General features: G+C 45.5%; 2 protein-coding genes across 2 annotated transcripts; both read left to right on the top strand.

The window, feature by feature from the left end:
* The first annotated feature begins 8362 nt into the window (after positions 1-8362).
* Positions 8363-18469, top strand: LOC144367183 (transient receptor potential cation channel subfamily M member 8-like). The gene is made up of 5 exons (XM_078022648.1): positions 8363-8515; positions 9283-9460; positions 11694-11885; positions 16414-16592; positions 18446-18469. Exons 1-5 carry the CDS (start codon positions 8399-8401, stop codon positions 18467-18469), a joined length of 690 nt encoding a protein of 229 aa, XP_077878774.1. The 5' UTR covers positions 8363-8398.
* A 1098-nt stretch (positions 18470-19567) lies between these two features.
* Positions 19568-50604, top strand: LOC144367184 (transient receptor potential cation channel subfamily M member 8-like). The gene is given in 16 exon segments (XM_078022656.1): positions 19568-19769; positions 22919-23017; positions 24399-24517; positions 28305-28583; positions 30106-30228; positions 31847-31966; positions 32631-32640; positions 33308-33453; positions 34148-34260; positions 34585-34779; positions 36316-36337; positions 39303-39394; positions 40598-40739; positions 48522-48638; positions 48640-48694; positions 50363-50604. Coding segments are annotated over 16 exon segments (1962 nt in total). The 5' UTR covers positions 19568-19681.
* Positions 50605-71766: the final 21162 nt, after the last annotated feature.

Here is a 71766-nt window from a genome sequence, read left to right on the forward strand (position 1 = left end):
GGCTCCCCACCAACCCCACCCCCAATTCCGGATGCAAGGTATCCCCTCAAAGTGCTCTTGTTTGGCCCTCCTTTGGTCCTAGTCTATCTGTGAGGTTCTACACACCTGGGGCAGGAGAGTGGAATTGGCTGGCCTCTGGGCCCTGAAGGCTCCCTATGGGAAAACCAGCCCTGCCCCTCGCTGGGCCCCCTTCGTCTTCCAAACCTTGACACCTGGGAGTGGACTTGGGCCATCCACTGACATAGCTCTGCGCGATCATCTCCCTTACCTCCCCTGCCATTTAGCCTTGCATGATGCCCCACCCCAACCCATCCCTTCATAACCCTGACATTTCACCCTCCAGTTTCCGGACCTGGCTACTCTCCTGAGCCCTGGACCATGTTCCTCGTGATGCATGGTATCACAAGTCGTCACTTTGCGTTTGGAATTACCTGAGGTCCCTTGCTTGTGCCGTTAAGTGCATTCCACTGGGTGCCCCTTTGCTCTGCCCTCTGTTTCTACATCCTAGCGCCAACCCTTCCTCTCCTTCCATTCATGCTTATCCCTGAAGTGCTGGCCTCCTGCTGCTTGGGTCACTAATGCTCTGTTGGTGGGATCCGTCCCTCACCGAGGATCCTAGCTTTGTTCCTGGCTCTTGCCCGTCTCCACACCCACTGCAACACTCCACCCTGCCCTCCCATCCTCCTCCTTATGGCCCTTATCCCTTGCTAGGCCCCTGTCTGGGCAGGGCACCTCATGGGAAAGAGAGCCCTGTCCCTTGGCCAGGCCTCTTGTTCTCCCTGGGCCCTTAGTCCTACTCATGAAACCTGAGTCCTGGCAATGGCCCTAGGCCTGGAGCCTGTCTCTCCACTGCCTTATGCCCTGCCTTCCCTCCTGTGCCATGTTCACTGTCCTGATCCCCCGGCCCTTGTCTCTCGATTTCCTGGCCTGTCTCCTCACTTGAGCCTCTGGTGGCTCTTCTTGCTCTGTGTTTCCTTGGGCATGTACTAGGGGCCTGTCATTTGGGCTCCTTCCCTGCTCCCCTTGGCTTCCCTGCATGGCAGAACCCTAGTACTGATTTCCTGCCCAGCCCTGCCCTTCCCTGCTCTTTTAGGACGGGGCCCTCCTCTAGGTCACAGCCTGGTATCCTTCTGGGGTACTGGACCACACCCCATCAACAGATGTCCTCTATCACTTCCTGCTGTGCCCTCCTAGGGACCTCCTGTTGTCTTTGTCCCTGTGGTACCCATTTTCCTGATCCCTTTACCAGGATGCTCACCAGGGCCAGGGGACTAGTTCTGGCCTTTGGCCCTACGGGCTCTCTTATGGAAAATGTAGCCCTTCCACTTTTTCTGGACCCTTTGCCCTCCCTCACCCGGGCCCTGCTCCCCAACCCTGAAATCCATCAGACCTGGGCCTTGAGCTCTTCTCTCCCTGTGCTACCCATGTGCCTTTCTCCCCTCCCTCCCCTTTCTGGCCCTGTTGCATGGGACCCCTGCCTGGGACAACACACTTGGATCTCCATTCCTGGGCCTGGCTCCTTGCTTAAGGCACCCTTCTCCATGACCCTGTCCCTTTCCCTTGATTTAAAGCTGCTTTATCGAGCCCCCTCTTGTGCATCCCCTCTGTTCTCCTTGTATTGATGTGTCACCCCTTCCTCCAAAGAAAAGCCTTAACTGGGTTTTTCCAGAATTCTTCACCATGGCTGTTTGTAGGACTGTCAGCAAAAGAGTCTCTGAAAAATAGTTCAATGTTGATTAACTTCCTATTTTCCCATTGCCATGTTTTACTTGGCCACTGGCCGAGAAGATAGCAGCACTCCAGGTGCTGGGCATCCCTTACTAGTTTTTTACAAACATAACCAGTATAGTAGATTGTTCAAATGTGCAAACAAGGCCACTGGCCTTGAGCTGGGCTTCACAGAGATGTCTACATTTTTAAGATATGTTACCAACTGGGCTCCATGGTAACAACTGGCAGGGAGAGGAAAAATGGGGAAAGAAGCTCTCCCCATCTCAGGAGTTGTTCTTGAAGAGTTAACTTGCTTAAAACAGTGAAAGAAAAAGCTGCTTTATGTGAAATTTTTCAGACTGTGAATGTCTGAAACCTCCTATTACATGCTGGGTATAAAACTCTGAAACTGCCTGAAATCGGGGTTCAGGGGATTGATTGATTATAGCAAAAGCTGTGCCCTATGAACCTGGCTGCAGCCAAATAAAACTGTTTCTTGCTATGTTCGGTGCCTTGCCTCATTTGACCCTACAACAATACTGTGCTACACAGGCATTGCCCAGACTCTCCCTTCCCACTGCTTCTCCCTAGGCTGGGCTCCATGAATAGGTCCTGGCTCCCCACCAACCACCCCAATTCTGGACACAAGGTATCCTCTCACAGTGCCCTCCTTTGGCACTCCTTTGATCCTGGTCCCTCTCTGAGAATATACACATCTGGGGCAGAGGAGTGGAATTGGCTGGCCTCTGCCCCCTCAAGGCCTAGTGCCGACTTTGCATTGCCTGATCCAATCACTCCAATCCCATGCTCTCTGGCCTTGTATGCTGCCCCTACCCCATCCCAGCCTAACCCTGACATTTTGCACTTCAATTCCAGGACCAGGCAGCTCACTTGAGCCCCTGATTGCATTCCTTATGTCACGTGGCTTCCTGTCTCTTGTTGTGAAGACAGACTTGGGCGCTCCCGGCTTGGGGCCCCTAGTGAGCTCCCCTCCTTGCCCTTTGCGCTGCCCTCTGTCTCCTTCCTCTCCATCCCCTAGTGCTTTCCCCTGCAGAGCGGGCCTCCTGCTCCTTGGGTTCCTAATCCTCTTTTGGGAGGGTGGGTCCCTTACATGGAATCCTTGCTTGGGTCCTGGTTCTTGCCCATCCATCTCTGCACCAACCGTGACCCTGTGCCATGCCTTGTGTTTGCTGTCCTCCTGGATTTGTCCCTTGCCAGACCCACTTGGCCTGGTCCCTGGACCTTGAATCTCATCTGTGCCAGGGTATCTTGTGGGAAAAAAAGCCCTACCCTCATGTGGGCCCCTTGGTCTCCCTGGGCCCTTGGTCCTACACCTGGAACCATGACACCTGGCAGGGGCTCTGGCACATGAACCTGGCTCCCACTGACTGGATCCCAGCCTTCCCTCCCCAGCCAGGTCCATGTCCTGTACCCCTTATGCCAGCCTTGGCCCTTAGCACTCCATTGTCAGGCCTGGCTCCTCACTTGAGCCTCTGGTGGCCATTCTTGCTCAGTGCTTTTCTGGGCATTGTATGATGGACCCTCTCTGGGGACGCTTCTCTGCTCCCCTTGGCTTCCCTGTACTACAGTACGCTAGTGCAGGCCCACCTTCCCGGGCTGGTGTTCCCTACTCTGCCCTGGCCTGGGCCTTCATCTAGGTCCCTCCTTGCTGGGGTCCTGGCTCCCACACCACCCACACCCATCCTGAGGGCGTTTAGGCTGTGTCCTGCTTTAACCCTCCTGTCCTTTCTGTCTCTGCAACCCACTCTTTCCTGATCCCCGTCCTAGGATGCTCACCAGTGCCAGGTGACTTAACCTGGCCTCTTGGCCCTGGGGGCTCCCTTTGAAAAACCGTAGCCCTGCCCCTTGCCTGGGCCATTTGGGCTCCCTTAGCCTGGGCCCTGCTCCCAAAACCTGACACACTGCAGTGGACCTGGGTCTTGAGCCCTCCTCCCCCTGTGCCAGCCACTCACTTTCTCCCCTCCCACCCATCCCTATCCATGTTTCTTTTCATTCACCCAGGCCCACATGTTATCATTTGGCTCTCCATTACTGGGCCCGGCTCCTTACTTGAGCCCCTGGCCACCAGAGATTTGACCATTGGGAAAGTGTAGCCCTGCCCCTTGCCTGGGTACTTTTGCCTCCCTCAGTGTAGGCCCTACTACTGAGTCCTGACACCCTGAAGTGGACCTGGGCCTTGAGCCCTCCTCCCCCTATGCCAGCTGCTCCCCTTTCTCTCCTCTTGCCCCTCCCTATCCATGTTTCCTTTCATTCACCCAGGCACAGGTGCTAGCACTTGGCTCTCCATTACTGGGTCTCCTTCCATTTCCATGCAATTCCCCTTCTCTCTCCCATTCCCTCTCACCTCTTGTCCCTGTTTAATGGTAATCTTCTTCTCATGCTCTTCCTCCCTGCTCTGTTTTGAGTTGCCCTCATATCAAAAAAGACATTTGGCATTTGTGTTTTAGGGATGGGCTAGCTTCACTTAGCATAATCTGCTCTAATGCCATCCATTTCCCTGCAAATGCCATGATTTTGTTATGTTTTAGTGCTGAGTAATGTTCCATTGTGTACGAATGCCACTTTTTTAAATCCATCTATTGACAGGCATCTAGGTTGGTTCCACATTCTAGCTATTGTGAATTGTGCTGCTATGAACATTGATGTAGCTGTATCCTTATAGTATGCTCTTTTTAGGTCTTTGGGGAATAGTCCAAGAAGGGGAATAGCTGGGTTGAATGGTGGTTCCATTCCCAGCTTTCCAAGGAATCTCCATACTGCTTTCCAGATTGGCTGCACCAATTTGCAGTCCCACCAGCAATGTATAAGTGAACCCTTTCCCCGATATCCTCGCCAGCACTTGTTGTTGTTTGACTTCATAATGGCTGCCATTCTTACTAAAGTGAGATGGTATCTTAGAGTGGTTTTAATTTACATTTCTATGATTGCTAGAGATGGTGAGCATTTTTTAGTGTATTTGTTGATTAACTGTATATCCTTCTCTGAGAAGTGTCTGTTCAGGTCCTTGGCCCATGTGTTGATTGGGTTATTTGTTTTCTTGTTTAATTTTTTGAGTTCTTAGTATACTATGGATATTAGGGTTCTATCTGAAGTGTGAGGAGTAAAAATTTTTACTCTTATTCTGCTTTTTATTTAGAGATAGGATTTCACTGAGTTGCCTACAACTAGTCCTATGTGCTGCCAGGTTCAAGGGAGCGTTGGAACATGGGTTTCCTCTGGCCTTTCCAACCTGTATGACCCCCTGCAAAATGGTCTCTATGCCAGAAATTCTCTGTGCCAGAAATTCTGCTGATTTGTTAGGCTCAGTTTATAGCTCTTGGTTGGTGTCTGCTGAATTCATGTATTGGACTTAGTGCCAAACTCATGGATCTAAGTTCCCAATCCAGTTTGGTGCTACTGTTGCATGAAGATACCATGCTGGGCTTAGACAGACCCAGCTGACTTTCATGCATTTTAATGAGCCAAATAGCCTCTAGATTAGCTCAGTGCAGGCTTCCCCTCTGATCCTGGAATTTCCCATGTCAAGAATTCCCCAGCACTTTTTAATATTTTTTCTCCATTTTGTCTACTAATTTTCCTCACAATTTCCAGGAGCTCAGCTAAAATTGTCTTCTCATCTTTGTCTGATGTACTGTCAGTTTCCCAGTCTTCAAGCTTATCTGTCCACTACTGAGTATCAGTCAAGTGCTTTTTTTCACTCCCCTCAGAGAGAAATAGTTTTCTCACTGAGTTCAGAGTCATAGAGCTGTGAGAAAAGTCACTTTCCACTAATCCCAATGGAATATTGCTCAGCCATAAAGAAAAATAAAGTTATAGCATTTGCTGGCAAATAGATGGAACTAGAGAATATCATGGTAAGCAAAATAAGCAATCCTCACCACCCCCCCACAAGAAAAGGCCCCATATTCTCTCTGTGGATACCACACAATAAGGAGCAGGGGGATGAAAGAATATAAGTTCAATTGATTAGACAAAGGGAAATAAAGTGAAGGTAGAATGGATGGGAATAGGAAAGACAATAAAATGGATCAGACATAACACTCCTATATTCATATATGAATATAAGACCAATGAATCTCTGTATCATGTCCAATTGCAAGAATGGGATCCTAATTAGAAAAAGTTATGCTTAATGTATGTACAATATTTCAAAATACAATCTACTGTCATGTATATCTAAAAGGAACAATTTTTTAAAATGAAAATGAAAAAATAAATAAATGGAAGGACAGTAGTGCTGGACAAAGGGTCTTGGTTAAAGTCACCTGAGATTCACTCCGACCTTTAGCAGAGAAAAGGAGTCAAGAGTCTGTCTTCAGTTGTGGCAAAGATAGGAGGGAAGGAATCTCTTCCCATCCTGCAATGAAGTTGGGTGGGTGAGGACACATCCCAAAGGATGGAGACAGGAAAGGAGAGTTGGGTGTCAGCCACAGCTTGGGAAGTCCCCAGGGACTTTGTAAGAGAAAGGGCTGAGCAAACTGTGCTCAATTCTGTGTGACGTTTTTCTTGGCCAGATGGAGTGGTGCCCTTGGGAGCTGTTCTGGTTGGAGGACAGGGTGCTGCTGGAGAGGCAATTTGGGGATCTGGTCTCTAGTCCAATCTTTATAGCTCTAGCAAATATTTAATATTTTGACAAATATTTTGAATAAAGGTAATTTCCATACTCTATAGTAATTAAGGTTTTTTGGTTACAAAAAACTCAACTAGTTTAGCTGTAAAGAAGGGATCTGCTAAGGAGACAGGAATGCCATGTAATAGAAGAGTGACTGTGAATCTGGACCTCTAGGATGGCTGGGGACCATGACTGTACATGTGGGGATTCCATAAGTTCTGTCTGTGCACCTCTCATCTCCACCTCCTGGGCACCTACAGATTGATGCTGTATTGCCTGGTCTTCCATGTGCCAAGCCTCGACCTGAAGGGAGGTGGGAGCAGTTCTTTTAGTCCCATATTCCCAAGAAAAGTACACTAATGTAAATTCTGGTGGAATGTTCTGTTCCTGGGCCTATCCATTGTGGACAGTTCACAGGATTCAGAAGCTGATGGCATAGATGAGGCTGTGAGTTATTTCAACGCCCCCAGGATCCACGTCAAATGGGTAATCTCCACTAGGAGCCCCCACTGACCTATCAGTGACAGCCTTCCCCTAGCCATTTCCCTTAGGGGAGCCTGTGACTTGTGGGACCCCTGCTGAGATGAATTTTCCCCCCATTGCTGTATCTCTTCAAGGATGGCTTTGGTAGTGACCCCGGGCAAGTTTTATGATCACACTCTTGTTGTCCTCCTCTACTGGCCCTGGTCCCTCAAATTCCTACAACTCTTCTGAATCCTGTCCAAAGATTGATGAGAGAAAGACCAGGAGAGACAGAACCAAGGGGTGGGACAGGCAGGAAAAAAAAAAAACAGGAGGAGGGGGAACAGTTGTTTCTTTTTTGCCAAATTAGAACTTCTTTTGTTACTGTCCAACTCCTTGGGAATCCAAAACTAAAGAAGTAACTAGCTCTGGACAGAGGTGTCAAGTAATGATAAATGTGTTTTGGATGTTTTGACTGCATTTTTTGCTTCTTTTGGGTTGCTGCTTCCTTTGTTACTTCTTGGCTTGCATGCTTGGCACCCCCATCAGCTGAGGGTCACCTGTACAGAGCACACACTGTGGACCAGGCCATCTACACACCTGGCCTTGTTTCCAGCCCTCAAGTCAGCCCCACAGGGATGGGATTATGCCAGGATCAAAGGAAGTGTTTTTCCTGTTCCTCAATACACTTGGCCAGGTCTGTGCTCGGCTGTTCCCAAGGGATCATGAGAACCTTGAAGACAGGAATTGCATCTGGTTCATTCTGGAATGTCACAAAGTGTAGTCTGGGTCTGACCCAGAGTGCAGTTTCAGTTAATATTTGTTGAGTGATTACAGTACATTGTGGAAGGAGAAGAGGAAGAGGAGTTATCACTATCTTTCTGTACTCTTCCAATTTCCTGTGATGCATGTGTCATTTAATGGACAATTATACTTAGTTTTGTTGTACTAATGGGGAGAGCTAGTGTTTATTGCAATACTCTTTGTCTCACCCAAATTACTGAAAGTCTCCCAAGTAGCTAACATCTGTTATAGAAGGTGGGTCTCTCTGAACTCTGGAACACTTGGGCCCCTTCTAGGGGACTGTGTAAGCCCAGTGAGTACAGACCTTGGGAAGGACTGCTCACCTCACTTTGGCAGAGCAGGACCGGCCAGAAAAGTGGTGGGGTTGGGGCTGAGGCCTGCCCCAGGGCTCCTGGGTGTTATGACCTAGAGGAGAAGCTGAATAAATTGACCCCTGGTTTCAGAGACCAATCCCACATTAGCCCCACGCCTGCTTGCATGGTCAGTGGGCTCCCTGAGGGCAGGGCTCTGCTCTCCTATCCCAGCTCCTGGCACAGGGCAAGGGTGTTGGCAAATGGAAAATCAACAGGAATTAGACATCAAAAATAGTTTCTGTACAAACAACATAGATAAGGAAAATGGTCTGAAAATAAAACATGATGGTAGAATTTCTTTCTGTGTTTAAGTTAATAATGCATGGTTATTCCATGAGGTGATACTTAAGTAGATTGAATGAAATCTGCTCCTTCCTATCAATATCATTGGTTCAGGGAAAACGTGTGCAGATGTGGCTACACACAGAGCCACCACATGGAAGGCACCCAGATCAACCAGAACGAGAAATGGAATTACAAGAAACACACCAAGGAGTTTCCCACAGATGCCTTTGGGGATATCCAGTTTGAGACGCTGGGGAAGAAAGGCAAGGTAAGCGTGGTCTTCTATGTAGCTAGCTAATTAGAATGCTGAGACAACTTGAGCTGCCTTGAAGTACTGCTAATTGTCTAATGGTATGGAGGAGGAGTGTCCAGAAATGGCAGCAGAAAAAGATACTTTTTGCAAAAGTCACAAAGTAGTTATCAGATTATGCTCAGCTGGACTAAGTGGTCACCCAGCTGTCCCTGCACACACACTGTGGGTTTCTTTATAACACCCATGTTGGACCTCATGCCACAAAATGTCAGGGAATACTTTTGTAAACTGTCCACTTAGCTTGGGTGTGAGAATACATGTGTCCTGACAAGGTGACATGCCCCTGTACCTGCTCCCTTTGTAAGCTCTCAAACAGAGTTTTGCACAGGTGTCCAATGGTTAGATGAGGTTGCTCCCTGTCTCCATGACAGCGCTGTCCTCAGACTGCTCTGGCTGGAAGCCTGGGCCTTGGAACCCTCTTGGTCCCAAGCCCTGTCCTGGTGGCCCTGAAGGCCACGGGCTCCCTCCACTGCTTCTTCCATGGCCTGCACCCAGGATGGCCCAGCATGGTCTCCTGCCTGCGCACAGCTCTGTCCACCCCAGCCTGGGCCCCTTGATGTGTACCCCACACTGCAGCAGGAGCGGCTACCCTGCTCTGGACACCTCCCGGCGGGGGTGGAGGCCCCGGGGTGCACCGGGTTGGGCCTCAGGGCCCACCTCGTGCCCTCCACCGCACAGCCCCCGTGTCCCGACACCATCCTGACGCTTTCCCTCCCGCACAGTACATCCGTTTGTCCTGCGACACGGACCCGGAAACCCTCTATGAGCTGCTGACCCAGCACTGGCACCTGAAAACGCCTAACCTGGTCATTTCTGTGACGCGAGGCGCCAAAAACTTCCCCCTGAAGCCGCGCATGCGCAAGATCTTCAGCCGGCTCATCTACATTGCGCAGTCCAAAGGTGCCACCGGCGGGGGACGGGTGTGGGTGTGGGTGTCGCGCAGTGTGGTGGGCTCCCAGGATGAATCCTCCGTGCAGCCTCGCGATTAACCACCGCTTTAGTACCAACAGCATTCTCAAATGGACAGACAGGGGCTTCACCAGGTAACCCTTTCTATCCCCCTTAAGGGGCTTCCTCAGGATGATTTTATTTTATTTAAATCTAAAGGTTTCATTTTATTATTTACACATATAATTTTTTTACCCAGAATATTCTGGTGCACCCAAAAGGAAAATTTGATTGTCCTTTAATTTTTGAGATCAATGATACACTTTTGGAAGAAGAGAGAGTGCAAATTCTAAGTACCGTTTAAGCATTTGAGATAAAACCATGGTGACTTTGTTACTTGAAATATTCAACTTAATATTATTGTCCTTCTTTTTAGCCTTATTTTGAAAATTTTCAAATCTACAGAGAATCTGCAAAAATGATCCGATGAACATCCTCACAAGCTTCTTCTAGACCCCCCAGTTGTTAACATTTCCCCACGTGTCTGTTCTTATTTCACAAATATCTACATGTTATGTTTTTTGGGGGGGCAGGATCTGAAGTAAGTTGCAGGCTGGTGGCCTTAGCCCCCAGTTCTTCAGCATGCCTCTCTCAAGAGCAGGCACCTCCCTCACCCGGGTGTGGCCTTCAAGCCCTGGACAGTCAACACTGACTGGTACTCTTATCGTATAACAGCCATCCCTCACACTCCTACAGTGTCCTTTAGAGCAAAAGTTGCCTTTCGTCCATCTGCACTCCAGATCCATGGAGCTTTCAACCAATGTCTTTTCAGTTTTCCTAAGTCTTACACAGGTCCTCAGCCCTTCTCTGACCTCCATTTCATTTTACAGAGTAAGTGCCAACAGCTTAGGGGATTGACCTTCAGTTCAGGCTTGGACAGTGTTTTCTTATAAGTAGGCTCAGTTTCTCTGAGTTCAACATTTTGCATTTTCTTTTATGAAGATAATTTGACTGACAGAACTAAGGAGTCTTATTTAGATGTGAATTTTTCTGTAATGTAGAAAAGAAATTGTGATCCTCCCATTTATTCTTCTCAATTTCTTCACCAATTTGAGTGGTCACTGTGTCAGACACTTTGTTAAGGAATTAAGCAGTTTAGCTTCCTTGCTACTAAATCCTGAAAATACACACACACGCACACAACATTCATTCATTCAACAAACATTTATTAAGTGCCAACTCTGTGGCAGAATCATTTTAGGTGCTGAGAATGTAGCAGAAGAAAACAGAAAAAAATCCCTGTCAAGGATGAGGGCCCGTTTCTCTTTAGGTTAGTGAGGTGGCCAAAGTCTTTAGGTTAGTGAGGTGGCCAATAGTCTCCTGGTCCTCCATGTTGGTCATTTAGGGGGAACGTCAGCCCTATGAGAATTAGTTGAAGGAAGTGGGTAGAAGACTTGTAAGGGCCACAGCAAAGTTATCTTAAAATATCGAAAGGACTCAGAAGGGGAAGGGACTGAGCTTGACCTTCTTTGCTGATTAGATTCTGGAGGCAAATGGTAAACAAAATACCTTCTAACAGCCAGAGGAGAGGCTGCCTTGCAACTCCTGGGGCTTCCATTGCTAGGGCTAACCCCCAGAGGCCGGTCACTACTCTCGGTGGATTCCTGTTCAAGCTGCAGATTAGACCAGTGTCATTTCCATTATGCTAAATAATATTTTGTAGGTATTTTAGGTACTTCAGTTTTGGACACACACACATGCATCCTTTTGCAAATCCCTTGCCATTGTGATTATCAAATATGGACCTGACCCATGTGCAAAATTATAATTATTACATAATTTTAAAGCAAAGCAAAATTGCAGACACCAGGGCCATTCCTGGAAGATCCCACTCCAATCTGACCTGCAGGTTCTGCGAGCAGAGTAAAACTGTTATCCTTGGCAGAACCACCTAGCTCACTGGAAGGCTCAGGCCAGGCTTTTACTGCTGGTAAAGATTCCCCTGGACACTGATTGCGGATGCAGACTTGCTGACCCTATGCCCCAGAGAGGCTGATGACACAGATTTAGAGTGGGACCCAAATCTGTTTCCTGAGGAATGCTTCTCAGGAGCCTGGGGGACGTCCCTCACCCATCCCATGGCCTGACTGCCAGGGCTGCATCCTGGTGCTCACCAGGGTCTGGGAGCATAGCCTGGAAACCTCCCCTGGTACCAGCAGAACATTTGCTTTCCCCTTGTTGACAGGTGCTTGGATTCTCACGGGCAGCACCCATTATGGCCTGATGAAGTATATCGGTGAGGTGGTGAGAGACAACACCATCAGCAGGAATTCGGAAGAGAACATTATGACCATTGGCATAGCAGCATGGGGTATGGTTTCCAACTGTGACACCCTCATCCGCAACTGTGATACAGAGGTACGGGTGGGATGGGGAGGTGATGTGGGAGAGAGCTAAGGACATGGGGCTGTGGCCTGGATACCAGGGCTCTGGGGTGCCCAGGGCAGCCTTCAGAGGCCTGCCTTACATGGATGGCCTGTGGGTCTCTGGATTGCGCACAAGCATGGCATGCTTCAGGAACTCCCAGAACTGCCTGATGGTACATGTGCTTTATTGGTTACAGTTCATTCCCAGCAACCTCATGTTAGAGTTGGCTCCTTCATTCTTCATAACCAGGACCTGAATCCACCCCAAAATACTGCAAATGCTGGTGTCATACCTTCATTACTTGGCTACACCCACAGGCATGCAGGCCAATTACTGTGCTCCCTACTTAGTTTGGCAGTGAGAAGGCTGTGAGACCCACCTGGCTAATGTTTCCTGTGAATGTATCCGGGAGGAATCAAGGCACCTTTCAGGTTCAAAATACAAGGTGGCCGCATGGGGTCTTTATCAAGTGTGGAATTTTGCAGACAATATTTCTGGTGAGTTGAGGACCTTAAGCAATGGGTGGTCCCTGCCCAGAAGCTGTTTAGAATGTTTAGAAACCTTCGTTTATTCTCCACCTTCTTCCACCTAGGGCTCTGTAAGTTACACAGTAAGTTACACAGTAAATATGAGGGATTTTCAGGATCACTGTGGTGCGCCAAGGAGAGTGGTGCGCCAAGCGTCCCACGAGGCAGCGTGGTAGAGTGGAGGAAGGTGGAGAGGAGTGTGCGTGTTGCTCCTTTCCCAGGACACAGTCTTGAGCCAGGTCTCTCTGTGACTTGTTCAAATCACAGCCTGCATGGTCACAGGGTAAATTTATCTAAATGTCTCAGTGAATGGTGGTTTCTATTATTACTAGATGCTCAATAAGCAATGGCAAAATGGCCTCACAAGTAAATGGCACCCTCAGGGGTGAGGGACCCTGGATCAGGGTTTGAAGGTGGCAGCAGGCTGGGTGGGACTGAGTGCCATCTTCTGTCAGCATTGCTTGCCATGCGCAAGAAGCCACCTTAGAGTAGGTAATTATCCCCATGGTGGATACAGTACAGATGTTAATTTGCAACATCGCAAAACATCTCTGAAGTTTGTGGTTTTACCCTTGCACTAGAATGAAAAGACTTCAGGGTTTCCCTGGAGGCCGTGTAGGGGGCCCTTCTCCCTGGAGGCCATGTCGGGGGTTCTTCTCAGTCTACAAGTAAAACATGAGATGATGTGTAAGGATTTAATGGAAATGTCCATCACTCAGAAACGAATAGACAAACAACCAGCCATCTGGAAAATAAATACTGCATCAATAATTTACTTTCCAGAATATAATTTAAGGAATAAATGGAGCTGAGAAATTAGACATAATATTTAATATTGAGAAAAATTCTGAGAATGCCACATCTAGTTGTATATCAATAAATCTGAAAAATCTCATGAAAATTGATATTTTTTTCTATAAAACTATAGTTTTCCAAAGTTGCTTTAAGAAGGATGAGAAAATACAAGTAGAAGAATTATCCCTGAGTGATAGGTAAAGGGCAAGGAAAATTTACCTCCAATATCACGCTGAGTTGGGTGGTTTAAGCCAGTGAATGATGATGATAGTCTAGCCATTGCTAATTTAGAAAATGTTTAGAGCCTTCCATTACATACAGAAGCATGGGATCTTTATAAAATTTTGGATAAAGGGCAAACCTGTGCTATCTGTATCTAGAGCATAAACTCTTCATATAATAGGTACAGCAGTCAGACTTGTGAATGTATCACTAGAGAATATAATACTTGGGCAAAGATGTTCACTGAAACATTTCTTATAAGGCAAGGATTGGCATAAACCTAAATTTCAAGCAATTTTTATTTCTCAATTTCTATTATTATATTTTTATTATCTGATAACATTTATTATTAGATGGGGAAATCTTTAGGTGGGTACTTTGCAAATATGAGGGAAAAATCATGGAACTATTAAAATATATTATTTCCAAAGGTATTCTGATAGTATAGGAAGTATAATTTTTTAGTATGAAATTATGAAATATATTTATACATATAAAACATAAATATACATTGGTTACCTAGAATAATTCCTGTTATAAATATGTGTTATATCTAGAAAGAACTGAACATACTAAGCTATTGATTTGTCTATCACTGAGTCATGGAATTAAGCATAATTATAATTTCCGTCTTTCTTCCTTTATTTCATTTCTATGATAAATGTGTTGCTCTTAGAGCCGTGAGGTGCTAGCTCTGTTAATGACACTCTTTGGTGATGTCATGTGGATTCACAGCACGTCGGACGATCCGGGGGCTGGTTTCCTGGTTTCTTTTCTCTTCTCCTGGGTTGCAGTGATTGGTCTTTGGTGTCCTTTGACCACCTGGTTGTAATAGCTTGGTGGCCACTCATCCTCTGGTTTCTACTCAAGGCCCCATGGCAGAACCCATCACCCGACATCTAGCTGACCTAAACAATGCCATGCCTCACAAACAGGATCTCTTTCAGTACTCGCCCCCTCATCCCCAGCATCTGCTTTTCCTGAGGCAGTGCTGCACTTTAAAAATCATTGAGACACTGTGTGTGTATGCATTAAAAATATGCACAGGCATCTCCTGATTATTCTTGTTCTGCAAATTTTTCTTTCCTATTCATTGCCATGCTTTTTTCCACATAAGTTTGGGAAGAACTTTGTCAGATACAGTCATAGGACAAAACAAGAATAATAATGCTCTTGCTGAGTGTGATCATGTTAAACCTTAAATTGATACTGGAAAAGTTGAAATTATTATAATACCCCTTCTTATTCCAGTAATATATGTCTTTAAGCTTTTGCAAGTCTGAGTCTTGGAAAATACTTCTGCAGATTTCTTTGTCAGGTTCTATGTTATTTCTAGGGATTTTATATTTTTATGGTTATTTAGTGTAATTTTTGAAGTAATTTTTGCAGGTATATATGAAAGTATTGATTTGCTTATTGTTGTTTTGAATCAGAGACTTACTGGACTCTTCCTATTTCTAATAATTTTTCAGCAGATTCTCTGACTGTTCTATGTTTACCACCACATTATTGTAAGTAACTTAAAAATCAAAACAACTCTTTCATTTAATTTTACCCTATGTCTTTTGCTTATCATCTTGCATTGGCTAGAATTTTCAGAGTAGTGGTAGTTATGAAATCAGGGACCACAAGAGGCATCCAGCATGCTGGTCTCATAACGAGGGGCAAGGGTTCTAGTATTTTACTGATCGACATGATTTGGCTAAGGTTCAATATGCACCTACTTAACACAGTCATAAGAATCATCTTTTATTTCTAGTTTATAATTTCTTAAATCAAGAATGAGAGCTGAGTTTGGAAGATCTTTTGTGTTTATGTGTTATGAACTCATAATTGAAGAGGCTGACTGCCTTTAATTAGCCAGTGATTTTTTTTGGGGGGGTTGTTTGTATCCTTATACATCAGAGAAATGTATGTATAAGGTCTTTGGCTTTTTCTTCTGATTCTTTTCCAGTCATGGTTTTGGAATCAGGGTATATTCTGGAAGAGCGTAAAGGAAATGGGAATTATTTGTTCCATGAAAGTTTGTGGGGCTCCTGTTCAAACTCATGGATGTGCCCATTTTGAAAATATCATCTCACCTGTCACGGTCAGGAGTTTCCTGCTTGGAGTTTCTAACTGGACAAGGGTCACTTAGAGAAGAGATTATGCCATTGGAATTTTACTTTCTTTCTGTTTTAGCTAGGATAGAAATGCTAAAAAACTGATCCACTAATTTTGTTCTGATTTCATACACATCATTAGTAGAATCAATAGCTTTGCTTTCCACATTGGGTTTCCAACTCACAGTCCATTCTTGGAGTCAAGGTCGTAACACCTTTTACTACAGCCCTGACAATTTGAGTGGACTAGAGAGTCAGGAATGCTCTTGGCAAGGATTCTTCTCCTGTTTTTTCCTCTGGTACTATTGGGACAAAGTATCTATTTAGTTACTTTTTAAGGGTCTTGTTACTGAGCGCTTCTCAAGTGCAAAGACTTTTATCCATTTCCTAATCCCTTGACCCTGCACAGGTACCAGTATATGGTAGATTCCAGACAGACAGGTATGTGCGCTTAACAGTGTCTGCCTCTGCTTGTGTATCCAGACACGTAGACATGTGTGCACGTGTGCATGTGCACATGCTTACACAGTCACACACACATGGGTATGTAATTTTTGAATGCTATGCACTCTAGTGAATTTATACAAAGGAGCCCAGGGCAACAGACCAAGAACTGGATTGGGAATCTGATCTTTATGGTGCCACTGGTCATATATGTGACAGTGGGTAAGTTGGCCCAGCCATTTCGAGCCTTTATTTTCCTCTATTTATAAGGAAGCCTGCACCACCAGATACCCACGACTCTTCTGAACCTAGGGATCTGGGAGGAGGCATCAGTGTAGTTGAGCCAAGAGATTAGCTTTACTGTGACCATAAGATGTCATCATGCGTCTGGGTCAATGAATAAAATCTCAGAGACAAGTCCCCTGCACTTCCCAGGGGTGTTTTTCAGCTCAGTACATCATGGATGACTTCACGAGGGACCCTCTGTATATCCTGGACAACAATCACACCCACCTGCTGCTTGTGGACAACGGATGTCATGGACACCCCACGGTTGAAGCCAAGCCCCGGAATCAGCTGGAGAAGTACATCTCTGAGCGCACGAGTCCAGGTCAGTGCTCAGGAAGTGTGAGTCTCAATGTCCATGGTAATAGGGCGGCACCAACAATCGTGTCTGCCAGCTGTGTAGTGAACCTGAAGAGCCCTCCTGGGGCCTATGAAGAGCCACGAGGTCTCACAAGGGGAAGCTCTATCCAGGTCCCTGTGAATTATGCCCTTTGACATGCTGAAGGCATGACTAGTGCTGTCTCCTCCACTCTTCTTTGTCAATATAGAATGTCTGCCAACTTTTTTTCCCACTGGACAGCACTTAAGAACAAATAAAACCCATGATGGCAAATACAGTTTTAAAAGCAATGCCTTTAGTTAGGATAGAAATGATAAAAAACTGACCCACTTATTTAACAGTTGCATGGTTTGAATCTTGGCTCTTTCTGTGAATGCAACCACTTAAACATCAGTCTTGAGGGGACAATTCAGGGAAAGTCTTTATCTGATGTAATAAGTGACATCCACCTTCTCTTCTTGAGGACAAGGTGTTGAGATGTGTCCTGCCATGGAACTAGATTACTGGTGACTTAGTGACAGACTCTACCACAGGGACATCTTGGAGATGTTCCCACTCGTTTTCCTTTCACAATGGGATATATTTACATGTACATTAAACTCTATTGAGAGAACACCCCACTGGGCAAATGAGAATCATTATTGTAAGATAAACTTGAACCTACTCTAATTATATCAGCCAAAGCACACAAGCACAGATTTTAGCATTTTAAATATTAGTAACAGATTGCAAAATGGCTCCAAGTCATACCATTCCTAGTTTTGTACACCTAAATTCACCCATTGTGGTCAACAAGTAGTGCCAAGGTCAAGTCCACCGGCTGAGCATCTATTGCCCACATCCTTCCCTGGGCTCACAGGGAAGAAGCTCTGAGTGCACCTGCTCCTCAGGTAAGGGAGCATTTCTATTGAGTCCAAAGTAAAGTTTACTTTTTATGTTTTGCAGATTCCAACTATGGTGGCAAGATCCCCATTGTGTGTTTTGCCCAAGGAGGTGGAAGAGAGACTTTTAAAGTGAGTCCTCATTTAGTTTTCTAGAAGATTGGTTACCAAGCTTACTAAAAATTTGTATTTTGAGGGCTTTTGGGTTTATCCAGTCTCTCCTGACTAGTTTCTTCTGTGACTACAAGAGGGAAGTGTCTTGTACCATATGCTGTCTCCTTGACAGACACAGGTTGTTCCTCAGCAGAGGAACCTTGGAAGGAAGATTTGAAGTGACTTGAGCAGGCTGTGTGTTTAGCATCAGCCTTGACAGTCAGCCTGCCAAAGAGGATGGTGCCACTCACTCAGAAAACTGAAGGATCACAACTAGTGTGTGTTTTGGAAAACCGACTTGCGTGGAGAGGAGCTATCACACCCCCACTGCCACCAAGTCAGATATCCCCAGACCACCTGTGGCCCTTCCCATGAAGGGACAGGGCACCTATAACACTGAGCTCCTGAGCAAATCTCAGCTTCTCCGCCCCCACGTAGGCTCTGCACATGGCTGAGCTCCTCTTGCCTGCAGCTGGGCTTCAGTTGGACCTTATAAGAGAGCATTAGGCTGACTGTATTTGAGTCAGTGTTTTAAGAGATCATTTTTCTAGAAATAGGACATTGTGTGAAAGTCCTGTTTAACTCCTCTTATTAAGTAATTTCCATGTTGATTTGCATATGGCCCTTCTCCATCCAATTTGTACCCTGATCTTGGGTTAGATTAAAGAAAACTCTAGTCGTTCACCTGCTCCCCTCCTTTGGCCAGAGAACATCCCTACCGTTGCAGGAACTTGCTAGCAGAGTTACAGGAATCCTAGTCCAGCTCCTCTCTCTATGCTTTTCTAGAACAGTGGTCTTTTCACTCCTTCTTCGTTCAACAGGTATTTAACAAGTACCCACTGTGAGGTCTGCTCTTGAGACCATTGTTGAACACAGGTCCTTCAGGGAAAGACTTCTCAGGAAATAATTAAAATGGACTTTTATTCCCAATGTGAACTGGTCACCAGTGAATAGTAAAGAGCAGGAATACTAAAAAGAGGAAGAGGTGGAGAGAGAGTTACTGAAAGGTGGCTGCATGTATTATGATTTGCCCACATTTTAGATTTGGAATGAAGATTTCTTGGCTTTGGATGGAGGGGAAGATCAGAGAGCCCCTGCAGGTCTAGGGTGGCATTTCCATAGCATCAGGCACAGAGGTCTGCTAAGCTAGCTCACAACCCACAGAAGGGGCACAGGAGACCCGGGGAGGGGAGAGAGCAACCGGCCGGCTGTCTCCAGCTCTGCAGTGAGCACATGCCCCGCACCCTCCTCCAGTGCAGGCAGAGGGCTCCCAGCCTGCTTGCTCAGCTGATACTGGGCTCCACACCCTCCTCTAGGGGACACATCTTCCCTATGAGAAGCATTTAGTCTTGGAGGAAAGGGTCTCACAGTATCTCTGTGCTTCTTTCTGCTGTCACATGATTAGAATTCTCATTCCCCTATGCTGACCTCTGCAATTATTGTAAAGAAAATAAAAGTAGGGTACATGGTTATTTTTTTTTAATAATAAGGGCAAACTAAATTATTCAAGAAGGGAAATATATAATGAACAGAACACAAAATCTGGGCTACTGCTTTTAAGGTATTTTCAGACCTTCAAAATATAAGTTTTAGTAACTTCTATCAGATAAGATACCAACAGTAATGATAAACAGAATCTTAGTCGTTGTCACTTAAAGCTATATCAACATTTGGTTTATATGTAAGGATATTTTGAAGCACCTGTGGTGTCACAGGAGTCTTTGTTTTGGAAGTTGATGTTGACACAGGGTGCCATAGGGCTCCTTACCATTCTTAAAGCAGGTACAGGTATTTCATTGGCTTCTGATTTGAAATAGAAGTCCCCAAGGAATAAGTGCAAGGACGATGGGTTTTGTTCACTGACCTGCCTTAGAACCTCAGTTCCGAGCTGGGCTCTGGATGATCCAGGTCCCTGACGTCTGCTCAACTCTCTGCTCTCCCAGGCCATCAATACCTCCATCAAGAGTAAGATCCCTTGTGTGGTGGTGGAGGGCTCGGGGCAGATCGCTGACGTGATTGCCAGCCTGGTGGAGGAGGAGGATGTCCTGACATCTTCCATGGTGAAGGAGAAGCTGGTGCGCTTTTTACCCCGCACCGTGTCCTGGCTGCCCGAGGAGGAGACTGAGAGCTGGATCAAATGGGTGAGCTCAGGGGGAGAGGTGGAGAGCTGAAGGAGAAGAGGCTGAGCTTGTGGGAAGGGGGACTCACACATCCCACTCCACTGGTTGCTGCAGGTGCTTGGTCTGTCCTCTGAGACTTTGAGGCTCTGGTTTGGCCCACACCAAGTGTACTGCTAGAAATTGAAATGCAGATGAGCTAAGTGACTCTCCAAGCGTCTACTCCTTCTAAAGAGTTTAAATGCAGGGCAGTTTGCAAAGCTTGTAATCTGTTTCTTAGGCCATGATGCCACAAATGTGCTTCTGTGTTTTGTATGTAGTGGTGATGGTGAGGGAGGAAATCCCTGGTAATGAAATTTTCGAAGTGCAGACTGTAATTGAGCCTACATCTACTGAAGAAACTCCCTCCTGACTAGGTGCCATTCTGCACTAACTGCCTGAGTTTCAGCTCAGAATCTCTCACCTTTCTTTCTGGATTATGTGAGAAAGCTGAACTTATTGGAAAATTTACCAGGCTATTAATGGCTGGGCTTATAAAACTATTTGAATATGTTAGGCTATACTTTCTCATTTTTCTTTGATTCATGATTGTTGTTGATTTGGAACGACTTGCTTTCCTACTGCTCAACTCATTAGAAGGTCCACATAAATGTCAACAGGTGCATTCACATCAACCCATTAAAAAATGGCCTTAGGTATTTGGATATTTTTAGGACCATGAACTGCCACTTGGGAATTTTCCCATAAAGAAAATAACAGACTCAGACACAGAATTATTTTCATCACAGAGCCCATTTCATCATGAGACTTGAAGGTTAGATTTAATATGCATCATAATAATGATGATTCTTTCACTAGATTGGTATTTTAACAGTATTTAATTCCAAATATCAAATGCAGCAAATCAGCGTCCTGGAATAGAGGAGACCCTTTCCTCTTGCTCATGGTGGCCTTTGTCATTCTTATGACAACTCAGGGCAAATGAAATCCTAGTAAACAATGAGAAGAGTCAACCCAGCCTTCTTGGGACCAGGAAATGGGACCCTCGTGTTCTTCCGTACTTTCACACAACAGGGATCCTAGCTGGTCACCCTGGTGCAGGGGATATTGAAATGAGCAGGATACGAGTCCTGTCTGGATTAGACCTCACTGTCTAAAACTCAGAATGTAGAAAAGACAGATGGACCTTCCTCTCGTGGCTGGAAAGTGACATAGATGCTGATCGGGCCTCTCTAATGTTTGTTTATATGATATTTCTACTTGAGATATCATATTTTCCAGACTTTACTAAAGAAGCTAAAATGGGTAGTTTTATATGGAAGTTTTCACTTAGATTCTCATGTGTCTGATCCAAGTCTAGTTGAGAAATATACACAAGAATCAGATTGAGATGAAAACTGCAGCTTTATGGGTGGTGAAGGCAAAGTTGAAAGATGAGGTGTACAGTTGCCTCCACCACAGGCCTCCTTATGCCTAGGCCCAGGTAGGAGGGGTGAGCCCACCCAGCACAGCAGCACCAGGGACCTGCTGGCCTCCCCACCAGGTAAGGCAGGTTGTAGATGCACACCAGAGCCCTAGCACTCTGCAAGGAGCAGATCCCAACAAGATAAGAAGCCAAGGGCTGGTTGGGCAAGGCCAGTGTCACTCCCCACCCTGAGTAGGTGAAGGATAAGAGTGCCAGGGGACCGGTTATGATGGTGCTCCCTGTGTGTCAGTCTGCAGAGAGGAAGGGAAGGGTCACCCTCCTCTTGTTGACTGATTCCCTACATTCTCATAACTGAATAGGTTGAGTCAGTTATAAACATATAAATAGACCGATCCCAAGGGTCTTGTATCAAAGCAGGATGTTGCATATTGATCTCCAGTTTCAATGTTCTCTGTTGAGTGGGAGAAATTCAGTGGTCAGTGCAAGGGTATTCATGGGGAAGGAATAGGCAACTCTTAGTTTATCTATCAAAGGTGGCTCAGCTCCATTCCAGTGACTTTCCTCTTATTCCTTGTACAAGTTGACATGTGGGGTCTGCACCACGTCATGTTGAAGAACAGAGGCCATCTAATGGGTTCTCCAACACTTTTGAGGGATTCTTATTTCTACTTCAAGAAAGCACAGACAATTCATCTTAAACTAAACTTTAGGCACATTTTACCCCTGTGTTTTTATTATCCTTTCTGGGATTTATATCTAATTCACATTCATATCTAATGAAATACATTTATAATCATGTCAATCAGAAGACATACACCAAAAATGAAAATCATTGCATTTTAATTATACACTCCTAAAGGGTTTCATGGAAACAGATTTCCTAAAAGACCAGGCTCAAAAGTGGTATTATTAATGAATGAATGTCTACATTTTGTGAAGCATAGAAGCAATCTTCCTGGGTAAGATCGATCTTCCTCACTGATCGTGTGGATGACCAACCTCAAAGCCTGAACTCATGGTTTCTTGACCTTTCCAAAAAATCCCTTATATTTCTTCTACCGGGACCACACTTTCTTCTCCTAATACCTCTCCTACTAATTCTCCCATATCTGCACATGAAGTTCTCAAGAACTTAATCTTCTGTAGTATCCTAATCCATCAGCCAATCTAGATATTGTTCATTCATTCATTCATTTAAAACTATCTAATTGGTATTTATTGAGCATATACTGTGTGCTATATTTTGGCATAGACTACAGAAAAAATTGTGCTCCCACTACAGACAATTTGAACTTTCATGAACACAGTTCTGATCATATTGTCTCCCTGATTTCAGGCTTTCAATGGCATCTTTTTATACCTGAATAAAGACTAAAACCTCAAAACAATATACAGAGAGCTGGCTACTCGGGTCCCTCTGAACTCTTCGGCTTCCATTCACACTTCCATCTTTCAGCGCCTTGGGTATGTCAGACCAGCCTCTCACCCCAGGACCTTTGCCTTGCCATTCCCACCAACACAATTTCAACCATCTTCTCACCTACTCTCATCCTTCACAAACTGGCTCCTATATCACTTCTTCTGCAAGCCTTTCATAAAGCCCCACATCAGGACCACCTCCCTTGGCACATGTCTTTTTTATCATGTTATTTTTCTTCAGAACACTTATTTCAATTTGAAATTATATGCTGCATTTATTGTAATTACTCAATATAAATTTTTTTCAATTTCTTCTTCCTCTATGAATACAGAATTTTTTCTTGAAAGTTCTCACCTGTTAACAGTTATTAAAATGGAAGAAGCTGGGGATGAGATTGTGAGCAATGTTATTTCCTATGTCCTGTATAAAGGTAAGTGAAAACAGCTCCGTGGGCAGTTTTAGCTTTGTATTGTTTTCTGTGACTTTTGGTGGCATGTACTTCTTTTTAAAAGAAACTTTATTATTATTATAAACTTATTATACACTTTATTATTTAAAAGAAATTTTATTGAGAATCTGTACTCCAAAATTCCAAATGAAAAAAATCTAAAAAAGCTAAAAAATCTGAAACTTTTTAGTGTTGATATGATACCACAAGTGGAAAATTCCATAATACCATGAAGCTATTTCACATACATATACAAAGCTATTATGAATGCTTCAAATTAAGGCTATGTGTATAACATGCATATAAAACTTAAGTAAATTTTATGTTTACTCTTGGACCCTGGAAAATCTCTTTAAATATATGCAAATATTCCAAAATCTGAAAAAAATGAAATATAAACCATTTTTGGTTCTGAGGAGTTCAGATAAGGGATACTCAACCTGTATTATCTTGCACCTGATTATTATTATCATAGTTGGAAAAATAGAATACTATTGCTATGGGGAGGGGCATTTCCTTGAATGTATGTATTTGATGGAATAAGAATTTTTGCATCATGAAAATTCTGACAAAATATGATCACAATACTCTTCAAAAAGTTATTTCTAGCAGTGGTTTGAAATATTGTTTTTGAGTTTCAGACTCCTCTGAGAATGTAATGAAAACAGTGGACATTTGTTCTAGAGTTACACATAGGTGCACACAGACTTGAAACACATAAATAACTTTTCATTCAATTCCTGTGTGGCCTTTGCTGTCTTAGAATTCCATCAGAGTGGATGGTACCTCAAGTAAATAGGCCCCAGGCCATTTGGAATGGAGCTGCATGGTTAATAAGAGGAATGCATACACAGTAGGGTCAGGCACGTGGGACGTGCAAATCAGACCTTCACTACATTTATAATCATTCTAGTACTTTCCAGAAATTTGGTTATCATAGTATTTACTAAATTAAAATTATGTCTGTATAGATGCCTAGATGTAGAAAACATTAGATGTGGCAAAGGCATGAAGAGCATTGTTGTGATATGGTTCATTACTTGATAGAGTCAGATTTAATACATATCAGACGTGACCCTTGAGGCAGAGCTCAGGCTGCATCTGAGTCTATGTGGAAATGTCAGTGTGCTATGGCAACATGAGAGAATATGTGGGGAGAGGCTGTGGTCTGAGTTGGTCTTTGATGCATACTTCAGGGCAGAGGCTGTGGGTGAGAGTGAGTGACAATGGAGGGAGGCTCTGATTCCAAGAGCAGACTGAGAATCACCTTTGACAAATGGCTCTGGTGGTCGGCCATGTGGAGTCTCTGACACTCTTATGTGTGGGCCTTTGTTCTACCTGTTCTTTTGCTGCCTTCTTACAGCCTTCAGCACCAATGAGCAAGAAAAGGACAACTGGAATGGGCAGCTGAAGCTTCTGCTGGAGTGGAAGCAGCTGGAGCTGGCCAGCGATGAGATCTTTACCAATGACCGCCGGTCGGAGGTAAATGAGGCGCCACCTGGGGTCTCCAGGGTCAGGGAGGACAGTGGTCTCAGCAGTGAGCTCTTGTAAGGGTTGTTATTTTTCTCTTCTGTGGTGTGAGATGATAACATGACTTATAGGTTTGTTGTGAAGAGACAATAAAGCTGAAGGCTGTGGCATCAGAATATCCACCCACCTATGCCACCTGAGGTTTCTAGCCTTTTAGCCTCCATGGGAGAGGTGGCCTTCTGTCTGGTGTGGGACTGCAGATCTGCTCTTGGAAGTGGATGGGCAATACAGGTGCAGGATTTTGTAGTGTCCAGAAATACTATGATAACCATGGGCAATGCTATGATGGATGGGCAATGCAGGTGCAGGAAGTATGGGAAATACAGGTGCAGGATTTTGGAAAGTAGCCTGACTCAAAATCAAGACAGCAGCACTGTGTTTGCTCACCCCCCCCCCCCCCCCCGCACTTAGTCAAAGTCTGATAAGATATTTATCAGCAGTGAGATGCAGAAGAGTTGATTGAGAACACCCCATGAATGCCTTACAGCTTCTCAGAATCCCCAGAGCCAAGTGAGCATCTTGGATATAGAATTTGCACATGCAATAAAAACCATCTTGTCCAGCAGACTGCCTTTCTTGCTTTTAAATCTGACCCATGTTTTAGGCCCCTATTTTCTAGTGGTGACCTGTTATACACAGCAAAAGTTCAATCAGCCTTAGGAGTTCAGCTTGACAGGAATAATTACCAACTGTAGGCTTGCAAGACTGCTTCTTTGAAGTTTAAGTTCTTCTGAATTAATTGAAGTCATTAGTGATTTATTTAATTTTCTACAAGTAGGCATTGATTTGAAGGTATATATACCTCATATCTTTCCTCTTTAGCAGCCAGGTTCAGAAAACACTCTCGGACCTTTGTTTAATCAAAGACTAGGACTGGATTTGTATTCCATGTGATCAGTTTTAATGATGGCAGCACAAACAGAGTAATGGCTCATGAATTTTTAAAGTTATTCATTCCTTTGGCAAACATCATCTTGTATTTGTTCTGTACAGTGTACCAAGCCCTGTTCCACATTGCAGGCTTTAGTTAGGAACTAGAAATAGATTTATTAATTGAGTCCTAAATGAATCCCTGTGTGTGAAATGTTGTATTTTGGTAAGTTTAGATGGTACAAATAAACATAAACTCAGTCACATATTGAATTGTACACTTAATTTGATCAGCTCAGATATAGACTGTTAAACATGAAGGGCACAGTGGTTGAGAATGTTCTCTGGAGCCAGCTCATCTGCATGACATGGGCAAGGACTGTGTCTCAGTTTCTTCGTACAATGGTGTGTTGAGCCACTTTGCACTGACTTGCAAGAGCTGGCTGCTAAATATTTAGGGATTTTGTGAGTTAGTTGTTATATAGAGTTATTATTGAAAATCAAGTTATGTGAACTTAGATTTTAATAAATTTAGTGAAAAGCAAAGGTAAGAGTCAATCAAAACTCAACACTAATTCTTTTGCTGCATTTACCACTATTGTGCTCTGGAGGTTATTTCTGTGTGTTGCTTCTGCCTCCTGGAAATACTACATGTGGTCTGCTACTGATTCTGCAGTCACTGACTTGACACTGGTAGCTGAAACTTTGCCACGGTGGGAGTATTTACACCATGGGAATTGGCAAACACTACAAAATAGGGCCTACAGTTCTTTCCAAAAGCTGGTGTTAAACCTTTACCGGCACACCTTTGCTTGTCTGAAGATGGAGATAACAGCACTACCTAGCTCACTGTGCTGTCATTACAATCAAACCAGACGATGCTTCTAAAGTACTTAGAACACTGGCACTTATTAAGCACTGTATAAATATTTGTTTAAACATAAAATCTTTGGAGTAATGCTGGTATTTATCTAAGCGTCCACGGTGCACAAAGCAGTCTCCTTGTGTTAGCTGATTTGCTGCTCACATTGATCCACGACAAGATGATCTCCTTTTGTTGGTTGACAAACCAGAGCTCTGTGGGCATTACATGAGGGGAAGTTCTGATGACTTATTCAAGGCCTCCTCTGAACTTGAACCTCTGAAAGGAGCTTGACCCATACAGGGAAAGGTAACCAAAAACCTGGCCTAACTGCCAGTGTTCTAGTGACTCAGGGTATAGAACATGAGCAGGTACTTGTCTGGTGGCATGGGGTTCGATGGACCCCATTTTGCCAGCTGTCTCACTTCACCTTCACAGCCACCCATTTCAAAGAAGAGCAAACTGAGGTTCAGAGATGAAATCTTAGCCTTGGTCACACAGCTGGAAATGGTAAAATTGGGTTGGAACAAAGACATGTCTGACTGCAAAGCCTTTTCCTTTCCCACGTGCCAGCTGTGCTGGTGGTGTGTCCCAAGGCTGGTGGCAGCATAACTGGCATGACCCAGGAACTTGTTAGCAGGACTCCACTTCAGACTTGCTGAGTCATCCCCAGGTGACTCCCCACGGTCTGTATTTCAGCAAGGCCCCTGGGTTTGAGAGCCACTGCTCACATCTCCAGTCTGTGACTCGTGGAAAGGGAAACGTGTTTAGAGTGAAATGTGAGACGCTGGGCACAGGGGACACTTGCCTTGAGGCAGAGGAAGCACAGCTGACTCGTCCCTGGGGGAGCTGCTTCCGGGCTCAGCCCAGTCGGATGCACAGGGCAGGAACTCTAAGGACCCTTGAGGGTTCCCTCTCTAGGCAACATGTGATCCTCTGAGACCAGCACTGGACAGAAACAAAAGCCATTAACGCTGCCATCGGCATGAGATATTCACCCGGATCAGGGCTCAGGCGAGAAACATAAGCAGATGAAGTGGGTGGGTGGGCAGCAGTGGGGAGCTGTGGGGACCGAGGGGACAGAGAGCACTGTCCCCAGACTGTGGCACAGCAGAAGCACTCAAATAGGGTGGGGGTGGCTGGGAGCAGCAGCTGCCACCAGACTCTAGCTGATGGGTCCCTTGTTGTCAGGGCGTCTGGTTTCCACTCCTAAATCTTGATGCTGGAAGTATAGATTTTGATGAATCTTTGAATTTTTAAATGTTGACAATGGAACCAAACTGCCATAAATCCTCTGGAGGACACGGAATGTGTCTGGGAGCTGGCTTAGTCTGCAGCCTACTGGCTTGTGGCTGAAGTCGACACTGATGACTTTTCTTAAGATTCTCAGTAAGTTTCTATGGTATTAGTTTTATCAGGAGCTCAGAAAGTGGAGATAAAGGTAACTAAAAATCAGGTCTAACTGCCATGTGTTCCAGTGACTTGGGGTATGGAACACGAGCAGATGCGGGCTTGGTGGCGTGTGGTTCCATGGACCCCATTTTTCCAAGTGTGTTTGAGAATCGGGTTGCCAGATGAAGGTTTGTGGGCATGTGTGAAGCACAGTAGGTCCCAGGGGACTGGTTGGTCCCAGGCTGCACTGGTTTGCTGATAATCTGTGTCTGCTGTAGACTCCAGAGAGAGGGTTCCGGCTACACTGCTGCCACCCACCCCTAACTGGGTGCTCCTGCTGTGCCAGACGGTGGGGTCAATTCCCACATGTGTGAACCTCTCTCTGCTCCACACAAGCTCAAGCCCAGGTGGCATCCAATGCCCGCAGCAGGCAGTGTCACAGCCTCCACCCACCATGCGCATCCCCCAGGAGTCTAAACTATAATTCAGTGATGTGTTGAAAGAGAGTTAAGTTCTTCTTACTTCGCAGCTGGAAATATGATGTGGCTGGGGAGGTCGTTGCCTGTGTCCTCTTTGGGACGGAAGCTGTGAGTGTGCTTTCTGCTTCCTCCTTAGTCCGCGGACCTTCAGGAGGTCATGTTCAGGGCTCTCATAAAGGACCGGCCCAAATTTGTCCGCCTCTTTCTGGAGAACGGCTTGAACCTGCAGAAGTTCCTCACCAATGACGTCCTCACGGAGCTCTTCTCCAGCCACTTCAGCACCCTCGTGTATCGGAACCTGCAGATTGCCAAGAACTCCTACAACGACGCCCTCCTCACATTCATCTGGAAGCTGGTTGCAAACTTCTGAAGAGGCTTCTGGAAGGAAGACAGAAATAGCCGGGACGATTTGGATGTGGAAACTCCATGTATGTACTGTCTGCTTAAATTCCCCCATCTTTTGAGTTTTCTTTGAAAAACAAACAAACAAACAAAAAACACCTCTATCTCTGTCTTTCCTACTCCTTCCTCATTGCCATAAGGTGGCCAACAGATTGACATAAGATTTTTTCTACTGCCTTTATTTTAGATGCTCTCTGGTGAGTTTTCTGATGTTTTGCTCCATGCTCTGCTTTAAACTGGTCGCAGCTTTTCTTAATCATAAAGCTTGGTGCAGCATTCAAGGCAGTTAGTGGGGAGCAGGGGCAAACGAATGGTTGCTGGCTCACTTCTTGGTCTACTGGGCATGAGCTGGTTAAAGTACCTCCCTGCTGCCCACGTAAAGGACTGAAGAACTGCTGGCATAAAAGGGACAGTGACTATTTCCCAAAGGATAATCCAGGTGTCCACTTGAAAGGGTGTGTGGGTGTGCTCCTGGGCTGGCTTGGGTCCTCCATGTGAAGTGCAGGCAGACCGGGTTCCCCTGACCAGCACCAGTGACTGTGGCTAGACGCTTGTGCTGATCAGAGCCCAGTGACGGGCCGGTCATGCCTGGGGCAGTGTTCTGCCTGAACTTCTAGAGCTGTCCAGGGGAGCGGATCTCCAGTGCCCACCATGGCAGCATGCTTGATTCCACACTTTTTGTGGATGTCTCTCTTTTCATGTCTCATTTCCTCACTTTCCCACTGGTTTCTTTGGGATCATTTCCCAAACAACCTACTTACCTCAAATTCTTATCTCGGGATTGCTTCTGGGGAAACCCAAACAAGGTCATTACCTTTTGGAATTCTGGGACTTTTAAGTGTGTGTGAGTTAAAAATCTGAAGATGCTAGGTGTTCTCAGGAAGTCAAAGTGTCCAGAGAGCTTCTTTTGGACACTGTTTATGTGATTTTTTTTTTTTTTGCAACACAACCCCTAACTACACATTATGCATTTAAGACTTTGGTGAAACATGAAAAGAAGTCGAAAGGGAATATATACATGTTTTCTACCAGGACAGGTCTTGAATATATCTTGTTTTCTATCAGGACAGGTCTTGAATCTTGAAGACCAGCTGGGTTTCTAATTGATGTATTAGGAGTCGAATCTTTGAATAAGAATCCAAAGAAAGAAGCACATTTTATGTTCTGATAGTTGAACTTTAACCACAGGAAAATTAGAATTTAATCTGAACAATTTTTTCCCCCTAGATGAGAAACAGAGTTATATGATGAGAAGGAATTGCTTTCTCTCTGGCTTGTCAGTGGTCTTTTAGTTTTTAAATTGCTCTTAGCACTTTTTTTTTCACTCTTGATACCTTTTCTTCTAGTTGTACTTTATATTTTATGATAGATGAAAGATTTCACATCAAATTACACCCCCTGGAGGGTGGCAGAGATGGAAATCGCGTCACTCTGCTGTTCCAATGGCCCAGCCACAGAGCCTCCAGCACAGGGCGCTCCCCTGGGCTTCCTGACCCCATTTTTCTGGGCACCTGAAGTGATTTGCCTCTGCACAGCTGACCCTGTGCTCTGCCCCCTCCCAGGATGTGTCTTTCATTACCCGGCACCCCCTGCAAGCACTCTTCATCTGGGCCATTCTGCAGAACAAGAAGGAGCTCTCCAAAGTCATTTGGGAACAGGTAAATGTCCAGCTTGAGTTCACACCAAAGGCATGCTTGGTTGTAACAATTCTGACCTCAAATGTCATGTGTACTCTAAAACATCACCAAAAAAAAAAAAATGACCACAGTTCTGCGACTAGTGAGGCCAAATTAGCAGATTCCGGTGAGAGACGATGGGGATTAGGAAAATAAAAACTCACTTTACGGACTCAGATTCTGAAGATAATGGCTGGTATCAGGTGGAGCTCTACTCTCTGATGGAGAAGCAGGTCTAAGAATTACACCAGCCATCTTTATTTATATGTGCCTCATTATCAGATTAAAGACTGTACAAGCATTATTCTCTGTATTCATGAAAGGTACAGAGTTAGCAACATTATGAAGCTTATTCTGCTGTTATATTCTACAGTTACAATGTGCAATGTTAGGAGCTTTGTGCAGCTCTCAAGAAAGTCCATTGTTCAGGGGCTGGGGTTGTGGCTCAGTGGTAGAGGGCTCGCCTAGCACGTGTGAGGCCTTGGGTTCGATCCTCAGCACCACTTAAAATAAAATAAAGATATTGTGTCCATTTACAACTAAAAAATAAATATTTTTTTAAAAAAGAAAGTCCATTTTTAAAGTTACATTAGGCAGGCAGGTTCAGGAACTTGGTGACACATTGTGGCTGTGTAGCAAGAGAGTTCCTCTATTCCCAGGAGCTGTGTGCCTGAGAGCAAGGTTGAGGCTGATAAGACTCTATCACAGAGCCTTCTTATGGAGGGTGTCACCATAGCAACTAGACATGCTGCCCTTTTGCACAGAAACTTTCCCAGGCACCAAGCATGCGACAGTCATTAAGTCATCAGAGACCCCAGTCTCAGACACTGCTCTCCCATTCTCTGTCACTGCTCCCACACTGCAGATACCAGGTGGTCATGGTTGTGTGTAATGGCTGTGCTGCATGTTGATGGAGGTGTGTTCAGGAGGGTGGTCCCTGGAGAGTGGGCTTGCCTTGGGGGGCACCTAGTGGGCACCTGATTCTCAGTATGTGTGGGTGTGTGAATATTTCCTCAGTTGGTAAGGAATTGAAATTTAGTTTAAAAAGTTAATTTTTGGCTTTATTGCCTTATGAACAGGAAATAGGGCTTGTAAAAAGTCTGCTTTGGAAAAATTATTGAAAACTTTATGTGTGATTTAGCACGTAACACTAGCTTCTCCACTTTGAGAGCATCAGGTTGGGTGTGGAGTGCTGAATTCACACATATGGCCTCTGGTTACATAGTTCAGGTCCTTTATGTCCTTACCCACTTGTCCCCATCTGGGAGCTCTTTGTGCAGCCGACAAAGCTGTAATAGAGGACTGGCTGCCATCCCCTCTTACTGGCAATTTCTCGGGGCATTTATCTTGATGTTTTTCTTTTCCTGAACTGCTTCTTCATCTGAGTAGCTTCAGGCTCGAGGTCGTCCTGTTTAGGACTGAACATATTCAGGTCCAAGACTCTTATGCTCATTACAAATTCTACTTTGAAATGTTACACATAGTTGGGACTTTGCCCCTTCCTGCTCATGCTCTGAGTTCATCCTTGTTCACCATTAGTGTCCACTCAACCGCTTCAAGGGATTCTGAGTTAACCTAAGTTTCTCCACCTCTTGAAAAGACCTGGGGCTGTACTCTGGCAGCCCTGGGAGCCAGCAAGCTTCTGAAGACTCTGGCCAAAGTGAAGAATGACATCAATGCCGCTGGAGAATCAGAGGAGCTGGCAAATGAGTACGAGACCGTGCAGTGGGTAAGTCACAGCAGAGGGACTCCAGGGGAGTTGCAGGTGGACCAAGGCTCAGACTGGAGTGTCTGGGCTCCCCCTGCTGGCCTCACGGAAGGCTGCAGACCCATGCAGACCCCCACACTGTGCATAGGCTTCCTGCTCCAGGCACTTGGGACTTTTCCCAGAGTGAATGTGAAAATCTTGAGTACTGTCATTGCAGAGCTACCTGGCTCAGGCCTAAGTAGCTCAACACCTCAGGAGGTTTCAGGGTGTTTTTTGGACATAGTTAAGACACTGTGAACAAGTGAGTCTGCATTTTGTGTATACATAAATGCTCTCAGAAGACTTCAGGTCCCTGGGTCTGATGCAGAGTTGGTTTTAATGGCAAAGGCAGCAGTTGGGTTTCTAGGCCTCAGTGTCCCATAGGGCGACTCCAGTGATGGCTGGCGAGTAGGTCCCTGAAGGTAGGAGCCTTGGAGCTCCAGAAGGGCTTGGGGAGATCAGCCACAGCCTGGGATAGCAGGCATTCCTGAGCCGTCCTCTCCTGGATGCCTCGGGACTGGTCATCTGGCTGCTCTTTGCTATCCAATCCTTAATTAAAGCTGGTCAGTGCCCTTTTTGCAGAGGACAGGACCACGTGCGAATGGGAGAGTTGGGAGCAACTGCCATGTAACAGCAGAGAGCTCTGGGTCTGCTCAGTATCTCCCTTGTTCCTCTGCAGCTTTAAGTTTGCAGGGTGACATCTGCATGACACCTTTGTCTACTGTCTAATCTAACGTAACAATGTGTTCAGCTTCTTGGTGTTGGAAAAGAGGTGTGCAGCCATTTCTTTCAATATATTAATTTCCAGGTGACCTCAGGTGGCCATGGTTTCTATTTTTACTTTAAAACATTTCCTCTGAGGTTCTGTACAGTGGTCTCTGTCACTGAGCACACCTGAATGCTCCAAGTCAGTGTTTCTTCCACCTTCTATGGTTTATATGCTGTGACTTATCTGTGAAAAAATCTTACCAAGAAAGCACAGAAGCTCAGGGGATGGAGAGTCTGTGCTAGCTAAGGGGAGGCAGAGGGTCTCCTGTCCTTCTGCCTGGACTGAGACCAAAGCCCACCAACGAGGGAGGCTCCTGTGTCTGATCCCCTGAGCTCTGACTGACACCCACTATCACACTGGCCCTGCAGGGTGTGGTGCATCTTAAAAAGCTCTGTGCTGGGTAGTGACTGTGTTGTGATGGCTTCTCTGTGCCTTTTATGAGATTCTCATGCCCACGCTGTCCTTGGATTGGGGGTCGGCTGGGGGCCAGCTGCTTCCTGAGGTGCCAGCCCTGATTCTGGCTTCCGTCTCTGGTGATGGTGCAGAGCTCTTCACGGAGTGCTACAGCAGTGACGAGGACTTGGAAGAGCAGCTGCTGGTCTACTCCTGCGAAGTTTGGGGCGGAAGCAACTGTTTGGAGCTGGCGGTGGAGGCCACAGACCAGCATTTCATCACCCAACCTGGGGTGCAGGTAAACACCAGCCACAGAACTAGGTGCCCAGAAATAGGCCTTGACATCAGATGCTATTAGCAGCTTTAAAAATATTGAAAATTAACCGCATCCCCCACAAGCTCCTCCCACTGTCGGGCTCTTTTCTGAGAGCTGTGGGTCCCTTGGCTGTGGTCAGGTTCACCCTCTCTCCTACCCCAGCTCTTTCTAATTTCCACCTTGGAGAAACAGCCCTGCCCCACCTCCAGGGGCCGGTACAGTCTGGGCAAAGTTTTGGGAGCATTTTAGCTTGAATTGTCATTGACCTTGGTCTCATCCTTCCTGATTTCCTTTTAGTTTTCCTGCAAGACTGACACCTGCCTGTGTCTGGAAAGGGATCCCTGGGGCCTACAGACAGGGTTGGCCATGCCCGAGAATTTGTGATCATTAGAGAAGAGAGTCAGAAGGATACTGGTGTGGACTTACATAGTGAGAATCAGCTGGTCAAAGATCCATCGATGTATTGAACTGGCACTCACGTGGCTGTTTGAAAGCTCACATACTCAACTTAGAAGAAAACCTAAAATCAAACAGGATTTTAAGTTGTTCTCTCACAGCCCTCACGAGCCCAGGCAGCTTATAAGAATACTAACTTAGATCTGTTTTGGGGAGGCGTGGGGGCTGGGAGAATGGTCACTTGCATGAATCAAATCTGTGTTGTCTTGTGTCCTTGTAGAATTTTCTTTCCAAGCAATGGTATGGAGAGATCTCCTGGGACACCAAGAATTGGAAGATCATTCTGTGTCTGTTTCTCATTCCCTTGGTGGGCTGTGGTTTTGTGTCGTTCAGGTAGGAGCTGGGGCACCCCCGTGTGTGTGTGTGTATGTGTGTGTGTGTGTGTGTGTGTGTGTGTGTGCATGTGTGCAAATGTGAAGTGTGTATGCGCGTCCACACCTGCACGCTCTTGGATAAGGGATGGTTCACTGCAGGGAGGCTTTTCCTGGGTCTGGTTTCAGACGGTGGGTGGTGGGGTCAGTTATCTAGGCGGAGTTGTCTGGCGGGCTCAGTCCTGGAGCCCTGTGTGGTCCCTTCCTGGATGTGTGTGTGTCGTGAGGGCTGGACCCGACCGCTCCACTGCGTGCCTGGACCATGGACGTCTGGCCTCTCCTTCAGGAAGAAGCCCGGGGACAAGCACAAGCGGCTCCTGTGGCACTACGTGGCCTTCTTCACCTCCCCGTTCATGGTCTTCTCCTGGAACGTGATCTTCTACATTGCCTTCCTCCTGCTCTTTGCCTACGTGCTGCTCATGGACTTCCACGCGGTGCCGCACACCCCCGAGCTGGTCCTGTACGTGCTGGTCTTCATCCTGTGATGAAGTGAGGCAGGTAGGAGGGCTCGGGGGCGCGGGCCACGTCCTCCTAGTGCCCAGCAGAGGGGGAGCCGCTGGGGAGCTGGGGCTCGAAGTCAGGACGTCAGTGTCCCTGCTGGCTGGTTGCCCGTGAACCTGGGGTGCATTCGCAAACTGCTGGCGATCTGGGGAGATCTGCCAGCCCCGTGTTCTGCCCTCTGCCTGCGGCTAATCGATGACGATGAGTCAGTCAGGGGTGGGTGGTGTTCAAGGGACAGAGACCTTGGTCTGCAGCCCCTGCCATTATCAGGAGTCATCCGTGTTCCTACCATGACTGTCGCCCTAAGAGGGTCAGTGTAGCAGGTGGCAGGGTATCTGGGGGGACTTTCCAGCAGCTAAGGGCATGGTGATGCCCTGTGTCAGAACAAAAGCGGGGTTCCCTGTGGGATTCAGGGAGTCAGTGTGAAATGATGATTGGGTTTTACTTGGTTTCTGGGCATCTGCTGTTTTGGGCTTCCCCTCTCCACTGTTGAATCCAAAACTTGAGCCCTGGCCTCACCTGTCGCAGGTGCTTAGTTAGTAATTCTCAAAGAAATCATTTGATGGTGAAGAGTGGGGCTGTCCCTGAACCTGTAGGAAAAGCCGTCTGAGAAACCCTTCAGATCGGGGCTCACAGCTTGTTAGGAACTGGCTGTTGCCGCCACTGCTGTGGTCCCTTCTGAGCCCAAGCCTCAAAATGTGTGGGCTCCGCAGTGTGTGCCGGGCCCTTAGAACATACGAGGTGCTTGCAGTTTGGGGAGTAGTAGGCCCAGTGATAGAAGATTCTGTCCTGTTCGTCACAGGGCCCTGGCAGCCTTTCCCTGTGTGGGTGTGTGGTTTCCAGGACCCCTGGGGTGGGAAGAGTCTGAGGGTGTCTTCTCAGCAGGGAGCATCTTGATCCATTATGTCTGCCAGGTGGGAGGAGTGGGAGGTCCTGGGCCAGTGCCCTGCTCCTGTCTTCCTGTGCCCTGAGGTGGGAGGTTTGGGTGGAGGTGAAGAGGAAGGGCTGAGTGACCATCAGTGCTGGACGGGGCCGATTGCCGGGTGGGCTGTCTCCTGCAGCTCTCCCAGGTCCTGCAGGGGTGCAGAGAGTTTTCCCGATTTCACGACAGCCCCAAGGGAGCCCCATGCTCTGCCTCCTGAGGCCACGGCCCTGTCCAGGTCATGCTTTGTGATGGTTTGTAAGGCTGTGGTGACAAAACACCATGGCTTGGTGGCTTCAGTGGCATGGGCTCATTGCTCACAGTTCTGGAGCCTGGAGTCTGAGGTCAGGTGTGGGCGGGGCTGGCTCCTTTCCCCGGCTTCTGTAGTTTTGGGCCATCATTGCTGTCCCTGGGCCTGTTGAAGCAACACTGTGACCCTGTGTCACATCCATGTGGTGTCTTCCCTGGGAGCCTGTCTGTGTTCTGATTTCCCCATTTCCAGAGGACAGTGGTCACTTTGGGTGGGGACCGTTCTGCTTCACTCGACTCCCTCCTGACTCACTCAGTCACATCACCGTGACCTGTCCAGACGAGGTCCTGCTCCGAGGTGCAGAGGGTGGGACTTCCATTTGGGGTACATGATTCAGCCCATCACACGGTCCATTTGCTCTGCAGCGGCCAGCCTTGTACATAGTTCTACCCTGACTTACTGTGTGGCAGCAGCAAAGGGAAGTGGAAAGTGAGTCGTGAGGACGGGGAGGGAGCAAGGCACCCGGAGGTGCTCCCTGGCATCAAGGTGCTCAGGGAAGCCTTCCAAGCGGAGGGGACCTTGGTGCCTCATCTTGGAATGTTGGTAAACAGTAAGAAATGCTCTCCTGCTTCTGCCACCCTCATCTTCTCACACGTTGCCCCGCCAGTCTCATCCCTGACCCTGCTCCCGTCCCATTAGGACACAGAAGCTGCCAGGCGGGTCCTTAGGCATCTACAGGAACCATGAAGCTGAGAAAAGGGCGTGTTTCTGTTTGCCATGGAAGGAAGAGCCCGGCCTGGCTGGGACCGCAGGGAGACTGGCCTAACTCTGGAAGCCCAGTCCCTTTCCATGTGTTCTGTCTTTTCACCAAGTATTCAGTGAGCACCTACTGCATGCCAGGCCCTGCCTGAGACCCTGAAGATACAGAATGAACCAGACAAATACCTTTGGCCCGTGGAGCTTTCCCCTTAGGGTGACTGGTGGGTCACTTCCAGGAGCTCTTGAGGAGAGCTGAGTGGGGGCCAGCACCATAGGACAGGTTGGCCCAGGGGAACTGCTGCCATCACAGACATCTCCATACAAGCATCTTGTTCGCATTTTGCCACTAAGTCACCTGTTTGGCCTGTGTGGGGAGACCCAGGCAGCTATCCTGCTTGGAGAAGGCCTGGGGCAGGTTAGGCTGGGAGCAAGGAGGGCTCAGGGTAGGGACATGGAGTGTGAGTGGACAGAGGGCAGGTGGGTAGGAACATCAGAAGGGAAAGTGGGCTAGAGTCTTCCCTGGGGCTACTGGAGGAAGGGAGGCCTGCAAAGCTGGAGAGCCCCTACCCTCTGCGTCCAGAATGGGGGTGCTTGGTAGGTGGTACTGAGGGCGTCCAGTCAGTGTTCCTGGTCCAGCACTGACCTGTGTTAACTCAGTGGTCCTGCCCGCCGTGTGGCTGCTTGGCCTTGGATCCAGGGAGTCCTCAGACTGTAGCTGTGAGGGGCTTGTTGTTAAAGAACCTGCCACTTGGGGTCGCTGTTTCCCTTCTTGTCTGCAGCCAGTGCCTTTGGACTCCTAAGGGATTAGTTTTCCCCCAGGAAGTGGCTCTGCTGGCTGGGTGTGGTTTTCATTAAACTGATTCACATTTATGAGAGGAAAACAACCCCGAAATAGAGGCCACCTGATTTAAATTGTGTCTGGGAGTCAAAGAGCCTTGCTCTGTAGTGTCTCCAGGTGATCTCGGCCTGGAGGCAGATACTGATGTGCTGACTTGGGGTTTTTAACCAGGACAGTCAATAGCACGGCACAGTTGCTAAATCACCTGGGCTCTGCTAAGCAGGCACCATGAGTGTTTGCTTAAGATGGGGCAAGTCGCCTGCACCTTCACAGAGAGCACCATTCAATCTCGAGGCCCACCGTGTCCCCAGATCCTGAGAGAACCTGCAACATGATGCTGGTAGTTTACAAATTCAGTCTGCCTCTGCCCTTAAGCTCAGAGAAGAGGCCTCCTCTCATTGATGATGATGATGATGATGAAGAAGAAGAAGAAATAAAAAGAGCTTTCTCCCAGCACTGGTTCCTGGAGCCCTGGAACTGGCCTAAGGTGTCTGCATGAAGGCCAGGGTGACTTCTGAAGGTGACCTGGGCAAGGTCGTGTAGGCTGTGTAGGCTGCTGGTATCTGCCTGGGTCCCGAAGGGCAGGGGCAGACCAGTGCCAGGGCAGACCCTCGTCTCACCAGGCACAGGAAAAGCAAATGGCAGTTGGAATCATGCTGCCCAGCCAGGTGGACACCCCTGCCACCTCCCCAGTGGTCAGTTCCCAGCACGCGGTCCATCCAGGGCTGCTCCAGCCGTGGCCTCCCACGGGTAGTGGTTCCCAGCAGCCTCCTCTGTTGCCCACTCAGCTGCTCTTTCCACTCACTCGTGGGGAAGGAGGTGCCTGGGAAGTGGGCTGTGCGTCTTGACTCCTTCCGGTGGGAGCTTGAGGGGCCTGGAGATTGAGAACAGGGAGGCCTTGCTCAGGGTGGCGCCTTAGCCTCCAGGCCTCGGTGTCTGGGTCAGGGTAGGAAGCAGGACCCGAGTACTGGCCATATTGGATGGAGAGATGAGTGGGCCTCGCCCTTCTGGGCCCTCTTTGCCATGGCTTTCTTGGTGTGCACAGTGAATATGGTGGCCCTTATCTGAGCTTACTCCCCGGTGAACTTCTGCCTTCTCTCCCATCCTCTTCACATTTGGTTTTAACATGGTTTACACCTGTCTTTCCATGGAACAGTGGACTCCTTGAGGATCGGTATTGCACCCACTGATCTCTCTGTGTCCCAGGAGGCTGGCCCAGGGTTTGCAATCCTGTGGGCCCTCAGGAAACATACTTGGAGTAGGAGGACAGATGACAAGTTAGAGGACCCCCCTGGGACTCCCCAACTCCAGTCTACAGTGGCTAGAGAGGCGTCTCCTCCTGGATATCCTTTAGTTAAGGCCTTTTACTGTCAGGTGCCAGACAAATCTTACGTGGATACAGAAGCAGACAACGAGCCCAGTAGGGATGGCCCCTCTGTAACTGTGAGGTGTGTGACTGTGCTACTCACCATGCAAGGTGGCCCCGTGCTTCCCAGGTGCCCTGGCAGGTGGTGCTTGCCCTCTGCGGCTTCATCTTGAAGGAGGACCAGGAGACCTTCCTCCTGACAGACCAGCAACACATGAATAGCAGAGCCACTGGCGCCCAGCCCAGCCTCGGGTCCCCCGGGTGGCAGGGCGTGTTAGGGCTCTTTTGGCACAGAGTGGACCTGGGGAGGATGGGAAGCACACGGTGGTCCCAGGCTGCTGACACCTCTCTCTTCCCCTGGGCTGCAGTGGTACATGAACGGGATGAATTATTTTACCGACCTGTGGAATGTCATGGACACGCTGGGGCTGTTGTACTTCATAGCGGGGATTGTGTTTCGGTGAGTTTTCCTCATTGCTTTCCCTAATTTTCGATGTTGTGGGCACCAAAGTGGAGAAAAACTCTTGGACCCTCTGAGCCCATGGGGCTGTTGCTTGGAGTCGACTGGGAAAGACCCCCGTCAGCTTGGGCAGCCTGGTCAGCCTGGTCAGCCTGGGCAGCTTGGTCAGCTTGGTCAGCTTGGTCAGCTTGGTCAGCCTGGTCAGCCTGGTCAGCTTGGTCAGCTTGGTTAGCTTGGTCAGCCTGGTTAGCCTGGTCAGCCTGGTCAGCCTGGTCAGCTTGGTTAGCTTGGTCAGCTTGGTCAGCCTGGTCAGCCTGGTCAGCGTTTCCTCTCTTCCCTCCCGGGGGTCTGTGATCTTTCCTTTTGGCCTTCTAGGCTTTGGGGAGAGGGAACTCCATACCGAGGAGAGTAAAGAGTGAGGAGGATGTCGATACCTTAGGCTACTACTGGTTCATTTGGGGTGTGTAACCTAAGACATGTGTGACCTTAACCTGAAAACCGGCCACCACGGAGCTGTCCTTCAGCTACCAGCACAATCCTCAATCCTGGAGCCAGAGTGTGTCAGCAGACAAATCCAACGCTGCCCCTGAGGGCAAAGCACCAGCCGCCCTCCCTGAGGAAGGGTTGGGAAGCCCCAGGCGTGGTCCGTTGCCCATGTCCCTCCAGGCCAAAGGGGAGGCTGCGTCATGGACAGGCACACAAGGCGCCGCTTTGCAGAGGAGCCCACCTGCTCCCTTTTGCCCCTGTGAAGATGGCGTGCTTGCCCTCCACGGTGAAGGGGCGAGCACGCCATTTCTTCCTCATCCTTCCTGCTGGGGTTGAGGATCTCAGAATTGACAGGGGTGTCCTCTGGTAGCAGGGCTTAGCTAATCAGTGTCAGGGAGACCCCGGTGAGTTTTTGAGGGAAGTTGGCAGAGCCAAGTCCAGGGGTTGGGGTGGGGTTGGCATCATCTTGGACACCTACCTGTGATCCAGCAAAGATGGCAGGAGGGCGTGAGGATGAGGGACAGGGAGCCAGGAGCCTCCAGAGCTCTTGGGGCCTTCTTCGGTGCCCACGTGGCAGAGGGCAGTGGTGGTACTCCTGTCCTGTTCCACATGCCCAGCTCCTGGCTCTCAGCCGCTCCCTGACTCTGGTTACTTTAAAAACTCGACGTTGCGATGCTTTGTCCATGTCCCACACATCTGTTCTCCTTCTCTCCACAGGCTGCACCCCTCTAATAAAAGTTCGCTGTACTCCGGCTGGGTCATTTTCTGCCTGGATTACATTATATTCACCCTAAGGTTGATCCACATTTTCACTGTCAGCAGAAATTTAGGACCCAAGATCATAATGTTGCAGAGGATGGTAAGAGCCAAGAGTCCCTCTCGCCACGGTTCTCTTGCTCCGTTCAGTTCCACTAATGATTGACAGGAGGCTTTCTCCCCTAATGTGATGGTTGCATTTCTCAATCAGTGACGGTTGCTTTCTTCCACGTGTCCTCATGAAGGGCGTCCCCCAGGTTGAACTTTCAGGAGATATGGCTGGGAGCAGGAAATAAACACCCGTGTTCAGATGCACACTTTACAGTGTGCTTCCAGTGGAGTCTGAACAATTTGCTAAGAGTGTGGGCAGGGAAGGGAGGATTGGAACCTGACCTCAGATCCTGGGACACATGCAGGGAGGACCCCCCAGGCTCACATGGCACCAGAGGGGAAATCACACATGGCAGTGGCTCCCTAGGCCGATTCTCCATGTGGCTCAGACCTCCACTGTCTGTCTTGCAGCAAGATGGGCCTGGATGAGCTCATCTGGATGTTCCTTTCCAACACCGAGGCTGAGCTTGTGGTTTTCGCTCAAAGCATATCTGAGGCAGGGAGTCACTATGAAGTCATGCTGTGTGTGCAAAAACTTTAAAAAAATCAAATTGTCCATTCTTGTCTAATAAGAACTGCTTTTGTTTCCCAAGGAAAAGAAACCTACAGAAATAATTTAGGGGTTTAAAGAATGCAAGTACATGAGGTCTAGACACAGAGAGGTCCTCCCCATAGGTCTTTGTATGTTCTTGAGCTGGGCTGTCACTCAGTGGCGGGTGCCGAGCTGGTTTGGAGACTGGTGGACGCACATGCATCCTTCAGGTTTAATTCTGAAAAAGCGTTGTCCCCAGACCCAAAAGTGATGCCGGCCATTTTTTAAAAATTAGCAAGTGAGGATTCCAACATGGCGGCGGGTGCGGAGAGATCAAGTCTCTGACCTCTTCAGCTGTGCAGGCATAGGGAGTCGTAAACAGCCTAATTCTGTTTGCTCAGGATCACTAGGCAATGCTGAGCTGACGTGGATCTGGGACGAGCAGTCTGGGCCTCTCAGAACACACACTGAACCTGGATCGGCTGAATTCAAGCTCCCGTTCGCCTGCTTCCCACAGACAAACAGCTGTGACTCAGCACTAATCCATCCGGCTGAAACAACCGGTCAGCCCTTCTGATTCTACGGAGGTAAATGCCAACCGAGCCTTCATAGGTAGTGGCCACAGGTTTGAAACGGGGCTTGGGAGAGACAGTAAGGACCCACCCGTTGCATTGGTCACCCGGCAAAGGGAAACGAACTGTCGCCATTTGCAAGAGATACCACCATGGCAGACAGTCTGACGTCATCAGACTGCGGTGGAGGAGATAACTTCATTGAAATCTGCGGCTACAGGTGTGTAATTCCCTAGCCTTCCCTCTCCACACATCGGGGAAACCTTAAGGGCCAATCTCAGCTCTCCTGTAAGGGCCTCTCCCAGCTCTCCCGTGAGCACGGTAGCCAGACCAAGGGAATTAGAGGTGGCGCGAGACCCGCGGCGCGGGACTACCGCTCCCACCAGTGCTGACAGCTGAGGTCTCTTGCACCAGCTACCGGGGGTGTGGCTACCGGAGGGGCAGTAAAATTCACTGAGGATTCTCAGCCCCAAGCTCTACAAACTTAGGGTTTGAGGGAATGGCAAACTGGAAGAGTGTGCCCAGTCATTCATGACAACAGGGCTCCCGGGAGCAGCAGACCTGGCGTGTACCCAGTATTGTGGTGAGCGGCACCTGTGAGAGGGGCCTGGCTAGAGGAAAAGTGGGGAAGTGACTAGACACAAGAGGACGCCCTAGGCACCCAGGATTGGAGACTCGCCCAGTCTGGGAGGAGGAGCTGCTGCACAGTGATTGTTTTCCGCGTATTGATAGGAGAAACTTGGCCTGGTGGTCACAGCGCCACCTACTGGAAGAGAAGTTAATCAAACTGCATTTATTAGTTTTTTTTTTTTTTGGTTGTTTTTTTTTTTTTTAATTTTGATTTGGGGTTTTCTTTCATTTTCATTTTTCTTTCTTGTTTTTAAATTTTTTTAAAATTTTTTTTCTTCCAATTTTAATTTTTTTTATTATTTAAAAAAAATTTTTTTTTCTTTTTTTATTTCCTATTTTTTTCTTCTTTTGTCTTTTCATTTCTTTTCAATTATCTTATCCCCCCTTCCTTGAATTCTACCTGCTTATTCTCATTCTCTTTAGTGACTTTTTCCCTTCCCTTCTAATACCTTTCCTCCCAAGCATCAAATAAATTTATAGGAGTAAACAGTAACTCAGCAGTCAAACAGAACAAGAAGTAACATGAGCAGCTTCAAAAAGCAAGGAAGAAAAGGAGTACAAACAATGCAGGACAGCCTAAATATTCAGGAGGACCTAGAGTCATCAGAAAAATGGTCATATAAAGAACTCAAGGAACACCTTAGACAGATGGAATGGAACCTTAAAGAGGATACGAGACAGCAAATTCAAGCAGTGAAAGAACACATTGAGAATGTATTACACAAACAGATAAAAGAAGAAGTTAAGCACCTTTATCAGGAGATAGAGATTATAAAAAAGAATCAAACCATAATCTTAGAAATGAAGGAAACCATAAACCAAATTAAAAACTCAATTGAGAGTATCACTAACAGAATGGAGAAAGTAGAAGCCAGAACGTCAGATAATGAAGACAAATTATTTCATCTTGAAAAGAGTCTAGCCAACTCAGAAAGGCTGGTAAAAAATCACGAGAAAAACATCCAAGAGTTATGGGATAACATAAAAAAGCCAAACTTACGAGTCATCGGGATAGAAGAAGGTACAGAGATTCAAACCAAGGGAATGAGTAACCTGCTGAATGAAATAATTACAGAAAACTTTCCAGAAATAAAAAAGGAAACAGATATACAAATTGAAGATGCATACAGGACACCGAGCACACAAAATCACAGTAGACCAATGCCAAGACACATTGTTATGAAGATATCCAATATACAGAACAAAGAGAAAATATTAAAAGCTACAAGAGAAAGGAGACAGATTACATTCAGGGGTAAACCAATAAGGTTAACAACAGATTTTTCATCACAGACACTGAAAGCAAGAAGGTCATGGAACAATGTATTTCAAACACTGAAAGACAATGGATGCCAACCAAGAATTCTGTATCCAGCAAAATTAAGCTTCAGGTATGACAACGAAATAAAAATCTTTCATGATAAACAAAAGTTAAAAGAATTTGCAGCCAGAAAACCAGCATTGCAAAGCATTTTGAGCAAAACACTACACGAGGAAGAAATGAAAAACAATAACCAAAACCATCAGACGGAAGTGCCTCGGTAAAGATAGAGGGCGAGGGGAAAAATAATCATGGAGAAACAAACTAAATTTTTTTTTTTAAAAAAAGGATAAATAATCAAACATGGATGGAAGTACAAACCATATATCAATAGTAACTCTGAATGTTAATGGCTTAAACTCTCCAATAAAGCGACATAGGCTGATATCATGGATTAAAAAAACAAATCCAACAATATGCTGCCTCCAGGAGACACATCTGATTGGAAAAGACATACACAGGCTGAAGGTGAAAGAATGGGAAAAAATATACCACGCACACGGTCCTCGTAAGCAAGCAGGGGTGGCCATCCTCATATCGAATAAAATCGACTTCAAGACTAAGTTAATCAAAAGAGATAAAGAAGGACATTATATACTGTTAAAAGGAACCATTCACCAACAAGACATAACAATTATCAATATTTATGCACCAAATAATGGTGCTGTGACATTCATAAAACAAATTCTCCTCAAGTTCAAGAATCAAATAGACCACAACACAATAATTATGGGTGACTTCAACACACCTCTCTCACCATTGGACAGATCCTCCAAACAAAAGTTGAATAAGGAAACTATAGAACTCAATACCACAATCAATAACCTAGACTTAACTGACATATATAGAATATATCAACCATCATCAAATGGATATACTTTTTTCTCAGCAGCACATGGATCCTTCTCAAAAATAGACCATATATTATGCCACAGGGCAACCCTCAGTAAATATAAAGGGGTGGAGATAATACCATGCATTTTATCTGATCATAATGGAATGAAACTGGAAATCAATGATAAAAGAAGGAAGGAAAAATCCTACATCACATGGAAAATGAACAATATGTTACTGAATGATCAATGGGTTACAGAAGACATAAAGGAGGAAATCAAAAAATTCTTAGAGATAAATGAAAATACAGACACAACATATCGGAATCTATGGGACACAATGAAAGCAGTTTTAAGAGGAAAATTCATCGCCTGGTGGTCATTCCTCAAAAAAAGAAAAAACCAACAAATAAATGAGCTCACACTTCATCTCAAAGCCCTAGAAAAGGAAGAGCAAAACAACAGCAAATGTAGCAGAAGGCAAGAAATAATTAAAATCAGAGCAGAAATTAATGAAATTGAAACAAAAGAAACTATTGAAAAAATTAACAAACCTAAAAGTTGGTTCTTTGAAAAAATAAATAAGATCGACAGACCTTTAGCCATGCTAACAAAGAGAAGAAGAGAGAGAACTCAAATTACTAACATACGGGATGAAAAAGGCAATATCACAACAGATGCTACAGAAATACAGAAGACAATTAGAAATTATTTTGAAAACCTATATTCCAATAAAATAGAAGATAGTGAAGACATCGATAAATTTCTTAAGTCATATGATTTGCCCAGACTGAGTCAGGAGGATACACACAATTTGAACAGACCAATATCAATGGATGAAATTGAAGAAGCCATCAAAAGACTACCAACCAAGAAAAGCCCAGGACCAGATGGGTATACAGCGGAGTTTTACAAATCCTTTAAAGAAGAATTAATACCAATACTTTTCAAGTTATTTCAGGAAATCGAAAAAGAGGGAGCTCTTCCAAATTCATTCTATGAGGCCAACATCACCCTGATTCTGAAACCAGACAAAGACACCTCAAAGAAAGAAAACTACAGACCAATATCTCTAATGAACCTAGATGCAAAAATCCTCAATAAAATTCTGGCGAATCAAATACAAAAACACATCAAAAAAATTGTGCACCATGATCAAGTAGGATTCATCCCTGGTATGCAAGGCTGGTTCAATATACGGAAATCAATAAATGTTATTCACCACATCAATAGACTTAAAGATAAGAACCATATGATCATCTCAATAGACGCAGAGAAAGCATTTGACAAAGTACAGCATCCCTTTATGTTCAAAACACTTGAAAAACTAGGGATAACAGGAACGTACCTTGACATAGTAAAAGCTATCTATGCTAAGCCTCAGGCTAGCATCATTCTGAATGGACAAAAGTTGAAGGCATTCCCTCTAAAATCTGGAACAAGACAGGGATGCCCTCTATCACCACTTCTATTCAATATAGTTCTCGAAACACTGGCCAGAGCAATTAGACAGACGAAAGAAATTAAAGGCATAAAAATAGGAAAAGAAGAACTTAAATTATCACTATTTGCAGATGACATGATTCTATACTTAGAAGACCCAAAAGGGTCTACAAAGAAACTACTAGAACTAATAAATGAATTCAGCAAAGTGGCAGGATATAAAATCAACACGCATAAATCAAAGGCATTTCTGTATATCAGCGACAAAACTTCTGAAACGGAAATGAGGAAAAACACTCCATTCACAATATCCTCCAAAAAAATAAAATACTTGGGAATCAACCTAACAAAAGAGGTGAAAGATTTATACAATGAAAACTACAGAACCCTAAAAAGAGAAGTAGAAGAAGATCTTAGAAGATGGAAAAATATACCCTGTTCATGGATAGGCAGAACTAACATTATCAAAATGGCGATATTACCAAAAGTTCTCTATAGGTTTAATGCAATGCCAATCAAAATCCCAATGGCATTTCTTGAAGAAATAGATAAAGCAATCATGAAATTCATATGGAAAAATAAAAGACCCAGAATAGCAAAAGCAATTTTAAGCAGGAAGTGTGAATCAGGCGGTATAGCGATACCAGATTTCAAACTATATTACAGAGCAATAGTGACAAAAACAGCATGGTACTGGTACCAAAACAGGCGAGTGGACCAATGGTATAGAATAGAGGACACAGAGACTAATTCACAAAGTTACAACTATCTTATATTTGATAAAGGGGCTAAAAGTATGCAATGGAGGAAGGATAGCATCTTCAACAAATGGTGTTGGGAAAACTGGAAATCCATATGCAAAAAAATGAAACTGAATCCCTTCCTCTCGCCATGCACAAAAGTTAACTCTAAATGGATCAAAGAGCTTGATATCAAATCAGAGACTCTGCGTCTGATAGAAGAAAAAGTTGGCTCCCATCTACATATTGTGGGGTCGGGCTCCAAATTCCTTAATAGGACACCCATAGCACAAGAGTTAATAACAAGAATCAACAAATGGGACTTACTCAAACTAAAAAGTTTTTTCTCAGCAAGAGAAACAATAAGAGAGGTAAATAGGGAGCCTACATCCTGGGAACAAATTTTTACTCCTCACACTTCAGATAGAGCCCTAATATCCAGAGAATACAAAGAACTCAAAAAATTAGACAACAAGATAACAAATAACCCAATCAACAAATGGGCCAAGGATCTGAACAGACACTTCTCAGAGGAGGACATACAATCAATCAACAAGTACATGAAAAAATGCTCACCATCTCTAGCAGTCAGAGAAATGCAAATCAAAACCACCCTAAGATACCATCTCACTCCAGTAAGATTGGCAGCCATCATGAAGTCCAACAACAACAAGTGCTGGAGAGGTTGCGGGGAAAAGGGTACACTTGTTAATTGTTGGTGGGACTGCAAATTGGTGTGGCCAATTTGGAAAGCAGTTTGGAGATTCCTGGGAAAGCTGGGAATGGAACCACCATTTGACCCTGCTATTGCCCTTCTCGGACTATTCCCTGAAGACCTTAAAAGAGCATGCTACAGGGATGCTGCCATATCGATGTTCATAGCAGCACAATTCACAATAGCTAGACTGTGGAACCAACCCAGATGCCCTTCAATAGATGAATGGATAAAAAAAAGTGGCATCTATACACAATGGAGTACTATGCAGCAATAAAAAATGACAAAATCATAGAATTTGCAGGGAAATGGATGGCATTAGAGCAGATTATGCTTAGTGAAGCTAGTCAATCCCTAAAAACAAATACCAAATGTCTTCTTTGATATAGTGAGAGCAACTATGAACAGAGCAAGGAGGAAGAGCAGGAAGAAAAGACTAACATTTAACAGAGTCATGAGATGGGAGGGAAAGGGAGAGAAAAGGGAAATTCCATGGAAATGAAGGGAGACCCTCATTGCTATACAAAATTACATATAAGAGGTTGTGAGGGGAATGGGAAAATAAACAAGGAGAGTAATGAATTACAGTAGATGGGGTAGAGAGAGAAGAAGGGAGGGGAGGGGAGGGGGGATAGTAGGGGATAGGAAAGGTAGCAGAATACAACAGTTACTATTGGGGCATTATGTAAAATTGTGGATGTATAACCGACATGATTCTGCAATCTGCATTTGGGGTAAAATTGGGAGTTCATAACCCACTTCAATCTAATGTATGAAATATGATATGTCAAGAGCTTTGTAATGTTGTGAATAACCAATAAAAAAAATTTAAAAATTAAAAAAAAATAAAAATAAAAATTAGCAAGTGAGCACAGGTAACCTAGAGTTTCAGGGCCCTGGGAACAGGGCTAACTAAGAACAGCCAGGCTGCGGGCCCCATTGCCCGTGGGCACGCTCCCGACTCTGTTCTGATGTTCTTCCTTGGCAGTTGGTCGATGTCTTCTTCTTCCTGTTCCTCTTTGCCGTGTGGATGGTGGCCTTCGGAGTGGCCAGGCAAGGGATCCTGAGGCAAAAGGAGCAGCACTGGAGGTGGATCTTCTGCTCCCATGATCTATGAGCCCTACCTGGCCATGGTCGGCCAGGTGCCCAGCGACGTGGATGGTAAGCCGACATGGCTCAGGTGGAGATGGGGCTGGGAGGGGGCCAGCAGAAGGCAGCCTCCGGGGCTGACCCTGACAGCAATTCCATGTGTTCACTGAGCGGGGGCGGAGCCACGGACTGAAGAAACAATCCTCAAACCTTGTCTTTACTCCTAAGCAGGATTCTCCGTTGTCCCCAGCATTTCACTTTCCAAACCTTTTGAAGAATGATTTCAGAGTAACGTGGTGGCTGGAGGAACCCCGCTCATGAGCTGTGCTTTCCTACAACAGGGTAACGGGGGACCTATTTGTTTCAAAAAGAGCATCGTGGAGAAATTTGCTCTGAACCTGGAATCTAAACTTTTACATCAGCCCAGTGCCAGCTGGTTTCGGGAGGCAGCTGTGGTGGCCCCGTGGCTTAATTTGCCCATACCCAGCGCAGGTGAGCAGAGCAGGGCGTGTGCTGGTGCTGGCAGGGAACTGTGCGAAGCATCTTTATGGTGCTGACATCAGCCCCGCCGTCGTTTCCTGTCTGCCTGCCATAGATGATGCCTACGGCCTCCTGGAGCCAGCGCCTGCCCTGATTGGTGGCACCTCTCAGTGTCCTGTGGCTCTCTCTTCTTCAGTCTCTCCGGCGCCCTGTGCTGGAGCCTCTTCCAGGACGTTAGAAACACGGTCCTTCCTCCTCTTCGTCATTTTTATCCCATCTGCTCGCCGTTCTTGCTGTTTCCCATAAGCCATTGCGTTTGTCCCCGGTCCTCCGTGTTGGTGTTTTGGTCCCACTTGGGAGCATACACGGTGGCCAGTGGGGCAGCAATCTCGGCTTTTAGTGTGCTGTGTGCCCTTTTGGGGGCGACTCCATCTTTCTGTCTCAGTCTCCCCACCATGAGCTCAGCTGTGCACCCCAGAGCCTCGATGTCATTCTTGATCCTCTTCTGAGTCCACCCCAACATCCACGTCCTCAGCTGGCTGTGTGGACTTTGTCTCTGAGATGCTTTGACATCCTGCTGCGTCCCCGCCCCCAGCCCACCCTAAGCATCCCATTCTGTCTGCCTGCACCCTCCTCCCAACCTCCCAGCTCCCTCTCTGACTCCCCCCATCCACGCTGCAGCCAGATGAGGAGAGTCTGATGTGTTGTCCCCTGCTTAAAACAGTCTGATGGCTTCCCGCAGTTTTAGTGTAAAAATTTAAAAAAGAAAAAAAAAAGTGTGTCCGGTCGCTGGGCATCTAGATCTCTCACTCTGGGAGGGATGATGTCTTCAGTGATGCCCACGCCGTAGGCCTTGGCTCTGTTGGGACGCCCTGGGCACCTGCTCCTCCCGTTCGCCCCCGTGGCCGGCTCCTGCCCAGCCTTCTGCTCTCAGCTCAGAGACCCTTCCCTCTGGGTGGACTGCCCCCGTCTGTGGCCTCAGAGCCCTTGTGCGTGTCTCACAGGCTGGACTTCTAAGCTCTGTGCCTGGGTACCCGCTGACCCGTGGAGGCCATGGGACATGTGCCCTTGCTTGATCTTGACCTCAGTGAAGTCCCTAAGGAGCAGGGAGGTAGCTCAGGAAGCACGGAGTGGAGGGACAGGTGACTCTGAGGTGTGTCCCTTGCTTGGATATCCGTGACTGCGTCCTGGTTCCCCGGTGTGCCAGGGCCCTGGGCCCTCTAGAGGGGCCTCACTGGGCCTTTGGTTCCACCCCCTCAGGTACCACGTAGGACTTCGCCCACTGCACCTTCACCGGCAACGAGTCCAAGCCGCTGTGCGTGGAGCTGGACGAGCACAGCCTGCCCCGCTTCCCCGAGTGGGTCACCATCCCCCTGGTGTGCATCTACATGCTGTCCACCAACATCCTGCTCGTCAACCTGCTGGTCGCCATGTTCGGGTATGTGCCCCGTTATGTGTTCACAGGGGTCCACCCCACAGCGGGCAGGCCGAGAGGGCCGTGAGCGCAGCAGCCAAGGGCCTCCCTGGAGGGGCTGAGAGCAGGGTCTTCAGGGCTGGGGCCTTAAAGGGACTTAAAGCACCATTAGGAGCTGAGCCTTAAGTTGACACCAGTGGTGAGTACCTCCAGCCACCTGTGACAAATGGAGGCCGGGGGTTCAGCACCCATGAGCAGTGTCCCCAGGCGCCCGGATGCCGGCACAACGGTGACCCTGGGGCAGCTCTGCTCCGCTCGGAGGTTGCTTGTGCTCTATGGGACTCGCTGGTGTAGATTTCAGCGTTTACAGGAGCTCAGTTGCTGCTTTAAACGGTTCCCTTTAAATGGGAGTTCAGGGAGTGGAGCCCGGAGAGCGTCTTCTCTGGGACGCATGACTGACGAGGCTGAGTGGGACCTGCCAGGACCTGACCGTATCTGTATTGGCTTAGGCAGTTCTCCTTCATACACCGAGAAAACGCAGTTGTGCGTTCACACTTCATCTTCCCAGAGGGTTTCAGGGTCCCCTGTGGTGGTGCCAGTGGGGGGATTTGTCCTTTAGGGTAGACGGTATTTCAGCCACACCAGTTCAGAAGTTCACAAACAGATACACAAATCTAACAAATCATTTATTACAGCTTGATGTGGATCAGAACCCTTCAGTCAAAACCAGAAACCCAGAAGCTATGAATGACAAACTAAGTAAACACAGTTAGTTTCATAAAACAATTTTTTTTTAAGATAAAAGAGAGCCGAAATGCAGTGGTAAAGACTGGGGAAATGTTTTTGATGCATATGGTGAACAAAGGCTTTTAATTCCTAATAAAGGAAGAACTCCTGAATTTATAAAAAGATGATCCCAGAGAAAAACTGCTAGAGACAATGACCTTGCGTTCAGAGGAGGAGATTCAGGTAGCTAAACGCATGTGAAAAGGAGCTCGACCCCGCTGGGAGGGAAAGTTCAGATTAAGACAGATGCTGGTCTTGCACCATTGGATGGGTGGAAGTTGAAGGGAGCCTGTGGTGTCACAGACGAGGCTGGGAAGTGACATTGCTGCTGGGGCACAAACAGCCACCAAGTCTTTGGAAAGTAATCTGATCAGAGCTACTAAAGGGAAAAACACACAGGCTTTAATCAACCCTTCTCACACCTGGGAATCTGACAGACGCGTTTACGAAGGTGTTTCCTGGGTCATTTTTAATACCTGTCGGTAGAGGAATGATTGAATAAAGCGTCTTTTATCTGTACTATAGAATATTATACAATCCTTAAAAAGATAAAGTAAGATCTGTGTTTATTGAAGGATGGCATTTTTAATATAAAAAACAAATTGCAGATTAGTTTTAGGGTGTACTCTTATTTTCTAATCACTAACACTAATATCTTAAAACTTCAGTTATACATTTCACTTGTTACAACCACATATTGCCTTTTAATTTAGGAAGAGAACGAGGAAAGTCAGTTGCTACACAGAGGCCTGAGGCTGTGAGAAGTACAGACTACGCAGGAGGGTCACCTGCTTTGTTTGTCAGAGGCAGGCACATTTACGTGGGACATGTGCCTCTGGGGACATCACATGGAGTGGCCTTCTGGTCTCCCATGGTCCAGTGCATCCCTTGCTCTGCTTAGAACCCTCAAAGGATTTTATTTTAATTCCAATCTCCTCATCTTCCCCAGGGCTGTGTGACTTGACCCTGGAATACACTGTCAGGTCCCCATGCTGTCTGGTCTGCCCCCCAGGAAGTCCCCCTGTTCCTCCCTAAGCAGGGCCACCTGCTCAGCACGATGCTTTTGTGCAGGCAGGTCCTGCTTCCGGACTCCCGGCTCTGTCCTCTCCTTTCTCTCCCTTCGTGAGCTCAGCCTCCCTGATGACCTCTTTCCTTTGTGGAGGGGGTCCTTAGACCACGAAGCACGTTTCTTCTGCACAGGAGGCTCTGAGGGTGGAGACTGCACCTTGATCTCAGCCCTGGGACCTCGTGGGTTGGTGAAGGAGGAGGACAGTGTCCTTTGCACGTCCTGTTCACTAATCAGCCAGTGGTCACGAGGCTGCTTCCTGGTGTGTCACTGCTGAGGAGCCTCGTGGTGAGCAGCAGAGCAGGAGATACGGAGGCCATGTGGCCACTGGTGTCCCAAGTTCTCCCAGAGGGACTGTGCCTCCCTTTCCCTCCCACTGTGACTAGGGAGGGACTCAGGAACCCAGAAGCTTCTCCCTCAGCCAGCCAGACAGTGTCACAGTGTCCAAATGATGTCTACGTGTCCAAGGGGCCCACCGTCCCAGCCGGCAGAGACATGGCAGGTGACAGATAGCGATGTATCACAAGCAAGGGAAGAAGAGGGGGTCCCAAACCTGAGGAAGAGGGCAGTGGAGAGGGGCTTGGTGCTCTACATTGACAACAGATTCCATTGAGCTTACCCTGGAGAGTGCAGCAAAAACTGGAAGTGAATATATCTGCAGAAATTAAACTCGAGGCTGTGACCCATGAGTTGCACCAGCTCAGTTGGCCTCAGAATCTGTGTTGCAAATTGTTCACAAAAGCCGTTTACGAGGCCCTTGCCATGTTTGTAATCCATTATCTACATCATGATCATGGATGGTAGGATTTGGAGTTCAAAGGGACGAGAGCCCAAACTGACAGGGGTGGGTAAGGAGGTCAATCTGCAGCTCACATCTGGGCCAACCCCAAGGTCTGGCTGGACTCGTCTCCTTCTGTGAGCCCCCAGCCGTGCCCTAGCGGTTCTCGCCCCTCTGGTGCTTCAGAGTGAGAGCTGGGAACCCCTTCCTGGGAGCCCGGATGAGCCTGGCTTACCCCAGGGCCTTTTCCTGTGTTACTCCCTGGCTTGAGAGCAGCTGGAGGGGCCATTGTGGTTCCTGGGCTAGGTCCTCAGAGCACTGTTTTTGGTCACTTTTAATGTTGCTCAAGGCTTACTGTATGAGCTGTCCCTGACCATGACCCCCGACTGGTGCCACATCAAAACTCTCCTTTAAAAACTCCATCGTGCCCAAAGGCCACCTTATGAAGGCACTGTACACATACCTTTGAGTCACACAGGCAGGCTGCAGGGCTCTCAGGACGGTATTCAGTGGCAAAGGAAATGGTCGCAAACATCTGTGATTATTTTACGTTAAAATGCTCTGTCCCAGGCCCTGTGTGGCTTCTCAGAGGCGCAAAGTGAACTTGGAGTGGCCCTTGAAGCACTGTCCTGAAGGGGAACTCACCCACTGCGGCTCTGGCCATGACCCATCAACCATGGGGTCTAGACTTATTTCCGAGAATGATTACTTACAAATCTTAGGAACAATATATGCTTATTATCAACTTGCAGAAAAGCAGGAGGAAGAAAATAATCCCCCGTGTAGACTAAAGGCTTGCTGCTACTTTAACAACATGTGACCTTATGACATGATATTATATAATATGATATCACAGATATCGTTATGATATGTTGTGACATAATCTGATCATCATGGAAAAGCTGTTTACAGGGGAGGAAGTCATGATGTGAGATGGAATATTGGCAGTGAGCTGGTGTCAGCAGTGACCAAGTGGAGGAGCCGTGCTCAGAGGTCCTGGTACCCGGAGCCCAGAGAGGCGTGGGGGCTGGAGAAGCAGGGGTGATGCATGAGGCTGGGAGGAGGTCGAGAGGTGGGCAGTGGGATGCAGAAGGTTCTTTTAAAGACCCAGGCATTTCGTGCAGGTGAAGGAGATTTCCTGGGCCTCCACACAGGTGCATGGCGCCATCTTGGTTGTGATAGCAACACTATGGACTAAGTTGAATTATCACTTAAAAGCCAGTGAGTTGACATTATTGGTGCCACTCCCTGCTGGGGCTGCTGGCTTCCTGCCGGCCCCTCCCCTCTCATCTTGGGATAATCACACTTATTTCCTCTTATCAGCCACATCCTCTCTGATCTTACCTAACCCACTTCAGATCCACCCACACCCTTGCCTATCCCTCGTATTAAGTCACTTCATTTCAAAAATAGTGAAACTAGGACATCTTCACCATTTTCCCTGACTGCTGCTCAGTTGCCTTTAAGTTTCAGAAAAGATGGCGTCTTCTTTTTTCCCAATCCCCACGTGATAATTGTGCACGTTTGTGGGCACAGTGTGACGTTTCACTACGTGTACATGGTGTGTAGTGATCAATCAGGATAATTAGCATATCCAGTTTCTCAGGCTTTTACCATTTCTTGATGTTGGAAAAACAGATTCCTCTCTTCTGGTTATTTTGAAACACACTGTTATTGGGAATGAGAGGGAACCGGATGTGTCAACTGCCCCACACACAGCTGGAGGGCACATAGGTGGCCCCCAGGCGTGGGGCAGTACTGGATAGACATGGCGGCTGGGCTGCCCAGGAAGGTTGGGATCAGCCGGGAGCTGGGAGGGGTGTCCACTAAGCCACGTCCAGCTGATCCGCTTCTTGTGCTTGGGGTTATCCTGAGGTCCTGCCATGGGATTAGCATCTACTCTTTCTTTGTGAAATTTGCACAGACTTTGCATTCTGGTGTAATCAGTCTTTCTATTTTGGTTTTACTACCAAATGGCTTTCATTACTGAAATGTTAATTTTTTTAAATCATTTTAACATCTGTTGTACAAGTTCTCATTATTCCTATTCCAAGCTTTCCTGGCTGTTCTTGTGTATTTAATTGTGTGGAGAAGCTCAAAGCCCATCTTGCAAATCTTTTCTTTTTCCTTCCAAAAGGAAAAAAAAAATCTTGTGAATTTTACTGTGATGCTGACTTTTTATAATTATTTAGGAGAAGTCGGCCTTACTATCTAGAGAAAATAGTTGATCTCTGTGTATTCAACTATATACAGTTCTCAGTAAAGTCACCTGGGTTTCTTGTGGGTCTGGCAGAGTTTTGTTAATTTATTTCCAGCCCTTTATGGTTGTGAACAGAATTGCTATTATGTTTTTTCCAGTGGCTACTTTCTGATGCGTAGGAAGGCTATTAACGTTTTGCTTATTTCTTTTAGAACAAGTCTTCTTCCTGAACTGTCTCTTTTTTCTTTTCTTTTTATCACATTCGGGAAGTTTCTTCTTATTCCCTATTTATTAAGCTCCTTTCTTCTTCTCTTTTTCCTAATCAGAAATGGATGTTGGGCATGGCCAGAAGACTTTCTAGCAGCATTGGGATCATATTTTCCTTTTTGTCTAGTATTATGATGTATTATACGAATGATAAATCATAGAACTGTTCTGAATATTTAGTCATCTTTCCACCCTGTGGTCACGGCATATTATTCTTTTAACATACTTCTGGGTTTCGTTGTGCACAAGGCTCTCTGAATTCTAAATGTCTGTTATCTGTTAGGGACATTTCCAGGCTCAGTGGATTTCTAAAAATTTGGCCTTCTGTGGGGTTTCGCTTCCTCTTCCTGCCCTGCTCAGCTGGGGCTGCTCAGCTGGTCTCAGCGGTTGACTTTGGTCATCTCTGCTCACCTCCAGCCAACAGAAGGGTTACCAGGGGCAGGACGCTCAAGGTCACAGGCACCATGGACATGTGGCATTGAAGGGAAAATGGCAGGCTGGGGTCAGCGGTTAGAGGGGAGACGGGAACCATCCGTAGGGTGGTGAGACCCTGGGCATGGCTGGTCCCTAGGCCACTCTTACACATGTGTGGCCCTGGGGTGCAGTGTGCACGTGCTAGCACCAGAAAGCCCTTCTCTGTGAGTACCCTTTGTCCTCTACAGGTATGACATAATGGCTAAACAATATATAAAGTACTTTAGCAAAGCAGTGCCCAACTATCAGCCACCCCAGGGGGACCCTGTTCTATGTGGCTCCAGCTGGAACTGACTGGGGGCTGTGGAAGCTGCCTTCGTCCAGGGAAGGTGGACCTCAGTGTCTAGGCCAGCTTCCGCATGGCCAACTAGGGCCCCTGGGGTTTAAGCAGAGACGCTCTTGGGATTGACATCCAGGCCTCTGCTAGCTCACTCTTGCCCAGTGGGAAGCAGGTTGTTACCATTTATGTGGGGAAAGGGTGCTGGTCCTGGAATCTACACGTTCCCCTGAGGTGCCGAGGAAGCTGCTGTTACAACAAGATGTCCTTGGAGGTTTCTCCCAAGGAAGAAATGACCCAGTGACCCTTGAGGCAGAGCTCTTTCAAATGGAGAATGAAACAAACACAAAGCTATGTTTTTCAGGCCCTGGGTCAGGGGTGCAGACCTGCTCTGTCTGGGCAGCTGGGGTTTCTGCTTTGTTCCAAGCACCCAAAGAAGCAGTGCCCCGTGAACTTGCACCCATTTGGTCCCTCTACTCCTCTTGGCCATTCTTAACTCAAGGATGGTAAAAAAAAAAGCAAGTGAGGGGCTGGACTGGACCCTGGTTACAGTTTCCAACCCCTCCTCCTGCAGATCTAGAAGGTGTCTGATGTTTTAACCGACCCCCAGTGACCAGGTAAGCCACAGCACCGTCTCTTCCTGTGTGGCCCTTCCTGGTACAGCTCTATTCTGAGCCCTAAGAAAGGGAGGGAGGCCCACCTGCCAGAGAGGCCAGGGCCCTACTGGAAGCTGCAGAAACGTGCATCCCTTCAGCTGGACTCGTGAATTTCTTTCAGATAAAACCTCTGCAGACAGCATCTGACCCATCGAAGCAGATGCAGACCTTTTTCATGTGCATTGGTATTTGGGCAGTCAGTATGATCTATTCTGGATAAGATAGGTCAGATTTCAAGATGCTTTTAGGGACAATAACTTGGGCCAGTTGTTTGGCACAAAGTCTGAAACTGTGATTTCTAGAAAGTTCTTAGGCTGGATGTCATTAACTTGGGAGGTGCCATGGATCTGTCTTACTGCAGCAGCAGCAGCAGCAGCAGTACACGTGTCCTTTGTGGGCATCAGAACCAGAGAAGGTGGGTAGCACAGCTTGGTATTAGCTTCCAAGCAGCCTGACCTACATTTGGAAGAAGTGCAAGGCTGACTCTTGGATTCAGTGTGCTGTGCTATGACAGAGCACAGAACTGTCTGTCTTCCACCTAAAAAAATCTACCACATAAGGTTGGTGGGAAGATCAGTCAAGTGACCATTTTATAGGCCAGGTATAGGAGCTTTCACATAGTAGGTGTTCAATAAACACAAACTCCTTACCCTTAAAGATCTCACCATGGTTAAGAGGCACTTGCCACAGATAGTAAAATGCTTTGTAGTTGTGAAAAAAGCTAAGTGATCCAATCTGATTAGTTTGAAATAGAGTAGAGAGTTGTCTGGTTTATTGGCCTTCAGCACCAATTTGTATGAATTGGATACAGATGAAGAAGATGGTTTGCTAGAAAGTCATGAGGGGCACATTATCTGAAGGAGGAATAGGGATGGGAGACAAGAGTTGAAGAGGACAGCGAGCATCATCTAGGTCTAGCTCTCAGATGAAGAAGGCTGAGTCCTACAGAGCTATGCTATCCAATATGGCAATATGGCAGCCAGTAACCACATGTGGTTAATTTTGCATTGGAATTTAATAAAATTAGAGAATCCAGTTATTAGGTTGTAATGTCCACATTTAAAATGATCAGTAGCCACAATGACTGGCTTCCACAATGGACAGCACAGATAAAGAACACTTCCATTGCCTTGGAAAGTTCTGCTGCACAGTGCCAGGAAAGTGGCATACCTTCTGTTTCTGCCTGGAACCCAGCATGGCTGAGGTAGTGAGAACTGAGGAGAGCAACCAGATCCAGGAGACACCACCTCAAGAGTGCCAAGAGGTGACCCTTAACAAGGTGGCATGTCTCAGAGCATACCCAGCAGGGGCAATGGTCCAGCATCTCCTCCAATGACCTCTCAAGAAACAGGTACCCACAAGGGGTTAGAGTTGACTGGACTTGGCACATATGTGACAACCCCAGGGTCTCTTTGGGGAGACTTTAGGCAGCTGATCAGCTAGTATGGAAAATTGCAGCTAAATAGGGGTGTCAATATTTACAATCACTTCCCTTGATTCACTTGTCTGATGGCATATTCGCATTACCTAGGGAGAGTTAGAAATAATAAATAGGGGGAACTTCAAAGCTTACAGAGTCTTTCCCCTGGATACTCTGTATTCCTTGTACAATAGGAACTGTAGGCCCTGGGTATCCCTGCTCTCTGCTTGTGTTGCGGAAATCTGCGACAGCTTAGCACACCTGCCATCATCTGACCCAACCTTGAGATGTAATCCAGCCTTGTAAGGTGGAGAGCGATACGTTTCCTTCACCTACATCGACTTCCTCTTGTGCTAGCAAGTGCACCCTGATTTTCATCTGAGGAAACCTCCCTTTCTACACTGAGTCATTGAGGTCACATCACCCAAGCTCAACTTGGAATCAGTATATTTCATATTCCAGCCCCAGGAGTTATCTGAGAAATGGACATAAGGCCCAAGTTAGGACAATGAGAGCCATGAACATATGTCCAGGACATTGGTAGAACCTCTGGGGACGAGGCCCTTTCCCCCAGCTAATACATTGGAAAGCTATAAACATATAAGTCAAAGAATGGAGACCATTTATCCACCATGTGTGAAGAGCCTACTCACCATAGAAGGACAAAATCTACAGGTGGGGATACTAGGGGCAGGGTGACATCATGGGAGCCCTGGATCTAGCTGGGCTTTTCAGCCATAAGACACCAGTATCATACCCCACAAACTCTCTACTTCCATGGAAGCTCAGGAGACTGGACATCTGGAACTGAGACTGTGTTGATGAATTTGACCTGCCTGAAGCACTGCCATTATTAAAAACAGAGGCAGCTGGGGAGAAAGAAAAGGTACAATCCTGGAATCAGAGAGCCTAAGTTCAAATCACTATCCATCTTCCATGTGATCATGGAAGAATACTGAACCCACTTGACTCATCTGTCAAATGATAATCACAGCTATCTTGCAGGGGCATCGTAGTGTTATAAATCAAGTAGGTATAGTCCTATGACATAGCCTATGCTCAGAAAATATGTGTTGAATGAAGAAAACTATGTTCTCTACCAATGAATACATTGACAGCAGAGTCCTTCAGGGAAGCATTTGAAGAACAGATAGCTGGCTGGCGGAATTTATACTCATCAGAATGATTCATTAGGAACAAATTTATACCAATGACAAAGCAGAGATCTCCTAGTTTCTTTGATGTTCATTTTCTAACTCAAACCTAGTCAGAAAACACATCCTATTGAAACCTATTAGGCTCATGGTAGGTGGTAGGTATTTTATGTGCTACCTCATTGAAGCCTTACCAGTACCCCTGAGGTTTGCTTTTGCTAGGTTTTTAGGATGAGAGAATTCAATTCAGGAAAAATATAATGGGATCAAGGTCACACAGTGAAGGGCAGCCAAGTCAAGTTTGGAACCAAAGCTGATTCTAAAGTTTCTACCATTCCTACATCGCTGCTCTGCTCATTGCCTCCTTTCACAGAGGACCAATCCTCCAGTTAACTGCAGCCATGGCTTCCAGTCCATTACAGCTACACTCTAGCAAAAGAGGAGGAGCAGAGAGGAACAAGAAGAGCAGGTCTAGGCTTGGAATGGTTAATGAAATCCAGGTACGTCTTCCAGCAGCTGTGCACCCATGCATTCACTCCCTCGCTCATGGGAGTTGGGCTCCAGGGTGCCTTGGGACTAAGGGGACAGAAGAAAGCATGAAAAGAGGGAGTACTGAGTATTGAAATGAAGAAAACTACGTGTATTTATGAAAATGTTAACCATGACCCCACCATTATTTATAACTAGAATGCACTAAAAAATAAAAACAGGTTCAGAATTTGTCGTATTTTTTTTAAATCATTGAAATTAAATAGTAGTACATTTAACAAAAAAAAATCTAAATTTATTATAAGAATGGCAAATATGCATTCTATCTACAATAAATTATATAAATAAATTATTTAAGACATATTTAAATAAAAAACAAACTACACAAAGTATAGAAAATGTAATTAATTAAGAAAAATTAAAAATTAGCCGCTGAACCGGAAGTCTCCTGTCTATCAACCGCCGCCCTCAGCATTGTTGCCTCTGATTCTGCAGCTGCCAGCCTGAGACCACCTGGACGTCTTTTTTCTGGGCTACCACAGAAGTCACTGACATTCCCAGAGGTCTCCTCTCTGTGCAAGGCCTCAATTACCTCTGAGGTGAATTCCTTTGCTACCTCCGAGGTAGCTGCTGCTGAAACGGAAGTCTCCTGTCAATCAACCGCAACCACCACCGCAACCGCCATTGCTGTCTCTGATTCCGCTGCCTCCAGCCTAAGATCACCTGGAGGACTTCTTTCTGGACTACCACAGAAGTTACTGACATTCCAGAAGGTCTCTTCCCTGGGCAAGGCCTCAGGTACCTCTGAAGTGAATTCCTTTGCTACCTCCGAGGTAGTTGCTGCTGAACCGGAAGTCTCCTGTCAATCAACCGCAACCGCCATGGCAACCGCCATTGCTGTCTCTGATTCCGCTGCCGCCAGCCTAACATCACCTGGAGGACTTCTTTCTGGGCTGCCGCAGAAGTCACTGCCGTGCTGGAGGTCTCCTCTCTGGGCAAGGCCTCAGTTACCTCTGAGGTGAATTCCTTTGCTACCTCCCAGGTAGCTGCTGCTGAACCGGAAGTCTCCTGTCAATCAACAGCAACCGCCACCTCAACCGTCATTGCTGTCTCTGATTCGGCTGCCGCCAGCCTAAGATCACCTGGATGACTTCTTTCTGGACTACCACATAAGTCACTGACGTTCTCGAAGGTCTCTTCCCTGGGCAAGGCCTCAGGTACCTCGGAGGTGAATTCCTTTGCTACCTCCGAGGTAGCTGCTGCTGAACCGGAAGTCTCCTGTCAATCAACCGCAACCGCCACCGCAACCGCCATTGCTGTCTCTGATTCCGCTGCTGCCAGCCTGAGATACTATGGAGGTCTTCTTTCTGGATGCTACTGCCACAGAAGGAAACCACAGCCTACACTGCTGCTGACCCTGGAGATCACCTAGATACAATGCCCCTTCAGTTGCTATTGTAGCTACCGCTGCAACCACCACTACTGCTGACTCCATGCCAGCAACCACCACCACTACCACTGCTACCATAACCTAGAGGACTACTTGGAGGAAGACTTAAGGTTTGGTTGAATGTGGCTGCACCCATTTGGGGACACCAGTCAGTGCGGGGGCCTGGGTGCCAGCAGGTTTACCACCATAAGAGCCTCTGTCTGGGGACTCCTGCTGGGACATGCAGGTCCAGTGTGGGGGTGCCAGAAGGTTTGGAGGAACCTGGGGTCTTCCTTGTGAGAGTGCTGGTGGCCATTGTCTTGGTGCTGCTGCATCTCAGAGTTGCTCCTTTGCATGAGTGTATCCCTGGTGGTCTCTCAGCAAGTATGAGCAGCATTGAGATCTTGGAACTGCAGCGTGGCCAATCCTGAGGAATCTGAAGCTCAGATTGGTGGGATAGAGGCTGGGTTTGCAAGGGCTGGTCTGGGTTTGGTGATCCCAAGAGATGTCAGAGATAGGGCTGAGAAACTGATGAACACTGACAGTTTGACTTTACAGCATGATTTGTTTTATTTTATTTTTTAATTCACTAATCTCTCTACCATATTTGGAACAGCTTGTTTTTTATGCATCAGTGTGTGGAGGACAATGATATATGAATGGTGTTTTGTATTTTTGTTGTACTCTTATGGCTTTATTTTTTTTCTCTTTGTTTGTATTCTTCCTTTATGTTTTCTATTTTCTTGAAATTTCTTTCTCCAACCAACAGTCAATCTCTATCGGTTATTATTCCACACTTCCTGTGAATTTTTACTTCTAGCTTCTATCTTCCTCCCTCGTGAATATTGCATACTACACTACCTTTGTTCTCTCATTCACCATTTTAAATCATAAATTGTTTTAGCGAATATTTTGTTTATACTATAGATAGTTATTGAACTAATTATTTTTGGTTCTATGTGAGAAAGCAGTAGATGTCTTAGTAGGAGTTATTAGGTTTAAGGGAGTTATTAGGTTATAGGGTTAAGTTATTGTGTTCATTGGGTCCTGTTGATATTGGTCTTACCAGTAAAAGCAAAGCACTGGAAACCTTTAGGGACACTATAGGTCTACAGGGTAGAATTTATCTTGACTTAGATCCATACTTTTAGGTAGGAAAGAACACTAACAACATGGAAAAACAAGGGAACAAAGCACCCCAAACAAACCAAGATGCTTCAACAACAGAAGCCACTGATAACACAGTAGAAGAAATGTCTAAAAAGGAGTTCAGACCATATGGTTAAACTGATATGTGAAGTATAGTATAAGGAGAGAAATCTAAGAAAAATACTAGATGTGAAATACCACTTCAATAAAGAGTTAAAAAATAAAAATCCTCAAAATGAAGGAATCAGTAAACCAAATTATAAATTCAATTGAAAGTATCACCAACAGATTTGATCACTTGGAAGACAGAACCACAGACAATGAAGACAAAATCTATAACCTTGAAAGTAGAGTTGAACATGTGGAGAAGATGGTAAGAAACCATGAACATATCATCCAAGAATTATGGTATAACATGAAAAGGCCAAATTTAAGAGTTATCAGAATAGATAAAGGAGCAGAGATACAAACCAAAAGAATCCAAATCTTTCAATGATATAATAGCAGAAAAATTTTCAAACCTAAAGAATGGGGTGGAAGATCAAATACAAGAGGCTTACAGGACCCCAAAAGTACAAAATTACAGCACTTCCACACCAAGACATGTTATAATAAAAATGACTAACACAGAGAATAAAGATAAAATCCCAAAGGTTTTGAGAAAAATATCAAATTACATATGGGGGGGGGGACAATTCAGATCCAAACTGATTTCTCCGCCCAGATCTTCATAGCTAGGAGGTCCTGGAATAATATATTTCAAGCTCTGAAAGAAAATGGATGCTAACCAAGAATTTTATATTTAGAAAAATTTTCAAATTTGAAAAAAAATGAAAACATTCCATGATAAACAAAAATTAAAAGAATTCACAACTAGAAAGCCTACACTACATAGCATTCTCAACAGAATATTCCTTGAGGATGAAGGGGTGGGGGGAGTGAAAACTAGCAAAGGGAGGATCTACAGTAAAGTGACATTCAACCAAATGAGAAACTAAGACAAATCAAAAATCAGAAATAAATCAAAATGACAGGGAATACAAATCATATCTCAAAAATAACCTTGAATGTTAATAACCTAAAGTCATCAATCAAATGACACAAATTGGCAGATTGGATTAAAATGTAAGATCCAACAATATGCTGTCTTCAAGAGACTCACCTCGTGGGCAAAGACATCCACAGGCTGAAGGTGAAAGGATGGGAAAAATTTACCACTCATATGGATTGCATAAACAAGTAGGGTTCTCCACTCTCATTTCAGATAAAGTAGATTCAAACCAAAGTTAATCAGAAGAGGAAAAGAAGGGAAGTATATATAAGAAGAATATAACAATTATAAATATTTATGCCCCAAACAGTGGAGCATCCATGTACATCAAACAAACCCTTCTTAATTTCAATAGTCAAACAGACCAAAATAGAATAGTACTGGATGATTTTAACAATCCTCTCTCACTACTGGACAGATCTTCCAAACAAAAACTAAAAGAAAATTATAGAACCAAATAATACAATCAATAACTTAGACTTAACAGACACATATAGAATATTTTGTCCATCAATGAGCAAATATACTTTCTTCTCAGCAACACATGGCTCTTTCTCTAAAACAGATCATATCTTATGCCACAAACAACTCTTAGTAAATACAAAGAAGCAGAGCTAATGCCTTGCATTCTAATAGACCACAATGGAAGGAAAATAAAAATCAATGATAAAATTAAAAAAAAAATAGAAGCTGCTGTAACAAATGGAGACTAAATAATACACAATTGAATGATGAGTGGATAGTAGAAGATATCAAGGATAAAATAAAAAAAATCTTAGAGGTAAATGAGAACACTGATACAACATATCAAAATCTTTGGAACACTCTGAAGGTAGTACTAAGAGGAAAGTTTATTGCATTGAGTGCATTCATTAAAAGAATAAAAACCCAACAAATAAATGGCCTAACACTACATCTCAAAGCCTTAGAAAAAGAAGAACAAATCAATACCAAAAGCAGAAGACAGGAAATAATTAAAATCAGAGCCGAAATTAATGGCACTGAAACAAATAAACAAACAAAAAACAATTGAAAAAAATGACAAAACAAAAAGTTGGTTCTTTGAAAAGCTAAATAAAATAGATAAACCCTTGGCATGCTAATGAAGACAAAAAGAGAGAAAACTCAAATTACTAAAATACAAGATGAAAGAAATATCACAATGAACATGTCTGAAATACAGAAAAAATTGGAAACTTGCAAATTTATACTCTAGGAAAATAGAAAGACATTGACAAATTTCTAGAGACATATGACCTACTCAAACTGAATGAGGAGGTTGTACATGATTTAAATAGATCAATTTCAAGTAATTAAATAGAAAATGCCATCAAAAGCCTACCAACCAAGAAAAACCCAGGACAAGATGGATTCTCAGCCAAATTCTTTACGACTTTCAAAGAATTAACACCAATACTCCTCAAAGTACTCCATGAAATTTCCATGAAATAGAAAAGGGGGGAACTCTTCCAAACTCATTCTGTGAGGTTAATATCACCCTGACATGAAAACCAGATAAAGAGCCATCAAGGAAAGAAAACTTCAGACCAAATATTCCTGATGAATATATATGCAAAAATTCTCAATAAAGTCCTGGCAAGTCACAAACAAAAACATATTAAAAAGATAGTGCACCATGATCAAGTGGGATTCATCCCAGAGATGCAGGATTGGTTCAATATATAAAAATATAAACATAATACATCATATTAATAGATGTAATAGAATTAAAATTAATAGACTCAAAAACAAGAATCATATGATCATCTTGACAGATGCAGAAAAAGCATTTGACAAAATTCAGCACACCTTCATGTTCAAAATACTAGAAAAACTAGGGATAGTAGGAACAATTGATCAACAAATATATAAAAAAATGTTTCACATCTTTAACAATTAAATAAATGCAAATCAAAACTACTCTAAGATTTCATCTCACTCCCGTCAGAATGGCAATCATCAAGAATACAGGCAACAATAAATGTTGTTGAGGATGTGGTGAAAAAGATACACTCATACATTGTAGGTAGGGCTGCAAATTGGTGCAACCACTATGGAAAGCAGTATGGAGAGTCCTCAGAAAATTGGGAGTAGAACCACCATTTGATTCAACTGTCCCACTCCTTGGTTTATACCCAAAGGACTTAAAATCAGCATAATATAATGACACAGCCACATCAATGTTTATAGCAGCTCAATTCACAATAGCTAGACTATGGAGCCAAACTAGGTGTCTCTCAATAGATGAATGGATAAAGAAAATGTGGTATATATAGTTCATGGACTATAACTCAGCTTTAAAGAAGAGAAAAATTATGGCATTTGCCAGAAAATGGTTGGAGTTGGAGAATATCATGCTAAGAGAAATAAGCCAATCCCACAAAACCAAGGATCAAATGTTTTCTCTAATATACAGATGCTAATTCTACAATAAGGCAGGGGGTAGTAGGCAAGAATAGCATTGCCTTAGACTAGGTAGAAGGAAGTGATGGGAGGGGAGGGAAGGGGATATGGGGATAGGAAAGATAGTAGAATGAAACAGACATTATTACTGTATGTATATATGTGAATTCATGGCAACATGTACACTCAGAAAAATGAGAAATTATATCCCATCTATGTATGAAATATCAAAGTGCATAATCAAAGTGAATTCTACTATCAGGTAAAACTAATTAAAACTAATATAAAACACAGTATTGTTGATTAAATAAAATAAAAATGATACTATTAAAAAGTGAAACCAGGCAAGGTAAGCCATGCCTCTAATTCCAGAAACCCAGAACAGAATCAAGAAAAGCACAAGTTCCATGCCAGCCTCAGCAATCTACTGAGACCATGTCTCAAAATAAAAATAAAAATGTCTTCGGATGTATCTTATGGTAAAGTACCTTGGGTCCAATCCCCATTAATTAATAAATAGATTATTAATTACAAATAAATAAATATCAGCTTGAGAAGAATTTGTATGATGAACATAACTGCACCATTGTTTGGGGCATAGGCATATATATTTATGATTGTTATGCCTTGTTGGTGTATGATTTCCTTGAGCAATATGTAATGCTTAACTTTATCTCTTTTGATTAACTTTGGCTTGAAGTCTACTTCATTTGATATGAGGGTTGAAACCTCTGCTTGCTTCTGCAGTCCATATGAGTGGTATGATTTTTCCTAACCTTTCACCTTTGGTCTGTGTATGTCTTTTCCTAGGAGTCTCCTGGAGGCAGCATATTGTTGGGTCTTGTTTTTTAAATCCAATCTGCTAGCCTATGTCTTTTGATTGGTGAGTTTAAGCCATTGATATTTAGGGTTATTATTGAGATCTGGTTTGTATTCCCAGCCATATTTGATTATTTTTGTTATTTACCTTGACTTGATTTTCTTCTTTGATTAGTTTTTCCTTTAGGGTACTACTCCCACCCTCTGATTATTTTCATTGTTGTTTTTCACTTCCTATTCATGGAATATTTTTCCAAGGATGTTTTGCAGTGCCAGTTTTCTAGCTATAAATTCTTTTAACTTTTATTTATCATGGAAGGTTTTTATTTTATTTTCAAGTCTAAAGCTTAGTTTTGCTGGATACAGGATTCTCAGTTGGCACCCATTTTCTTTCAGAGCTTGATATATGTTGTACCAGGATCTTCTAGCTTTCAGGGTTTATGTTGAAAAATCTGCTGTTATCCTAATTGGTTTTCTCTTATTTGTAATCTAATTTCTTTCTCTTGTGGCTTTTAAAATTCTCTCCTCATTCTGTATATTGGGCATTTTCATTATTATGTGCTGTGGTGTGGATCTGATGTGACTTTTTGTATTTGACACCCTGTAGCCTTTTTGAATTTGGATTTCCAATTTATTCTTCATGTTTGGAAAGTTTTCTGATATTATTTCATTGAATAGATTGTTCATTCCTTTGATGTGGACCTGTATGCCTTCCTCTATCCCAATAACTCTTAAATTTGGTCATTTTATGCTATCCAATATTTCTTGACTATTCTGCTCATGGTTTCTTATCATTATCACTGCGTGGCCTCTGTTCTTTTCAAGATTATATATTTTGCTTTCATTGTCTGATGTCCTATCTTTCAAGTGGTCTATTCTGTTGGTGATACTTTAATTTGAGCTTTCAATTTGGTTTATTGTTTCTGGATTTTTTTTTGTTATTGTTGTGGTTGTTTTTTTTTAGAACCTCTATCTCCCTGATGAGATGATCTTTTGCTTCCTGTGTTTGTTTATGTACCTTTTTGTCAAAGCGATCTTTCACTGCCTGTATTTGCTCTCTTATATCTTCCTTGAGTTCACAGAACATTATAACCATGTATACCCTGAACTCTTTACCTGTAATTTCTTCTGATGTGGCTGCCAATGATTCTAATGATGTGGTGTCTTGATTTATTTGGGGCATTTTCTTTCTTTTTCTTTTCATGTTGCTCATGTCTTCCTTTTCATCTCTGTGGGTCTGGAGTGTTATTGGTTTTACTCTATAGGTTTTTAGTGCTCTTTTAGGGTTCCAAGACCTTTCCTTTGTGGGATCTTTTCCTTTGTGGGTAAGGACAATGTTAATAGAACCCAATATCAATAATATAGCACCTATAAACAACTTGTTGTTATTAAGACGTTTACAGTTTAGTCTCAATGTACAAAAATGTTGGATTCAATTATTATCTAAAATTTAATCAGTAGTTTTGTAAAAAGGTTTACTGTCTCTGATGGTGGACAAATGAACTGGGAATGGAGTATAAGATGATATCCTGAGGAGGTAGGATGTGAGGATATAGAGTTAATATACCTTAGGAAGTGTAAAGAAGAAATCTAATGGAGAGGGTTAGTAGCAAAGGAATAGACAGGAAGTAATTTAGGGTAGACAAGTACTTGGGAAGACAGTAGAGTACATAAAACCAACACACACACACACATTATGGAAGGGGAAAGAAAAATGAAAGAAGAAAAAGGAAAAGAAAAAAATGAGATACAACAACTCTATACTATATTATTCAGATGACTCAGTCCTCTAAGTCCTATTTCATGCAAAGTTCTTGTTTTCACATATGGTGGGGATGTGAGGGCCGGAGGATAGAAGAGTAGAAGAGGGGAAAAAATCTCAAAGGAAGAAACCGAGGTTGTTGCTAATTTTAGAGATCTGTATCATTCCTGCTTCTCTTCTCATCCAATAGAAGGGGTTTTCTGTTGTAAGCTGGTGTCTTTGCCCTCAGGAGGGTGGAGGCAACCAGGGTGAAAAGATTGGTCCTGGTGCAGGGATTCTGGAAGCAGGGAGTTGCACCTGCCTGTCCCTGCAGGGAGACTGCACCTCATGAGTCTCTTTTGGGGGGTCACTTCTATGACTTGAGCACCTGGTACTATCTCCCTATCTTGCCTGGAGATTCCCCAGTTCCTTGTCTCTCTGTTAGGCTCCAAACTTTCATCCTTTCTCCCTTACAAGTTCTCAATTGAGGAGCCTCTCACACAGGGGCTCCCATGGGAAACTCCCTGGTCGCACTGCACACCTGTGTTAGGCAGCTACTGTGTTGGGTTAACAATACTGAAGAGGGGGGATGTTGGGATTTTGGTACCTGGCTGCTGAAGATCTGATCTGGGAGCTGCCCCCACCTAATATGGTGAGACTGTTGAGCCAAGATGGAGACAGTCTTCTTTCAGTGCCAGGGTATCTGGTGAGGTGGGGGAAACTGGATGATGATGTTGTGCTGTGAGTAAGTAGCAGCTGAGTGACCTACATGGGAGTAGAGCAAAGTCTTGGAGATCTGCAGATGTGTTGATAGGTGATTCTGCTAAGGTGCTCATGAGCCCTGCTTTGGCTAGAACTTGGAGCTTTGGGTTCTACTCAAATGCCAAGTGTCCTGCTCTAAAACTGAGGCCCAGAACCCTGTGCAGGGTCACAGTGCTGGTGATTTCTGCAGAGAGCAGGTGTATAGGAGTCTTCTAACACTCTCAGAGATGCAGTATTCTGAGTAGGTGAGATCTGGATCACAGAGCGATCCGGAATGTTGCCTCCCTCTAGCCCTCCATCTTCCTCCCTCATAAATAAATAAATATCAGTGGAAAAAGTCTTTCCTAAGCTTTACACCTTGCTCTGTGATCCACAATAAATAATGGACTGATTTAAAATGGGAAATTAAATAGAAGAAAAGAAAGCATATAAGGAAAGCTAGTCCAAAGGGAGGGGCAGGGGCAAGCAGAAATGCTTTTTATTATATCTGGAGAATTTACTGGCTTCTTCCCCAAAGTTTGTGTCTCTGTTACTGCATGTGTTAAATTCCCCTAGAGCCATGCTAGGAACCAGGTGGATGTGGGAGGGATATATAGATTTGAGGAGACTGTGTTATGCTAGTTTACTTAGAGACCAAGCATTCATAATCCTGATGTTCTGATCTACGCAGTCATCAGCCTCTGGTGTCTGGAAGGCTGCAGAGCAGGTACCCTGGACAAGTTCAGACTTTGAGCCATCACCTGGAGCCTCATCCCAGTGTCCTCGTCCTTCATGGAGGTAAACAACTATAACTTGGAAAGGGCAGCTGTCTTAGAGGGGGTATCCCCAGTAACACAGGGACATTCTTAGCCTGTGGGTGTCTGCTCCAGCTCAGGCAGGGTACTTCCTGGCATACTACAGGGCATGCAACATTATAGAAAATCTCAAGCCATGACTTTGAGCTGCCTAGGATGCTAGAACCCAGGGACTCCAAAGAAGAGCTTGGCCAGAGCATAGCCCCCAAAGAGAGTGAGCCCAAATTTCACTGTACCCTCTTTAAACTGCAGACTGGCCCCTGGGTCTTGGGGACTCCAGGTGGCCTGCCATGAATGTTGGGTGCAGCAGGGTGGCCTTGGATATAGTGAATCTACATGCCACAGATTGTCCTTCCATAAGCTCAGGTAGGTCTTCTCCTTGCACCATGCTCAGTAAGTTTTGTTTTGGCACCATGAGGCTTAAATTTCATCCAGCTCTATCTCTGCTGCTTGCTGCTGCTACTGCTGCTCCTGCAGCAGCAGCAAGCTGGGATGTTAAGGTGAGACTTTCCTTCCCCCACCAATATTGGGATGTATTGGGCCTGAGGCAACCACTTTTACTTCCGCTCTAGCGCCACCCATAATACTGCATATCCTACACTTCCATCTACAACTGGACAGAAGAGCCAATAGCTGACTAGTAGGTGGTTGAGTCTGCCAGGAGCCAATCACTGCTGGCCTAGCTGATTCTATCCAGCAAGAGGCCATGCCCCCCACAAACAGTTCTGTTTATTGGTGTTGCCTGGCAACGGCTATTTTCCGGTGGAGAGATACTAATCTCCCAGCGGCTGGCTATACTGTTGGGCGCTTTGCAGCGATTTAGTTCAGCTAATCTTTAGTTCAAAGAATCCGAGTTGGAGGCAGTGGAAGCCCTCATGGGGAGCGAGTATCCAATGCCTCACAATGACATCGGCCTGGAGGAAAATTGTTGCCTACCGCTCGGAAAATAAGATTTACAAATTTCACGAGGCTGTCAGAAATGGTGACTTACCTCGAGTGAAATATTTCCTAGCTCATGGAAATTACGTTGATGAAACGGACAGAAAGAAAAGGTATGGGATCTGGGAAGTCAGGGGCTGAAGGACAAGGGGCCAACTGGGGAAAGCAGGGTAATGGGTCTTCACTATTGAAGTTGTGCCCATGGGGGCAGAGCAGGAGGGAGACCGACCCTTCTTTCAACAGGATGCTTGACTTTCATACCCCCATGGAGCTTCTGTACCAGGCTCCTGCAAACCTTGGAGGTCTAGCACCCAGGCAGACTTAATGAGCTGTAAAACAAAAACAAATCTGTAGCTGGTTTCCCAGGGGCATATAATTCCTAATTGTTAAACTAATTGTTAACGATTAAGTACATACAGCAGTTTATTGTTAATGTACACACTTTCACAATAGGTCACATACATTGCAGAAAAGTACATAATGAGAAAAAAATATTACTCATAATATAGCAACAAGAGGGCTAAAAAAATTCTTCAAATAGAACCCACTACCTGTTGTCTACTGAGGAACCTTTATTAGAACTCTTTGAATTAAGA

The sequence above is a fragment of the Ictidomys tridecemlineatus genome, chromosome 1, assembly GCF_052094955.1.
Source record: "Ictidomys tridecemlineatus isolate mIctTri1 chromosome 1, mIctTri1.hap1, whole genome shotgun sequence".
Classification (NCBI taxonomy): domain Eukaryota; kingdom Metazoa; phylum Chordata; class Mammalia; order Rodentia; family Sciuridae; genus Ictidomys; species Ictidomys tridecemlineatus.

Excerpts from the sequence above, each read along its gene's own strand:
- LOC144367183 (XM_078022648.1), top strand. The coding sequence starts at position 8,399 with ATGGAAGGCACCCAGATCAACCAGAACGAGAAATGGAATTACAAGAAA. Across the intron at positions 8,516-9,282 it reads CGCTGGGGAAGAAAGGCAAG|TACATCCGTTTGTCCTGCGA; the intron begins GTAAGCGTGGTC and ends CCTCCCGCACAG. Across the intron at positions 16,593-18,445 it reads CAGGTCAGTGCTCAGGAAGT|GTATTTAACAAGTACCCACT; the intron begins GTGAGTCTCAAT and ends TTCGTTCAACAG.